General features: G+C 39.9%; 4 protein-coding genes, 2 long non-coding RNA genes and 1 pseudogene across 6 annotated transcripts; 5 read left to right on the forward strand and 2 right to left on the reverse strand.

The window, feature by feature from the left end:
* The first annotated feature begins 3,154 nt into the window (after positions 1–3,154).
* On the forward strand, positions 3,155–4,659 carry LOC143850128 (uncharacterized). Its single transcript, XM_077359425.1, has 4 exons — positions 3,155–3,554; positions 3,641–3,800; positions 3,885–4,050; positions 4,138–4,659. The coding sequence occupies exons 1-4, from the start codon at positions 3,155–3,157 to the stop codon at positions 4,657–4,659; spliced, it is 1,248 nt and encodes a 415-aa protein (XP_077215540.1).
* Positions 4,660–28,036: 23,377 nt separating this feature from the next.
* On the reverse strand, positions 28,037–31,249 carry LOC143849426 (uncharacterized). The gene is made up of 2 exons (XR_013235671.1): positions 30,808–31,249; positions 28,037–30,531 (listed from the first exon to the last, which is right to left on the reverse strand). It is a non-coding gene; the product is annotated as an uncharacterized LOC143849426 (long non-coding RNA).
* Positions 28,538–37,819, forward strand: LOC143849425 (uncharacterized). The gene is made up of 3 exons (XR_013235670.1): positions 28,538–30,963; positions 34,493–34,576; positions 36,077–37,819. It is a non-coding gene; the product is annotated as an uncharacterized LOC143849425 (long non-coding RNA).
* Positions 37,820–37,946: 127 nt separating this feature from the next.
* LOC143851977 (uncharacterized) lies at positions 37,947–41,118 on the forward strand. The gene is made up of 2 exons (XM_077361494.1): positions 37,947–38,032; positions 38,657–41,118. The coding sequence occupies exon 2, from the start codon at positions 39,441–39,443 to the stop codon at positions 40,359–40,361; it is 921 nt and encodes a 306-aa protein (XP_077217609.1). The 5' UTR covers positions 37,947–38,032; positions 38,657–39,440; the 3' UTR covers positions 40,362–41,118.
* On the forward strand, positions 40,506–41,198 carry LOC143850129 (uncharacterized). The gene has a single exon (XM_077359426.1). The coding sequence runs from the start codon at positions 40,506–40,508 to the stop codon at positions 41,196–41,198; it is 693 nt and encodes a 230-aa protein (XP_077215541.1).
* Positions 41,199–44,120: 2,922 nt separating this feature from the next.
* Positions 44,121–44,951, reverse strand: LOC143850130 (cytosolic sulfotransferase 15 pseudogene; annotated as a pseudogene).
* Positions 44,952–63,768: 18,817 nt separating this feature from the next.
* Positions 63,769–66,012, forward strand: LOC143850131 (uncharacterized). Its single transcript, XM_077359428.1, has 5 exons — positions 63,769–64,108; positions 64,264–64,492; positions 64,548–65,153; positions 65,238–65,403; positions 65,491–66,012. The coding sequence occupies exons 1-5, from the start codon at positions 63,769–63,771 to the stop codon at positions 66,010–66,012; spliced, it is 1,863 nt and encodes a 620-aa protein (XP_077215543.1).
* The last annotated feature ends 4,856 nt before the right edge of the window (positions 66,013–70,868 follow it).

Consider the following 70,868-nt stretch of genomic DNA (forward strand, 5'->3'; position numbering starts at 1 on the left):
AAATGTTTCGGCCGAGGGGTGGATTTATCGGTTTCCTTTAAATGGGATTTTTTGTATAGTCATGGTAGGGGATGCACAACTAAGATGCAACATCAACCCACCAATGATTTTTAACCCTGTCAGGTTTTTGCTTATGGCTTATTTCCCAACCACCATAAAGATTTTCTACTGATGGCTCTACCGGTCCACTATTACCGCAAACCACCATTGGCCTTCCAAAGTACCAGCTACACACCCTCGAATCACCTTGGTTCTGACTCCACCTGATTCGATCAACACGGCCAATGCACATGTGTAGCTACCTACCCGTTGACTCACCCAGTCAACCTTGGAGAGGGATCTCGATCCATCCTTCCCAATGCAGGTACTGTCATCCTCTCATCATCGTCTGCAACCTGGAAACCTGTCTCTGCACTAACTACGAAAGAGACCCTACGCATGCATGCGCTACCACTCCATTTCCAACTAACCATCGAGATCTTGGAAACACTAGTCACTGTGTCCCCGCCCAGACGATACAACCCACCACACTTCTCTCCTTTCATCAGAACCATATAGCCTCGTATGATTTTCATGGTTCCACCTGCAGTTGAAATCCTGCAACCTCTGGGGTCCAATCGGCTAAGAGACACTAGATTCCTTCGCATCTTTGTGACATACGCCACACCACCCGAAGTACGAACTACTCCATCGAACATCTTGATCTTTACCGTTCCAACTCCCATGACGTCTCAAGTAGACCCGTCACCCAAGGACGCTACACCCACCCTTGTCAAAGAAGAAGGAGAAGAAAAGGTTAGGTCTTTTCTTTTTTTTTCCCCTGTACTTCTAGTTCTAGGGTTTTTGTGGTTCTTTCCTTTTCTTTTGAATTTTGATTTCATTCTTTTTTAGGGTTTATGCTTCTATTTTTTTTTCTAGGTTTCTTTTTCTTCTCTTTTATTTTTTTAGAGGGAAAAGGAGAGAGATTTGAGATTTTTAGTCCAAAACTTATTATTGCATTAATTATGAGCAAAATAACCAGTTTTGGCCTTTCCGATTAGGACATACATGGATTTTAAAAATTAGGATTTTACCAGCTAAAATATTGATTTTACAATCTTGGATTACATAATCTAGGTTTTATCTTAGGCCCTGTTTGTTTCAGATTGTGAGGAACGATTGTGAACCCCCAACTGATTATTGGCTCAAATTTACATTTAATTTTGAGCAAATAATCATATGAGGTTTATGTTTAACTTATAAAATCGAAGGCCCTATTCATTTGAGATTGTGACAAGCGATTGTAAGCCCTAGATTGATTATTGGACTTACAAGTATGTTTAAATTTGAGTCCAATAATTGGTTAAGGGGTCACAATCAGTTGTCACAATCGCAAACGAATAGGGCCTAAGTTTTAGCTTGTAATATTCTAATATCCTAGATTCTTTTCTTTGTGAAATGATAATGCCACCCCTTTTCAACCCCTTCCATATGTAGAGATTGTCACGTCATTTTCATGACGGGGACAAGAAGACTACCATGGATACATACTTTTTGAAGGTCTTGTTGGTCTTGGATTTTGAGAATTGATTTTGAGTCCAGAACCAATTCTTGGACTCAACATTGCCTTAATTTTGAGCCCAATACCCGGTTTTGGACTTTGGGATTTGTTCGGGGATTTCAATCATTTATACGATTAAGATGTGCTTTTTCATTTATTTTTCATTTTATTTATTTATTGTTAGTTGTTGGAATTTTGTATGTGATGATCAATTTATCAGGGTTTTAGGGGTTTTGTTGTTGCATTACATTCCATGGGCGAATTGAAATTGAGTTGTAACTGTCTGTTTTCATTGGTGAATTGAAATTGAAATTGAGTTGTAATTTTCTGTGTACTTGTTTAATTATTTGATTCCAATTCTTCTTTAATTTTGATTCCAACAATTGGTTCTGGACTCACAATTGTAATTTTATGTGTTCTTGGGCTGAACTGACTCCAACAATTGGTTTTGGACTCACAATTTTGAGTCCAACTTGCTATAGTAACATGATTTGATTTTTTTTTGCATTATTTTTTCTAGGTTAAACGTTAAGAAGTGATAAGTGTCGAAGATTTTAAATTCTATTTTGGGGTAGTTCTACTTCTCACAATATTAATTCTTCAGGTATGCCTTCTCTATCTGCAATCATCTTGAAAAAAATTATATAAATCGAATAATGTTATCATTACTTCGCTACATATATATATATATATATATATATATATATATATATATATATACATTTTAATGCATGTCCAGATGTCCTATATTCAATCTTCTTATTTATAAGATTAGTGGTTTCTAAAATCCTTCAAAAATATTATACTAATTGATAGATAAAATTTTCAGGTTATTTATTGATCCAAATTCACTCATCAAAATTATAAGTTGAATCATGGGCAAACCAAAAACTATCGATGCATTCTTCAAAAAAAAGAATGTTAATGATTCAGAAATCAATGCACATTCTCCATTAAATTCTGACATGTCAAATATTGAGCAACGTCCTTCTAAGTTACCAAGAACCCATCAAGAAGTGGTTGATACTACTTCCTTAGAACGTGATCCGGGATTGCGTCCTCAAATGTGGGAATATCCAGTTAATCAAAGAGATGAAATTCGTCGTGCATATCTTATAGCTGGAGCGTATCAATGTTACTTTGAGAGTATCATCTTTCAGGAGCAGAGAATCATCTTCCCCAATTTCAATCTTCTTTGTTCAAAAAAATTTCTTGGTTAGAATACTCCCCTTCAAAGGATGCTGCATTTTGTCTTCCATGCTATCTTTTTTGTAAGGAACCAACATGACGCCCGGGATTAGGTGCGTTTACAAGTGAAGGATTTCAAAATTGGAAAAAAGCGAATGATGGATTGAATTGTGCCTTTTTAGGTCATGTTGGAAAAGACCCTAATTCACCACATAAAATTGCTGAGAAGGCTTGTCATGATCTATCGAATCAATCGCAGCATATTGATAAACTGATAGAAAAAAAAAACATCACAAGAGATTGAGAATAGCCGGTTGCGACTCAAGACCTCCATAGACACCGTTCGCTGGTTAACATTTCAAGCATGTGCTTTTAGAGGTAATGATGAAAGCATAAGTTCAAAAAGATCGAGGTAATTTTATTGAAATGGTAAAGATTTTGGAAGATTATAATAAAAAAGTTTCCAGGGTTGTCTTAGAAAATGCTCCAAAGAATGCCCAATACACATCGCCTAAAATTCAAAGGAAAATATTGTATATTTTCCCAAGTAAAGTGCGTAGTGCAATTCGTGAAGATATTGGGGATGCAAAATTTTGCATTATTGTTGATGAGGCTAGAGATGAGTCTATGAGAGAGCAAATGGCTCTTATTTTGGTATTTGTTAATAAGGATGGTTTTATTAGAAAACGATGTTTTGATCTAGTACATGTTAGAGATACTACTGCATTGACTCTTAAAAAGGAGATATGTGCCGTTCTCTCTCGTCACAATCTCAACATTCAAAACATTCGAGATCAAGGATATGATGGTGCTAGTAATATGCGTGGTGAGTGGAATGGTTTAAAAGCCTTATTTTTAAAGATTGTCCGTATGCATATTACGTGCATTGCCTAGCTCACCAATTACAATTAGCATTGATTGGAGCATCCAGAGAAGTAATTCCTATTCATCAGTCTTTCTCAAAGTTGTCTTCCATTGTTAATACTATCGGTGCCTCCTGCAAACGTCATGATGAATTACAGTCTAACCAAGCGGATGATATTGCGTATTTGATTTTTATTGATGAGAATGAGTATGGTAGAGGAGCTAATCAAATTGGTACTTTGTAACGAGCTGGGGATACTCAATGGGGCTCCCATTATAGTTCTATTTGCAGCTTACTAAAGATGTTTTCTGCTACTTGCACATTGCTTATAAATATCATTAATAGAGGAGCCACTTCTTCTCAACGTGGTGATGCAGATACCGCTTATGATGTGATGACAACTTTTGAATTTGTTTTTATATTGCATTTGATGAAAGATATCAAGGGAATCATTGATGTTCTCTGTCATGCTTTGTAAAATCGTTCGCAAGACATTTTGAATGCTCTGCACTTAGTCTCAACTACAAAATTACTCATTCAAAAGTTGAAGGAAGACGGCTGGAATAGTTTGCTTGAGAATGCGAAATCATTTTGCGAAAGACGTGGGATTGATATTCCTTATATGAGTGCCCCTTACACAGCAGGTCGTGGTCGGTCACGTGAATCACAAGATCTCATTACGATGGAGCACCATTATCGGGTTGACATATTTAATCCTGTAATAGACTCTCAATTGCAAGAGCTAAATAGCAGATTCAATGAGCAACCAACGGAGGTCCTTATTCTTAGTTCTACTCTTGATCCTAAGGATGCTTATAAATCTTTTAAAATTGAAGATCTTTGTAATCTTGTGGAGAAATTTTATCCTCAAGATTTCTCAGAGGAGGAAAAAATTCATTTGAGATTTCAACTGCAGCATTATGAGCTTGATATACTTCAGCATCCAGATTTTCAAAATATTTCCACAATTTCTGAACTTTGCCAGAGATTAAGTGCAACGGGAAAGTCAACGATCTGTTATCTGATTGATAGATTGATACGTCTTGTGTTGACTCTTCCAGTTTGAACGGCAACTACAAAACATGCATTTTCGGCTATGAAGCTTGTTAAAACAAGACTTCGTAACAAGATGGAAGATGAATTTCTCGCAGATTGCTTGGTTTTCTACATCGAAAAAGAAATAGCTGAGAGTTTCAATACATATATGATCATAGATGAATTTTATTCTATGAAAAGTCGACGGGCACAACTTAAATAGAAAGATTTAGGTTTACTTTTTTGTTTCCTTTTGTCGGTTTCAATCAAAGTTGGCTAACACGTTTGCATATTCATGGAGTTATAGCATACTCTTCGTGTATTGAAAGTCCTATCATATTTTTTATTCATTAGTTTAAATTTAAGGTTTAACTTTTTTATTCTATGAAAGTGTGTGCGTGTGTGTATATCATGCATTTTTTTTACAACTAGTCAGGCCTCTACAGGTGTAAATTCCTTGTTCCGCCCTTAGTACCAACCTCCTCATTTTGGTCGAAAAATGCCAATTGGGGACATCAAAATACGAGAATTGCGAAAGCGGGGGACATACTTTTGAAAAATTGTTATAGGGACGAAATGGGGGTTATCAGCCCTCTAAATGGGGTTATCAAACTCTCAAAAGGGGGTTATCACCCTCTGTAACAATTTCTCAAAAGTGCGTCCCCCCATTGGCAATTCTCGTACATTGATGTCCCTCATTCTCAAATTTTCCTATGGTCATTTAGAAAACGGCTGTCATGCACGTTGTCTGAGGAAAAACAAAAGGCAACCCTATTGACAGCCCTACTGACTGCTTGCATGTAGGTCAAGAGAAGACTTTTCCCTGGTTCTATCCTTGCAATTAATTTCCTTTCTCCTTGCTTCTTCTTCTCCTAGGATAGGACTCTTGGTTAATCGACATCCCATCTGGCACTTTTGAGGTGAACATTTACCAAAAAGGAATTACTTTCCAAACAGGGTTGTCTAGTGGTCTTGTGCAAAGCCAGGGGATGGTTTTGGTTTTCTGGGCAATCTGTGGTGCAATCCAAGAGGTGGTTTTCGGGACATGAAAGGTTGAGTTTTTTCCCACAGAGCTTAGAACCTCAGCTTCGAAGGGAGGGTTTCTGCTGGGACAAGTTTAACCGGTGTTTAAAAATGTGGATTCGACGCGGAACGCGGCCGAAGAAAATCCTTGTCGACTCAGCGCGGACACGGTTGACGCGGCCAAGAACGCGGTTGACGCGGCCAAATTAGTTGAGTCGTTATTTTTTATTAAAAAATAAATGAAAAAAATACAAAAGTCCAAACCCATTTAAGTAGTGCCCAACAAATGAATAGTTTTGATCATCTAACCAAGTGCAAGCCCGCTAATTTAAAAAAAAATACATGCAAGAAAAACATTTTTGATGGGAAATTTTTCTTGGAAAAATTTTGAGTATAATGATATGATTATGATTTAATTGGAGGCATATTCTCATAAATTGAAGGTCCATCTAAGTAAATGCTGAATAGGTTTAGTTTAAGTTATTTTTTTGTTTTTTAGGTGTTAAAAATGTAAGAAAATTTAGAAATATTTTTTAATAACCAAAAGAAAGAGGTTATATATATCAAAAAAGGAGATTTTATATGGTGTAAGCCCTTAAAGTCCCTTATTTTTCTAGAAGTACTGTACGGACCACACTAGAGGATGATCCAAATCGTCCATGTCCATGGCCCATCACATGGACAGTTTGGATCATCCTCTAGTGTGGTCCGTACAGTACTTCTAGAAAAGTAAGGGACTATAAGAGCTTACACCATATAAAAGAATTATATTCTTAAATGGCTGTCCAGGCACCCACACCCAGAATGAGGTAGAGAATAAGACAAGCAAAGCTACAAAAGTCAAGCTGGAATTGACAACTTCACTTTGTACTGCACAGCCCAAAAAAAAAAAAATAATGTATTTGCCCCTTTGTTTTATTTGAATCATCCCTTGGTTTTACTCGGGACAGCCCTCTCTAGTGTATTTATGACTACTATTTTACATTGGAGGGGCTATCTCAGGTAATGAAAGGGGGCGTATTTATCATTTCACAAAATCATATTATCAGATCCAGTAAAAAAACGAACTACTTCTTCTTCTTCATGAGTTAGGGTATTATAGAGCGTTTTCTCTGCGGCTTTAGGTACGTTTCTCTCCGATAAATCTTATCTTTTTTTTTCTTTGAATGGTTGAAGTTAGGATGGAATATGAGTTCAAAATGGCCACGACTCGGCCAGGACTCGCCGAGTCCGTGACTCCAAAACGCTGCCACCGCAAATCCGCGTCGACTCGGCCGAGTTCCGAACCGAGTCGCCGAGTTTTAAAACTGATAAAACTTTAAATAAGATAATATATGTATAAGAGAGATACATCAATGATTACAGGAAGGACATGGTAACACTCAAAGAAATAATAGAGAAGAAAGCAAACCCAGGATTACATGGAAGAAATTAAATAGCCAAATCTAAAGACCAACAAAGTAGGCTCAATCATCTATCCATAGTTGGATGATTATAGTAGATAGAATAAAAATTATTCATAATACCCTGAAGGTGAGACCAGAGGCGTGGAACTTTTGGTCCTCGAGCTGTTCTAACCGCTCGATCATTGGAGACGTCAGATAGTTCGCCCAATCACCCACTTCCCCTTTCCTAAAGAAAGTGTTATTCCCAAAAACCAAAGTAGGGTCAACTCCTGTCTTGTTCACTTGCAAATTGGTCATTGTCTTAAAACTACATAACTGTATTATTTCCTCCACCACCCCAACTTTCTCTTCCTCTAAAGAGAAAGGTTGCCCCAAGAACTCAGCCAACTTCTTCAAATGAAATGTGGGATCTTGTTTCATCTCCTCATACTTCAAAAACAAAACCCTTCCAGGCCTTTCTTGGCTTTCCTTCCAATACCCCAACACATGATCCCAATAAGGACCGAAAGGCGAAACTCCTTCACAAAACAAGTCGAAGGCCTCTTCGAGAGGAAGGGGAGGTCCTACACTCAGGGGTCTCAACTTGTTAAAGTAAGTCCACATGGCTATGAAGGTATCTCTTGGATTACGACATATGTAAACAATCCGAAAATCCGATTGTATTGCCGATGGCGGTAATGAATTTTTTTTTTGAAAAGGGCAACAGAATATATATATATATATATATATATATATATATATATATATATATATATATATATATATGTAAAAACAGAACCGAGGTGGTCCTGAAGGAACAAAGATAATACAAGGATAGCAGTACAATAATTCAAGGAGGTAGATAGTCAAAGCACTCAAACGCGGCCCGAAAGACTCATTTCTTGGCAAGGGTGTCTGCTTCCGCATTGGCTGATCTCCTGACATGGCGAAAAACTATTGAGGAGCCCTTAGCTCTGTCCTCTATTTCCTCTAAGAGAGGCAAAAATCGCCAAGGGGGAGAAGCGTTACCCGAAAGCCAGCGAATAACATTTAAGGAATCCCCTTCGACGATAATTTTGTCGCACTCTAGACGAGGCATCGAGAGAAGCCCGCTATGAACGGCTCGGACCTCTGCCTCGTTTGAGTCTGCCACTCCGATAGGCCCCGAGTAGGCCCAGAGGACTTCCCCTTTGTGGTTTCTACATAACCCCCCTACTCCTGCCATTCGTAGATTGCCGATAGACGATCCGTCAACGTTAAGTTTCAGGGACCCCGGAGGAGGAGGAATCCAGGAGGGGAGGATTTTTACTTTGGTAGCCGATTCCAAGCATATGATTGACCATCCTTCCCAGAGGTCGAAAGCTGAAACAAAACGAAACAGGGGAAGGCTTCGAGCCCAGGATATGACCGCAGCTATCAACTGAATATAAATCCAATAGGGAGATCTAGCCTTCCCTTCAAAGATACGAGCATTCCTCTCTTTCCACAAGAACCACCATGAGGCCAGAAGACACATCTTCCACAGCGTTCTGCCTTTCCTTTTCCAAGGAGTCCAGGCCCAACTCTGAATGAATTCAGCCATAGAGTTGGAGGCGACCTTACAGTGTATGAAAAGGTGGTCAATGGATTCCCCAGCGGATAAACATAGAGGACAGTGATCTACCAACCACATTCCTCGTTTCCTCAAAAAATCCATAGTTTGAATGCGGCCCAGCTAACCGACCACCCAAAGAAAGCAACTCTCGGAGGGCAAGATTGTCTCCAAACCGAGGAGGACACATGCTCCACTAAAGAAGGGATCAGATGGTTATAAAAAGATTTGACTGAAAATATCCCCGAAGGATTCCAAATCCAAATCCGACGATCTACGCCCGAAGACTTGATGAAGCAAGAATCCAATAAGGAGAGGAGGGCGCTGTAAGAGTTTAACTCCCTAACAAAGAAGTCTCTGCGAAACTTAGGAGACCAAGCCACCTTCCTATGTTCCCTTGCAAAACATTCCGATACCCAGGCCTCTTTCTGAGATGAAACGATGAATAAGTCAGGAAACATCACTTGAAGAGGAACGTCCGAACACCAAGGATCCTGCCAGAACCGAATCTGATCCCCCCTATATACTCTGAATCGGACGCCAGGAGCAAATAACGACTTCAACTTCAAGATGTCCCTCCAACCGTGAGACCTTTGAGTTTAAAATTATCAACAGAGTCCCAATGCCCATGATCTGAACCATACTTACTTCCAATGACCCGGACCCACAAAGAGGATTGTTCTTCGCCAAATCTCCACAGCCACTTGCCCATAAGGGCCTGGTTAAAACTCTGAACCCTCCTGATACCCAAACCTCCATTTTTAGTAGGCAAGCAGACCATACTCCATTTAATCAGGGAGACCCCCTTGGAAGACCCTGATCCGCCCCACAGGAAGCGTCTCTGAATTTGTTCGATGCGTTTAGCAACCGAGGCGGGACATTGAAAAAGAGATAGAAAATATATCGGCATATTGGATAGAACGGCCTTTATAAGCACTAATCTACCTCCTTTGGAAACCAACCGGCGCTTCTAGGTGGCCAAACGTCGCTCAATCCTTTGAATAATAGGAGCCCATAGGTTGTGTTTCGGTCGACCCACACCAAGAGGAAGACCCAGATAGGTTGCTGGAAAGACATCTAAACCACACCCCATAATTCCGGTGAAAAATGATGCATCGCTCTCAGAAACATTGATCACGAACAACTGAGATTTTGCGAAATTAGATCTTTGACCCGAAACCATCTCATAACAACGAAGCATAGCTTTAAGGTTAAGAATCTGGGATATGACCGGAGAACAGAACAGAAGAGTGTCATCCGCAAACTGAAGAAGCGATACTTCCACCTTAGTCTCGCCAATAAGGAACCCTTGATATAGCCCCAACTCACTTCCTTTTTTCAGCAGTCTGCACAGTGATTCGGCCACAATCAGGAAAAGAAAAGGAGAGAGAGGATCGCCCTGCCGCAATCCTCTAGAAGATTTGAAGAATCCTTTTGCTGATCCGTTGATGAGGACAGAAAACCAGGCGGACGATAAGCAGTTCCGGATCCACCCTCTCCACCGACCCCCAAAGCCCATACGACCCATGAGAAAATGCTGCCCAATCCACTCTGTCATATGCCTTCTCCATGTCAAGCTTGCATAGAATGCCACCTTCCCCCTTCCTCCGATAATAGTCAATGGCTTCATTGGCTGTTAAAGAACAATCAAGAATTTGCCGGTTGCTTATAAAGGCACTTTGACAGACCGATATAATTGAAGGAAGAACCACTTTGATAAGATCCGCCAGAACCTTTGCGAGGACTTTGTAAAGGCTGCCCACCAAGCTAATCGGGCGAAAATCCGAGCTTTTTGTTGCTCCTTCAATTTTTGGAATGAGGACGAGAAAAGTTGCACCTGTCCCTTTGTCAAGGATGGCTCCCTCAAAAAATTCTATGAAGAATCGAAAAATGTTCGATTTTACTGTTTCCCAGCAAGTTTGAAAGAAAGCCAAACAAAAACCATCGGGTCCAGGGGCTTTATCTTTTGCCAGAGAAAATAGTGCTGATCGGATTTCCAGCTCAGAGAAACGGATTTCCAATCCGGCTGAGTCTTCCAGGCTTAAGCTAGCAAAACAAATGTCTTGAGGAATTGGGCGTAACATCCCATCAGCTGAGTATAAAGATCTGTAGAATTCAATAATTTCTTCAATAATTCGCTCCTTGTCAGATACAATTTCCCCCTCCACTTCTAAGGATTCAATTCTGTTCCTTCTTCTGCGAGCACTAGCCATGGCATGGAAGAAGGCTGTGTTTTTATCTCCCTCCAACAACCACTTGACTCGAGATCTTTGGCGCCAAGAGATTTCTTTAAGCATCAACAACTCTTTATGCTCCTGAATTAATCTTCCTTGTTGCTCATAATCCTCCGCCGAGGCCAAACCACTCTCTGCCAATGTATTTATCTCCATCAATCTGTCCTCAAGAATCCTCTTCCTGCCTTGGTCTACTTCTTTCTGCTCCTTATCCCACTCTTTTAATTTCCCCTTAATGAAGCGTAATTTTTTGCCTATAACTACGTCCCCTGGACCTTCAAAGACGCTTTCAGACCACCATCGGACTAAGAGAGCCTCCATTTGGGGATTTTCCAGCCAAGCTAATTCAAATCTGAAGGGGGGCGGGCCCCAGAACTCCATTTTAGGAGACAAAAGGAGAGGGCAATGGTCGGAAACTGAATGGGGTAAAGCCTGCTGATAGACTTCAGAAAGAATTGCCAACCAGTCACCCGAGAGAAGAAATCGGTCAAGCCGACTCCGGTTCGAACCTCTGGCCCAGGTGAAAGAGGAGCCACCCAAAGGTAAATCTGCGAGCTCGTTGATTGCGATGAAATCAGCGAAAGATCTCATGCCCGCAGTGACTCGCTGACCCCCAAGTCGATCTCTTGATCCTAGAATTTCATTGAAATCCCCCCCGATACACCAAGGAGCGGAACATAGGCATCGCGTCTGATTTAATTCTTCCCAAAAAAGACACTTCTCAGAGGATGACAAAGGACCATAGACGCCTGAGAAGAACCAGACTGAATTATCATTGCATTTTCGGAAAGCAACGGAGAGAGAGAAAACTCCACGCCAAACATCCGTGCTGTCCCACAAGACTGAATCCCAAGCCACCAAGATGCCCCCTGAAGCTCCTCTGGATGCTAAGAAAGCAAAATTCCAGTCAGTATTGAACCCCATGCTTCTCATATCTATGTTACGGATTTGCTCCATCTTTGTTTCCTGAAGACAAACAACCTCAGGGCGCCGATGTTTAACTAATTCTTTGATTTGAATTCTTTTCTCCCGAGAGCCCAAGCCGTTTATATTCCAGGATAAAATCTTCATTAACAACTGTATTCCGATGAATTCCTCCCCGCCCTGATACCAGACTTTCTTCCTTTTTTTTGGGATGTGAGACCTTTGCTATGCGATCCAGAATCATAATTGATATCCGATTGAAGTCTCACCAATTCGCGCTCCGTGCGTTTCAGGTTTACTTCGGATATGGAGACTGGAGATGACACTCCAGCGACCTCCCGTAGTTCTGGCGCCTTTATGCTAGACCTATATTCCTCAACGGGACCCGGAAATATTAGACCCAGATGAGAACTAATGTGCATGGTATGATCCACCATCAATTCAAGCACCTGTTGGGAGAAACCAAGCCCGAGTCATTCCGTGGAGGGACATAAGAGAGTTCTGAGGCACAATGCAGGAGCTGAAAATCCGCCTTGCTACACCATCTCAGTGGACAAAGATGGGAGAAACTTCCAAGCGATACCCTGACGAGCGAGCGAAATGACCACTCCCTAACTTCACCAGAGAATAAATGTTTCATACCTCCCAAACCACTATAATCAATGATCACCTTCCTTTGCCCCACCCGGCACTGAATGAAGAAACGGTCATCACGAGAGATAAGGATACACCTACTCTTGTGACGTTGCAGACTAAACCCCCACACCCGGTTGTCACCGAGCTCCTCCTCAGTCTCAGAATACGTGCGAGTAGCGCCCATTGTGCTTGAGTCGTGGAGGAGGCTCTCCTCCTGGTTCCCAGGGCTCACCAGTGGAGAAGCCCAAAGGTCCTCTGAAGCAACTTCTCTTTCAGAAAATTCCATTGGACCCGAATCGGGCACGTAGATTACATCTACTCGAGGAGAGTCTCTGTGGTGCGGAGGGGATAAGGCTGAGATAATATCTTCAAAGCTGTTGACCTTAGAGTAAGGAGTAGCTGTTGCTGATGAGTCTTGAATAGGACCAGCTACACTGGACCACCTGTATGCATGTGGGGGACCCCCTTTTTGAAATTCAACATTTTTGCCAGGTGAGATGCTGCTAACCGGTGCTGCTTTCTGCGCACAATAGGCTGAATGTGAAGGAATCTCCGACTCCACCAACCCGACGACCCCAGCATTTATCTCCGGCACAGACAGCAATGCTGAGGCTTCATTGATGGCATTGAAGACACATGGATTGCAGTTATGGGATGGTGAACTACTTCAGCTTCACTTACCCCTTCAGTAGGAGTATTTAAAGGAATACCCAACTCTTCTTCGGAAACCATCTGCCCAGCCGGAGAAGGAGAGGAGATTTTTGCAGAGTTCGGGTCGTCGTCAACTCTTTCCCAGGAGGCTAGAATCCAACGAATTGTGCCATCGATAGAGCTTTGGAGAGATAGTTCACTTCCGGGGCGTCCTTCAGACCTGATCAACATCCTACCCACTTCATATTCGAAACCCGCATAACACGACAAATCTACCTCCACCACCTAGCCTATTTTCCTCCCTATACGCTGAAAATTATCGGCGCACCATGCTTCAGGCGGAACTCCTTCTATTTTCCACCAGGAAGGCTTCCCCGCCTTAGGAAATTTTGTATCCCACTTCTGTAGATCTTCCAGAGGAGAATGGGATGGAGAGCACCAATCTCTGATTAAGTGAGATCGATTAGCACCCGCTGGGATGTAAATTTGGATTTCTAAAGGAGCAATTTTATACACCACAGCTTCAGTCTCTTGACTGCTATTGCGAGAGAGCCAGTCTTCCAGCGCATCCAGATCACCATCCCACCCTTCCTTCATCTTCCCCCATAAGCCTAAGTCTGCATTACTAATAGACTTAAGGGGGACTACTTCAAGGTTGAAAGCTACACCTTCCGAAGTTGCAGGAAGCAACGGCTCCATTCTAACATTCTCTGCTTGAGGCGCTGTTGGTTTAGGAACAAGCCGCCTCCTCGCCACCGGATCCGCTGACTGTTCTTGGTGCCCTGGAAAATTGAAGTCCGAATTGGACCAGACTTTATGACACTTCCAACATCTAACCCTCCTTCAAAAATTCCTGAAAGCACATCTGCAACATCTCCAATCTCCCAGTTCTCTATTCTTTCTTTTGTGGAAGGCACTCTCCATTCGTCTTCCCTTCTTTCTTCGGACGGGTAGCCACTCCTCCTCTTCAGATCGGTGAGGCCAATTTCTCTGCCCAACTGCCGGCTCAGAGCCAAACTTCTTCCAACCTCCTACAGAATCGCCCAAAAGGCCTGCTTCGGGGTTGATCCGCCAGACCCCAAGAGGGATCAAATTCGCCCCACTGGCCCATCTAGGGCGATCTCCCCCAACACCTCTCACCCCGACGGAGATCATAATTGTCACGGAATCCTCCTCCACTCTGCAAAATGTGCCGACCACCGAGCCGTGAGAATCCACCGGATTCTGGATCGGAAACCCACGCGGAGACCGAGATGGAGGAAGACACCGAATCTGAAGGAGCTGAAGAAGAAGAGGTAGAGGATACAGATGAGAAGAAGACCCCTCTCCCTGCAAAATTATCCTTGTACGAGAATCTTTCTGTAGATGGCGACCAGATTTAATGTCGTGAGGTCCACCTGGCCGGGTGCATAGTTACTTGTATGCTGTGACTATCGCCCAGCATACGAACTATGTCCGTTTTACACACAAGGTGTCCAGGTGTTGAGATACTAATGGTGCGGTGGCACTAGAAGGCGGGTATAGCCCTCACGGCTCCTACTTATAGTATCTCTCCGAGAGTAACCTGTATTGAGTGATTCCTGAATGACCGTCGGCAATCCGTGGTGCAATCGGCTGAGATTGGTGATGATGAATGGGCTATATACTACAAACCCCCTTCTTCTTCTTATGTTAATCCCACCCAATTTCAGATCTGGGATGAAAGGAAATGGGGATCCGATCGGTGGAGTGGGTAGCTATAATGGAGGCAAAGGGTATAGAAGTGGTGGCTATAGGTGGTGGTAATCGGAGAAAATGGATCTTTGACGGAAAAAATGGAGGTGATGGGAATTTAAAAAGGTGGTGAAGTTGGAGGAGATGAAGGTGTGAGATGGGTTTCAAGAGGTAAAAGAAATGACCGGATTCCAACGGACCACCGGAGGAGATAAAAGTGTTCGGATCCCGGTGAGCTCACCGGAGTCAAGGGAGGTCAGAGGTAAATGGGTTTTTGAAGTAAAATAGAAGAGGGTTTAAAAGGAAGATGGAGGTTGGAAATGAAGGGGGTGGTGTTGCTCTAGTAGAGGTGGATGTTGATATGTAAGCAAAAGAGATGATGGTGGTCGAATCTTGAGGAGGTGGAGATCGGCACCGGCGAGACGGGGAAGGAAATGAATCTGGGCCCAATAGAGATGGAGGTGGTGGTGGCGATGGTAGGGAAGATGGATAAGGTGATCGGAGCGTGGAAATCGAGGTCGAAATCAACCGGCGAGGATGCCGGAGAGTGGAACCCGAAACCCTCTCTGCCAGTTCTCCTCCATCGTGAGGTAGATTATAAAATCAACGGAGCATTAGAAAGACAATCTTACCATGGCAGCAAGAAAAAGCCCCTGATTGCTCTGTTTTTGGGAGCAAAAGCCTAGCTTTCTTCCACAAAGAGAAACCCACGAAGAGAAACACTAGCTTTGTTTTTTTTTCCACCAAACCCTAGCTCACCATAGCAGCACCACAATGGAGTTGTTATAATCCTTCTGGTCACCTCTACTGATGTTGTCGCCCCTCCACCACGAGAGGCAAAGTTATCGGATTTGGACCGCCATAGATGGTCTTGAATCGGGCTCTCGGACTCTCTTTGGTGCAGGGATGATGATGCCTGGTGTAGTTGGTACTTCCCTTTTCTTTACTCAGTTGTATATGGCGGTTATTAGGCCCGAAATCGGTTAACAGATATGACAGTGACGTAAGAGCCGAGCTGGAGGGCCCAAGGAGCTGAAGTGAAGGAAATAGAGTCCGGATGAACTGTATGCTACACAGAAGCAAACGAGGTCAGAATGACCGACCCGGAGTGTACTCCGGACTGGCCCTTCGACACTCAAGTCAGTATGAACCGGAGTGAAGAGGGAGTTTTAAGAGTCGAGGGTGAGAATTAATACCCTGATTTATGAGCTTTGAAGGCCCTTTTATAGGGAGAAATTGGGGTAGTTGGGGAGTTAATGCTCCAAGACAGGTGTCGACCAGCTATAGGTTCAAGCTCACCTACTCTGTGTAATTACCAAACTACCCCTGCTGACGCGGGGTCTGCGGTGGGCCCCTCTCGAGACATGTGTCGGCAGCTAATAGGCTGGTCCGCGGTGGGCCCTCCTCTAGTCACGTGTCGGCAGCTAATAGGCTGCTGTGTTTTTACACCCCATCAGTTGCCCCCCAAGTTCTCCAAGTTATTATGGTGACTTGGGGAAATGTGGTGAGTACATCTTCTGGTTGGTGGCGATCGGGGTCTGGCCTGTGGGGCAGTCCGGAATTTGGAGCAGTCCGGAACTTGGAGCAGTCCGGATATTGAACGAGTCCGGAACTTGGAGCAGTCCGAAAATTGGGGCAGTCCGGAAATTGGAGCTGTCCGGATTTTGGAGCAGTCCGGAGCTTATCAGTCCGGATTTTGTCAGTCCGGAGCTTGGAGCAGTCTGGATTTTGTCAGTCCGGATTTTGGAGCAGTCCGGAGCTTATCAGTCCGGATTTTGTCAGTCCGGAGCTTGGAGCAGTCCGGATTTTGGGGCAGTTCGGAACTTATCAGTCCGGATTTTGTCAGTCCGGAGCTTGGAGCAGTCCGGATTTTGGAGCAGTCCAGAGCTTATCAGTCCGAATTTTGTCCTGCAGCGCTTTGCGCCATACCCAGTTCGGCTTTTGGTGAACTGAATATAGCGCAATCAGCTAAAAGACGAAATTGAATTTTGTCTTGTAGCGAATCTCACCGAGTTCTGGTCGGCTTGAGATGAACTGGATTTTGTCCTGTAGCGCTTTGCGCAATATCCAGTTCGGCTTTAGATGAACTGGATTTGGTCCTGTAGCGCTTCGCGCCATACCCAGTTCGGCTTTTGATGAACTGGATTTTGTCCTGTAGCGCTTTGCGCCATACCCAGTTCGGCTTTTGATGAACTGGATTTTGTCCTGTAGCGCTTTGCGCCATACCCAATTCGGCTTTTGGAGCAGTCCGGATTTTGGAGCAGTCCGGAGCTTATCAATCTGGATTCTGTCAGTCCGGAGCTTGGAGCAGTCCGGATTTTGTCAATCCGGAGCTTGGAGCAGTCCGGATTTTGTCAATCCAGAGCTTGGAGCAGTCCGGATTTTGGAGCAGTCCGGAGCTTATCAGTCCGGATTTTGTCAGTCCGGAGCTTGGAGCAGTCCGGATTTTGTCATTCCGGAGCTTGGAGTAGTCCGGATTTTGTCAATCCGGAGCTTGGAGCAGTCCGGAGCTTATCAGTCCGGATTTTGTCAGTCCGGAGCTTGGAGCAGTCCGGATTTTGTCAATCCGGAGCTTGGAGCAGTCCGGAGCTTGGAGCAGTCCGGATTTTGTCAATCCGGAGCTTGGAGCAGTCCGGATTTTGGAGCACTCCGGAGCTTATCAGTCCGGATTTTGTCAGTCCGGAGCTTGGAGCAGTCCGGATTTTGGAGCAGTCCGGAGCTTATCAGTCCGGATTTTGTCAGTCCGGAGCTTGGAGCAGTCCGGATTTTGTCAATCCGGAGCTTGGAGCAGTCCGGAGTTTGTCAATCCGGAGCTTGGAGCAGTCCGGAGCTTATCAGTCCGGATTTTGTCAGTCCGGAGCTTGGAGCAGTCCGGATTTTGTCACTCCGGAGCTTGGAGCAGTCCGGATTTTGTCAATCCGGAGCTTGGAGCAGTCCGGATTTTGGAGCAGTCTGGAGCTTATCAGTCCGGATTTTGTCAGTCCGGAGCTTGGAGCAGTCCGGATTTTGTCAATTCGGAGCTTCGAGCAGTCTGAATTTTGTCAATCCGGAGCTTCGAGCAGTCCGAATTTTGGAGCAGTCCGGAGCTTATCAGTCCGGATTTTGTCCTGCAGCGCTTTGCGCCATACCCAGTTCGGCTTTTGATGAACTGAATATAGCGCAATCAGCTAAAAGACAAAATTGAATTTTGTCTTGTAGCGAATCTCACCGAGTCCTGGTCGGCTTGAGATGAACTGGATTTTGTCCTGTAGCGCTTTGCGCCATATCCAGTTTGGCTTTAGATGAACTGGATTTTGTCCTGTAGCGTTTTGCGCCATACCCAGTTCGGCTTTTGATGAACTGGATTTTGTCCTGTAGCACTTTGCGCCATACCCAGTTCGGCTTGAGATGAACTGGATTTTGTCCTGTAGCGCTTTGCGCCATACCCAGTTCGGCTTTTGGAGCAGTCCGGAGCTTATCAGTCCGAATTTTGGAGCAGTCCGGAGCTTATCAGTCCGGATTTTGGAGCAGTCCGGATTTTGTCAGTCCGGAGCTCGGAGCAGTCCGGATTTTGTCAATCCGGAGCTTGGAGCAGTCCAGATTTTGTCAATCCGGAGCTTAGAGCAGTCCGGATTTTGGAGCAGTCCGGACTGATTTTTGTCGTGTAGCGAGACGCGTCATATCCAGTCCGGCTTGGGCCGGACTGATTTTTGTCGTCTAGCGAGACGCGTCGTATCCAGTCCGGCTTGGGCCGGACTGATTTTTGTCGTCTAGCGAGACGCGTCGTATCCAGTCCGGCTTGGGCCGGACTGATTTTTGTCTTCTAGTGAGACGCGTCATATCCAGTCCGGCTTGGGCCGGACTGATTTTTGTCGTCTAGCGAGACGCGTCGTATCCAGTCCGGCTTGGGCCGGACTGATTTTTGTCGTCTAGCGAGATGCGTCGTATCCAGTCCGGCTTGGGCCGGACTGATTTTTGTCGTCTAGCGAGACGCGTCGTATCCAGTCCGGCTGGAGATGACCAAGTTTTATTGAAATTGGGTTTTTGCAATGGTTTGTTTTCTGCCAGGGCCCGTTTCTGACTAGAAGTGCGCTTCCGATCTTTGTGGAGACGAGCCGTGGCGAACCAAGCAGCGAGTACCCTAGTTTTAGTGAACTGGGTTTCCAAGAAGCTTTGGTTTTTGCATCCGGACTGGTCCCGGACCAGGAGTGGGCTCCCGGTCTTTGCGGAGACGAGTCGTGGCGAACCAAGTGTCGAGTACCCTAATTTTAGTGGACTGGGTTTCGAAGGAGCTTTGGTTTTTGCATCCGGACTAGTCCCGGACCAGGAGTGGGCTCCCGGTCTTTGCGGAGACGAGTCGTGGCGAACCAAGTGTCGAGTACCCTAGTTTTAGTGGACTGGGTTTCCAAGGAGCTTTGGTTTTTGCATCCGGACTGGTCCCGGACCAGGAGTGGGCTCCCGGTCTTTGCGGAGACGAGTCGTGGCGAACCAAGCAGCGAGTACCCTAGTTTTAATGAACTGGGTTTCCAAGGAGCTTTAGTTTTTGCATCCGGACTGGTCCGGGACCAGGAGTGGGCTCCCGGTCTTTGCGAAGACGAGTCGTGGCGAACAAAGCAGCGAGTACCCTAGTTTTAATGAACTGGGTTTCCAAGGAGCTTTGGTTTTTGCATCCGAACTGGTCCCGGACCAGGAGTGGGCTCCCGGTCTTTGCGGAGACGAGGGTGGCAAACCAAGCAGCGAGTACCCTAGTTTTAATGAACTTGGCGGCGGACTTGTCTGGTGGAGCGGTGAGTTCGGTCCTCACCATGGAGCGATGACTCCCCCCGGTGGACATCTGGCCTCTCTTAGGCAGGTCGTGGAGCTTCTGGAGGCGGTTGGGGAGGTGCCTGGAGTAGCTGCTGGTACTGCTCGACGAGAGTCGTCATTTGCTGGAAGAGAGCTTGAACTTGCTCTGGAGTGGGCAGGGGGTTCAGGTGCTCCGAGTGAGCAAGGCTCTGCTCGGCCGTAGCGGAGGCCGCCACTACTAGCGAGGCAATTCGCCCGCTCCGGGTCCTGTGGGGCAGCACGTCTTGCGTAGTCCGTGCAGTGGGGATGCGCGCGCTCTTGCGCCCTGCCATTTTTGTTTGTGAGGGATCTGAACAACTTTTAGTTCTTGAGTCCCACAGATGGCGCCAATCTGTTAGGCCCGAAATCGGTTAACAGATATGACAGTGACGTAAGAGCCAAGCTGGAGGGCCCAAGGAGCTGAAGTGAAGAAAATAGAGTCCGGATGAACTGTATGCTACACAGAAGCAAACGAGGTCAGAATGACCGACCCGAGTGTACTCCGGACTGGCCCTTCGACACTCAAGTCAGTATGAACCGGAGTGAAGAGGGAGTTTTAAGAGTCGAGGGTGAGAATTAATACCCCGATTTATGAGCTTTGAAGGCCCTTTTATAGGGAGAAATTGGGGTAGTTGGGGAGTTAATGCTCCAAGACAGGTGTCGACCAGCTATAGGTTCAAGCTCACCTACTCTGTGTAATTACCAAACTACCCCTGCTGACGCGGGGTTTGCGGTGGGCCCCTCTCGAGACATGTGTCGGCAGCTAATAGGCTGGTCTGCGGTGGGCCCTCCTCTAGCCACGTGTCGGCAGCTAATAGGCTGCTGTGTTTTTACACCCCATCAGCGGTAATGAATTGTAAGGCGCGTGTGTAGAAAATAGTCTAGGGTGAGAAAGGTTTGAGAAATAAGAAACAGGATCATCTTCCAAGAACTTATATTCGAAGAAAGGGATAAGTGAATGGGAGTTATTGTTGAGCAAGGGATGGTTAGTGAAAGTGTAACGAGTGCGGTTCACAATGGCGAAAACGAGAGCCTTCAACCAAGTTGTACCCGTTTTGGGTGCGGTGCTCACTAGTACATCGGTGTTGTAGGCTTGAAAGTGTTGATGGCATTCCATTACTGCTTTCAAGTACAGTAAAGGATACCAAAAGCCTTGGTATTGGTAGATATGGGGTTCGAACCACCCATTCCCTTTTGGGAGGGAGGAGACTAGTTCCTCCCATTTTTTGCTTATTTGTTCTTCATTTTCAGGCAAGTTAGTGGCTGGAATTTGGGATGTAGCCATGAAGAAGATGGGAGTTGAAGGATCTAAGTTATGATTAGTGTCCTCACAGGATTTTGATAGCTTTGGCTACATGAAAGCATATTTATGTATCTCCAAGAAGCAGCTCACATCAAATGACATTTATCTCCAACCAAATCCCAGCTGTCAAGAGTCCTTCCATGAAAGCTAGGACCACGTGAATATTTAAACTTTGCAGTGTGCTGATACCATTTCCCTTCAATTATTTTCAGTTTTTCACTCTCTTCTCTGTGATCTTGTCTTGTCTGGGCTTTTTTCTTTCATTCTTCTTGCTGGAGTGGGACCATGATCTCACCCAATCTTTGACGGATCTTTTTTGTATTTTGTAAGCACGTGATTTTCAACCACCTTTTGAGGACAACCAAAATGCCACCATCCTTTTAAGTATGCAAAAAACCAAGAAGACAATTGAATTTACAACACCATGCCATTGAGCTCTTAAAACCTGATTTTCATTCTAAAGACACGATTTTTCCCCAAAATGGAAAACCAGCCCAATCCTCTCCCATTGCTTCACCCAAATCTTCCTTAAATACACAAATCCATTCAAATAACCGTAAACCACAACCTAGATACCATATCCCCACAGGTAAATCCGATTTTCCCCCTTTAAAACCTTCCTCAAATGCCCAAATCTATGTCAAATCCCTAACTTCTACCCAAATCTTCCAATCACCTTACCAAATGCCTTCTAAACAACCTATTTTACACTGATTTCGTTCCAAATTTTCATCCAAAATCCTATCAAATCAGATTTTGAGAACCCTTAATTGAAACACTAAAAATAGCACTTTCTCCTCTTTTTTACCTATAAATAGCCCCCTCTACAACCCCTTCAATGACACGAAAAATTCAAGAGCACAAGCTCCCTACAAGCTATCAAACAATCAAGCTCTCTCTCTCAAGCTATTTTTTCTACAATTTTCTTCCCTCAAGCTTTTCACTTTTTGTCTTTCTTTTCACTGTTTTCATCATTTACTCCGGGCAGCGGTTTGGGCCTCGTCCCAGGAGTCTTCAAACATCCCTACAACGCCCATCCACACGATCTCCATCACTAACGTCGGCACGATTCATTACTCGTTCATCTGTGAATTGGGACCGTAAAGGGAAGGACTGAACTCTCTTGTTTGGTTTTGAAATTTCATTCTCAAAATAAAAATTAAAAGTCTTTGCAAAATATTACCAAGTTTATCGCAAAACTGTTTTATCCTTTTACTTGCATTGTTCACTCAATTTTCAAACTTAAGTTTATTACAAACATCATTTAGGTTTGTCTGCATACTATAACCTTCAATCTGCAATAATTTAAGCCATTTAACACATATTTGCCTTACCTTAAAATTTTATTTTGACTTATAAATTGCATACAGTTAAGTTGCACCTGTTCTAAGTTCTAATATTGATTGTCTGCTAGATATAGTAGATGCACGCACACATATGTACTTGGATATACCCTATTGTATGAGGTCAAATTAAATCTATCATTGGCATTTCTCATTCTGCAAATTCTGGACAGCGTTTACTGAAAATAAATTTATCTCTCTTATTTTGTCATCTAACCAAGTGTAGATCTTATAATAGAATAGCTTTTGATTGTACTGTAGCATTTGGTATTCAAAGCAGCTAGTGAACATCACCTTTGCCGGATAACATCCTTGTCGAAGCGCATAGTCATTTGCACCTTGGAACTTACATAAAGCAACGCAATAAAATTCTACGCCGCTAAGAAAAAAATATTATTAAAGTGTAGAAGTTGGGCCGGGTCCACCCGACCCGGCCCACTTTTGACGGGCCGGGTGGACCCGCGGGTCAATTTCAAACGGGTCATCAATCGGTGACCCGGACCCGTAATTTAAGGGGCGGGCCGGGTGGACCCGCGGGTCCGGGTCACTTTTTGCCAGGTCTACTCATGAACACCGAACACACCATTCAAGGAGGTCAATGAGGATTCCAGGTAATTTGACGCCACAAGAATTAGAGAAGCCACACCTAAAGCCGCTCAAACTTTTCGACCTCTTTGTAAAGCGGAACCCACATTCGTGGTCAGAGCTGATATTTCTTAGAAGGCCATGATTGGTCCACAATAATTCCCGTCCTTTGGTTCTTAGAAGGGCTCGGCCCACGGCTCTCTACTACCCACTCCGAATCTGGATTGGGAAGATGATATCCCTCTACTGGTTGGGGCACAGGTGTGGCCCCCACTTTAGTCCTCTCCTGGAACCTCTCCCCCAAATTGCAATAGCCATGGTTTTCCATGGAACATCTGTTGTTTGTCGAGGACCGCCCACATTGGAACACTTCTCAATTTGACATTCTCCTGCCTATGTCCATGCTCACCCTCCGTTAAGGCAGGGAGGGAGACAACAACAACCATTGTTTGTGGAAGCTGATCACCCAAAACCATTAGGTCCAGGAATGCTGGGTTCACGGTATCTACACCCTCCGCGATGTACAGACCCCAGAGTGGCAAACACTGAACTTTGGGGTCAGCTCAGCTTCAGTCTAGGGTCCCCAAATACAGTACCATCTCCTTCATGATTGTACCCACGGGCCGAGTTTGCCACTTTGCCACTGAACTTGTTCAGCTTGACTCAGTCCGATTCTACCCGACCAGGTTTCTGAGATGGCGAGGCAACTCACCAGCAAGGGTTTAAATTTCGGATTTCAGTGAGGACCGAAATCAAAACGTTCTGAAACCTAAATTGCTTAAATTTTGGTCGAAATTATGGAAATTTCTGCGAAATATTTGATAAAATATTATTTATTTATTCCTTTACAGAATTTCATTTGATAAACTACATCCATGTTGGCCCCACCTGAACTTCTGTGATATGTTGTTACTTAGTAGGTATAACATGTTTTCTTGGCCATAAGGTCCTCCATGTGAGCACCACTGGTAGATCACTCGTTAGCATACATGTGATCCCTTCTATTTTTGCCATTAGGCCATCTACGGAAGACACTCCTTTTATTTTGCCCTACTATTATTCACTAGGGAAAACTACTAAAAACCCTACATCAAATCTTATCCACCGCCTTGAATAGATCACTTGTTAGCAGACATGCGGTTCCTTTTATTTTGCCCTTAGGCCATCTACCTAAGATACTGATAGATTATTCACTATTATAAACTTATGCCCTACTAGCAGACTATTCATTACCGAGCAATGACGATTACAGATTACTACAATCCTCTGCCTTAAATAGCTTTCAAATGTTTATTTAACAATTTTACCCTTAATGATAATTATTGTTTACATTTAATTAGAAGATTAAGGAAAATAACAGACAAATCCCCTAAAATATCTCCTATATAAGGTATTAGAAGCATATTAAAAACACTAATCTTGGAAAACCCTCTCTCTCTCTCTCTCCCGAATAGAATCCCATCTTATCTCCATTTTTGATACAGAACTCTCTCTCTCTCTCTCTTAAATGATTGATTAATGCCTAAGCTGACTAGCATTCTTGGCTCATGCTATGCATGGGTATAAAATAGATGGCCCCACTCCATCAAAACATGAGGTGTAAAACAATGACCGCACCACGTCAATTTATTAGGTGTTAATGGTGGGACTTGCCCTATTCATGAGTTTGGTGGAGATGGGGTACCCTCCACCCATCAAACATCAGATATAAAATGGTGGGCCCCACTGGATGATTGGCTTGGGTGGAGAATGCTAGTCTATTGTTTCACTCAAATAATGTGCCCATCTTAAAGTAGAATTATTTAAGGGTTGTAGGCCTCAGCATTGATAAGAAAACAATTCTTCAACTACTTTTTGCTTCTCCTAAACACTCGATCATTTCAATCAAATCAGTGCAGGTATGATGAGTTAAGATACACGCATGCATGCATCACAACACACACGCACGTATAAAACATATGTGGGTGTTTAAAATTCTTAAGGAAATGTTTGGCCTTGAAAAAATATTCCACTGAAGATTTGTAGTGCCAGTTGCAAGAGATGGGGGGAGAACCGGAGAAGGAGAAACTTAGTTATGAATTCCATTTTGTTTTGGCCAGTGGAACGGAACGCCTCAGCGTTTCATTTCAGAAAAGAAGCTACAACGACCAGAATTTTTTTAATAGTTAAAATTTTAAAAAAAAATCCCAAAGAAAACGCTGAGATTGCTAAAAATTGAAACAACTAGATCATCCTCTAAAACAAAATCCATCATAATATCAAGGTTGTAAAGATCCAACATTTACTTAAAAGAAAATGTATGTACTATTAACCAGTGCTTGACTAGATGGAAAATTTTTAGAGACCGAGTCATGAGATTTTTTTACTGGACTTTTGGAATTTAATAATGTTTGGACATAATAGAATTTTGAATTTTTAAAATTAGAAAAATACCCCATCATTTGGAAGTTAAGATTTTGATCCGTTTCGAAATGATCGAAAAATGTTGAATTTTGTACTAGAACTAAAAAAATTGACTTTATATCCTTTTAGAACTAAGAATTAGGTTTCGAAACTATTCTTAATAAATCCAAATTGAGCGTATTCCTTTATTTACATGTAAATCTTAAGTAAATGGACAAGTGTTTTTCGAAACGGAGTATAGGGGTGTTCCGTTCTGGTTTTCCGGACACCATTTTGACCGAAATGAAACAAAATAAGGAATACAAAATACCAATTTTAAGTAGGTATTACTTTTTCACTATTTTTTAGGAATTGATGATGCTCTCTCCACTCCCACCAACTTAGGTCTTTCGGTCTCCCTCCTTCTGCTCCCATCTCGCAATCGTATACTTGAACCCATGATTATTCTGTGGAACAACTTTTCTATAAGATTGTAGGCTCCGTCCCTTTCGACATAAAAATGCACGTAAAATTTGTTTTATGTTCATTTTTACAACATAAAACAAATTTTACGTCCATTTTTACGTCGAAAGGAACGGAGCCTAAGTAAAAGGAGCAGGTAACAAATTTTATACCCATTTTACATATATAGGTCGATCTTTTTTTTCTTTTCTTTTGAGAAGGTTACTTAAATTTATTGATAAACTTAAGTGGATCATCAATTAGCCTTCGACCGAGTTCTCTTTTGGGTCAAATTTTTGGGCTGCCGAATCAATCGTTGACTAATATAACTTCTGAGTTGACTCCTTTTTACCTTGACCGAGTTCTTGTTTGAGTCCGACCTCTTAAACCCATGTGGACACATATAGATAATACCCATACACATAGAAGTACATATTTGTTGATTGCTAATTGCTAATTGCATGTAGTGCATAATATTATGTATCTAGGTTTATGTACATATGTACATATTGCATGTACATATGTACATATTGCTAATTGCATGTGGAGCATAATATTATGTATCTAGGTTTATGTACATATGTACGTATTTCATGTACACATATACGCGTATAAATTAACTACATGCCATATATGTAGTTAAATTGCTTGGACTTGGCAATCAAGTCACAAGTTTTTCAACATTGAACCTTCCTCCTTACAATTAGGGCTGCAACTCGAGCCGGGTTTTACCCGACCCGCATCGACCCGACCCGAAAATAGCCTGGGTCGGGTTCAGGTTTCATGGGTTTCGGGTCGAGCTGGGTTCAGCATTCAAAAGCCCGCATGAATCTCGGGTCGAGCCGGGTTTGAAGGGGCCCGACCCGACCCGACCCGAGTTACATAAGTTATAGTATGTACATTTTTTCTATTGTTAGTTAAAAGTTAAAGGGATAATTACATTTACACCCCCTCTAGTTTCTGACACATCCACTTCCACCCCTATAGTTTAAAACGTGACAAATACACCCTTGTAGTTTCAATTTGTTTAAGGTAGGCCCCCTCAGCTGAAGGTTCGTCCATAGATTGAAGGGTTAGGATGATCCAATGAAGCTGATTTTTTGGGCACACCCTATCTATGTCAGGACCCATCAAATGAACGCTTTGGATCATCCAAACAATGTGGGCGGGTGATAATTTTGGGTGCCCTCTCGGGTCACCTAACAGAAGACGCACGTGTGGTGGAAATTAGGGCGGGTGATAATTTTGGGTGCCCTCTTGGGTCACCTAACAGAAGACGCACGTGTGAACGAACTACCCTTCGAGAACGCAAAGAAGCCAAACTCTCACGCGTTTTGAATCTTTGACCAATGACAATGACGAAGAAATAAAGAGAAGTAAGAATGGTCTCGGTGGGTCCCACCAAAACAAACCGCCAATAACGGCTAAGACTTCGATAAGGATTGGCGAGACAATTCTATGCCGCCGCTCCCCGTACGTGCCACGGCCAAAGCCTCGTCAATCTTCACCTACTACTCAGCTGCCCTTCTATGTCGCAAGATTTACGCAAATGCCACGTCATTTTCTTGTCTCGCTTCTCGACAGTTTCTTTTGAAAGGTGTGTTGGTGCAGAGTTAGTAAAACGTGATTCGCCGAAGAAAATGGGACAGCAAAAATTCGAGTTTAACACGGTATTGGTAAAAAATAGAACACAAGAAAATGAGTTTCTAATTTTGTCATTTACAAAACAAGGTGAGGGTAAAATTGGAATGTTGGCCAAAAAAACATGTTTAAAACGGTCAAAAGTAGGAGTGGCAACGGTTTGATTTCGGTTCGGTTTGACCCCAAAATCGAACCGAACCAAACATGCTCACACTCCAAACCGAAACCAAAACCGAACCGGACATATATATGTTCAAACCGAACCGAAACCCCAAACTGAGCTGATGAAAAGGGGCGCACGGTGGGAGTGGGAGAAAATGAAATTTTGCCGGCTCTAATATTGAGCTATATTAATTTGCCATCTCATCTAAGGCAATGCTTTTCGTTTTGCTCTGTATTCCCTAAGGCTCTGTTCACTTGCGTTCCCGGGAAAGCAAATCCCTGGAAAACAACATCTTTTTTCTCAAAAGGGGGTTATCACCCTCTGTAACAATTTCTCAAAAGTGCGTCCCCCCTTGCACTTTTGAGGTGATCATTTACCAAAAAGAAATTACTTTCCAAACAGAGTCGTCTAGTGGTCTTTTGCAAAGCCAGGGGATGGTTTTGGTCTTCTGGGCAATCTGTGGTGCAATCCAAGAGGTGGTTTTCTGGGACATGAAAGGTTGACTTTTTTCCCACAGAGCTTGGAACCTCAGCTTCGAAGGGAGGATTTCTGCTGGGACAAGTTTAACATTAAAGAAGCTAATATATGATTAAGAGATACATCAATGATTACAGGAAGGACATGGTAACACTCAAAGAAATAATAGAGAAGAAAGCAAACCCAGGATTCCATGGAAGAAATTAAATAGCCAAATCTAAAGACCAACAAAGTAGGCTAATCATCTATCCATAGTTGGATGATTATAGTAGATAGAATAAAAATTATTCATAATACCCTGAAGGTGAGACCAGAGGCGTGGAACTTTTGGTCCTCGAGCTGTTCTAACCGCTCGATCATTGGAGACGTCAGATAGTTCGCCCAATCACCCACTTCCCCTTTCCTAAAGAAAGTGTTATTCCCAAAAACCAAAGTAGGGTCAACTCCTGTCTTGTTCACTTGCAAATTGGTCATTGTCTTAAAACTACATAACTGTATTATTTCCTCCACCACCCCAACTTTCTCTTCCTCTAGAGAGAAAGGTTGCCCCAAGAACTCAGCCAACTTCTTCAAATGAAATGTGGGTACTTGTTTCATCTCCTCATACTTCAAAAACAAAACCCTTCCAGGCCTTTCTTGGCTTTCCTTCCAATACCCCAACACATGATCCCAATAAGGACCGAAAGGCGAAACTCCTTCACAAAACAAGTCGAAGGCCTCTTCGAGAGGAAGGGGAGGTCCTACACTCAGGGGTCTCAACTTGTTAAAGTAAGTCCACATGGCTATGAAGGTATCTCTTGGATTACGACATATGTAAACAATCCGAAAATCCGATTGTATTGCCGATGGCGGTAATGAATTGTAAGGCGCGTGTGTAGAAAATAGTCTAGGGTGAGAAAGGTTTGAGAAATAAGAAACAGGATCATCTTCCAAGAACTTATATTCGAAGAAAGGGATAAGTGAATGGGAGTTATTGTTGAGCAAGGGATGGTTAGTGAAAGTGTAACGAGTGCGGTTCACAATGGTGAAAACGAGAGCCTTCAACCAAGTTGTACCCGTTTTGGGTGCGGTGCTCACTAGTACATCGGTGTTGTAGGCTTGAAAGTGTTGATGGCATTCCATTACTGCTTTCAAGTACTGTAAAGGATACCAAAAGCCTTGGTATTGGTAGATATGGGGTTCGAACCACCCATTCCCTTTTGGGAGGGAGGAGACTAGTTCCTCCCATTTTTTGCTTCTTTGTTCTTCATTTTCAGGCAAGTTAGTGGCTGGAATTTGGGATGTAGCCATGAAGAAGATGGGAGTTGAAGGATCTAAGTTATGACTAGTGTCCTCACAGGATTTTGACAGCTTTGGCTACATGAAAGCATATTTATGTATCTCCAAGAAGCAGCTCTCACATCAAATGACATTTATCTCCAACCAAATCCCAGCTGTCAAGAGTCCTTCCAGGAAAGCTAGGACCACGTGAATTCATTTCCCTTCAATTATTTTCAGTTTTTCAATCTCTTCTCTGTGATCTTGTCTTGTCTGGGCTTATTTCTTTCATTCTTCTTGCTGGAGTGGGACCATGATCTCACCCAATCTTTGACGGATCTTTTTTGTATTTTGTCCTAATTACATACCTAGCTGTAAGCACGTGATTTTCAACCACCTTTTGAGGACAACCAAAATGCCCTTGTTTTGTTATTATTTACAGCCCATGCCACCATCCTTTTAAGTATGCAAAAAACCAAGAAAACAATTGAATTTACAACACCATGCCATTGAGCCCTTAAAACGTGATTTTCATTCCAAAGACACGATTGTTCCCCAAAATGGAAAACCAGCCCAATCCTCTCCCATTGCTTCACCCAAATCTTCCTTAAATACACAAATCCATTCAAATAACCCTAAACCACAACCTAGATACCATATCCCCACAGGTAAATCCGATTTTCCCCCTTTAAAACCTTCCTCAAATGCCCAAATCTATGTCAAATCCCTAACTTCTACCCAAAACCTTACCAAATGCCTTCTAAACAACCTATTTTACACTGATTTCGTTCCAAAATTTCATCCAAAATCCTATCAAATCAGATTTTGAGAACCCTTAATTGAAACACTAAAAATAGCACTTTCTCCTCTTTTTTACCTATAAATAACCCCCTCTACAACCCCTTCAATGACACGAAAAATTCAAGAGCACAAGCTCCCTACAAGCTATCAAACAATCAAGCTCTCTCTCTCAAGCTATTTTTTCTACAATTTTCTTCCCTCAAGCTTTTCACTTTTTGTCTTTCTTTTCACTGTTTTCATCATTTATGCCGGGCAGCGGTTTGGGCGTCGTCCCAGGAGTCTTCAAACATCCCTACAACGCCCATCCACACGATCTCCATCACTAACGTCGGCACGATTCATTACTCTTTTCCTGCGGCCTCACTCGTTCATCTGTGAATTGGGACCGTAAAGGGAAGGACTGAACTCTCTTGTTTGTTTTTGAAATTTCATGTCCATGCTGAATTTCATTCAGCGACAAGGGCTTCCAAAGAGAAAAGCTTCTTCTCACGAGCTCCAATCGTCTCTTCATCCTCCTCTTTCCGTGCGTCTGATACAACAAATTGTTAGAATCAAAGATAACAAAAAAAAAATCCTCGAAAGTAAGTGGGTTTTCTGTTTTACCCTCATCTAAGGATATACCCTATTGTATGAGGTCAAATTAAATCTATCGTTGGCATTTCTCATTCTGCAAATTCTGGACAGCATTTACTGAAAATAAATTTATCTCTCTTATTTTGTCATCTAACCAAGTGTAGATCTTATAAAAGAATAGCTTTTGATTGTACTGTAGCATTTGGTATTCAAAGCAGCTAGTGAACATCACCTTTGCCGGATAACATCCTTGTCGAAGCATTTGCACCTTGCAACTTACATAAAGCAACGCAATAAAATTCTACGCTGCTAAGAAAAAAAATATATTTTGCCCTGACGTTGTACTTTGAAGCAAAGCTCGCCGATCAAGCAAAGCTCGTCACAACAGGTCGGTACTCTAAACCTTAAAGCCCATCCCAAACGACCCGAATCCAAAGCCGAATTTCTCGGATAGGGATCTTGAAACTTCACTAAGTTCAAAATCAAACATCTGAAATTTTAGAATTTATCGTTTTCACTAGAAAAGAAGAAAAGGCAAATGTGGCATGATGGTAAGTGGCACACCATATATAGTGGAAAACAGCAGAACAATCCTAATCACATTCCATCACGAAGGATATGGATATTTTTCCTAATTGAATCTTTTTCTTTGTAGTTTATAGGACACTTTAACAGCTTTATGATGATGACCAGGTGAATAAAAGAAGATTAATCCATACTTTTTGCCTGTGGAATTTATTTAATTTTTGTGGTTTTTGTAAAAGAAGTATTCTACTTTGCTTTATTTGCAAAAACAGTCTACTTTGTTTGACAATTTGCAAATAGAGTCCTTGCACTCGAGTGAATTTTGCAAATCAGGTTGTGACATCAATTTGTGATCAAAATACCCACGGTAGATTTTTTTAACATATAGAAAGACCAAAATGTTCTTAGAGATTTTATACAGTGTAAGCTCTTATAGTGTCTTATTTTTCAAATGTACTGTACGGACCACATCATAGGATGATCCAAACCGTCCACAGATTTTATAAAGGGAGATGATATCCCCCCCCCTGCATGCTCACTTCAAATTACGTTATAAGGGGTACGTGTTCACGTCAAATCACGTTATAAGGAGGCGCGTGCGTACTGCAGGGGGTGAAAGTTGATGAGAAAATCCGCCGGGCAATCCAATCTGATCGTGCACAAATTAACGAAAAGTAAAATAAACCAAGCCACAAGATGAACACCAAGCCACAAGATGAACACCAAGATTTACATAGTTCGGCCAAGCGTACTCCACGGGCAAGAAACACGATCTTCCACTACAAAAAAGCAAAATACAAGGATTACAATGGATTAATCTCAAACCCACAAACCTGCAGCCATTTTCTTGCTTCTCAAACCCGAGACCGTACACCGAGAGTAACCCAAGAGAAAACCCACAAGAGAATACCCGAGAAGAAACCCAATTTCTCTCTCTCTCTCTCTCTCTCTCTCTCTCTCCCCCCCCCCCCCCACGAGAGATTAAAAACATCTCTCGTTTATATCACTTAGGTTTTAGAAAAACCTAAAAACATTGCCGTTTTTACATTCTCATCGAGTGGTGGGAAATTAGGCAACTTTTCCAACAATCTCTACCTTGGCTTATTTCCCAGCCACCATGAAGATTTTCTGCCGATGTCTCTACCGGCCGGTCCGCTATTACCACAAACCACCATTGGCCTTTCAAAGTACCGGCTACACACCCTCGAATCACCTTGGTTCTGACTCCTCCCGATTCGATCAACACGGTCAATGCACATGTGTAGTTGCCAACCCGTTGACTCACTCAGTCAACCTTGGAGAGGGATCTCAATCCATCATTCCCAATGCAGGTACTGTCATCCTCTCATCATCGTCTGCAACTTGGAAACTTGTCTCTGCACTAACTGCGAAGGAGACCCTACGCGTGCACGCGCTACCACTATGTTTCCATGTAACCATCGAGATCTTGGAAACACTAGTCATTGTGTCCCCGACCAGACGATACAACCAACAACACTTCTCTCCTTTCATCAGAACCATACAGCCTCCTGTGATTTTCATGGCTCCACCTGCAACTGAAATCCAGCAACCTCTGGGGTCCAATCGGCTAAGAGACACTAGATTCCTTCGCATCTTTGGAATATACGTCACACCACCCAAAGTACGAACTACTCCATTGAACATCTTGATCTTTACCGTTCCAACTCTTATGACGTCACAAGTAGACCCGTCACCCAATGACAATACACCCGCCCTTGTCTCATGGAACGTATCAAAATATTCCCTTCTGGAGCATACATGAACAGAGCACCCTGAATCTAAAATTCACTCATCATGAGGAGAAGCGTGATTACCTGTGGAGACTGTGAGAACGTCTCCAAACTCTTCGCTCTGCTCATCCGTTACCACCACCACAGTATTCATAGCACCATTGTTCGCCTAGTCAGCTCGCTTCGGATGCGGTAACATTGTACACCCTTTCCGCCGACCCTGAATCTTGACCTGCCTTTTCCTGATCCCCTGTTAGATGATCTTCCTCTTTGATTCCCACCATGAACAACCAATCCGTGCTCTTCACTTCCACCAAGAAGAGGTTTCTTCCGCATCTCATTCGTTCCATCGCCCTTGTCAAAGAAGAAGTAGAAGAAAAGGTTAGGTCTTTTTTTTTTCCCCTGTACTTCTAGTTCTAGGGTTTTTGTGGTTCTTTCCTTTTCTTTTGAATTTTGATTTCATTCTTTTCTAGGGTTTATGCTTCTATTTTTTTTTCTAGGTTTCTTTTTCTTCTCTTTTATTTTTTTTAGAGGGTAAAGGAGAGAGATTTGAGATTTTGAGTCCAAAACTTATTATTGCATTAATTATGAGCAAAATAACCAGTTTTGGCCTTTTCGATTAGGACATACATGGATTCTAAAAATTAGGATTTTACCAGCTAAAATATTGATTTTACAATCTTGGATTACATAATCTAGGTTTTAGCTTAGGCCGTGTTTGTTTCAGATTGTGAGGGCCGATTGTGAACCCCCAACTGATTATTGGCTCAAATTTACATTTAATTTTGAGCCAATAATCAGATGAGGTTTATGTTTAACTTATAAAATCGAAGGCCCTAATCATTTGAGATTGTGACAAGCAATTGTAAGCCCTAGATTGATTATTGGACTTAAAAGTATGTTTAAATTTGAGTCCAATAATTGGTTAAGGGGTCACAATCAGTTGGCAGAATCTCAAACGAATAGGACCTAAGTTTTAGCTTGTAATATTCTAATATCCTAGATTCTTTTCTTTGTGAAATGATAATGCCACCCCTTTTCAACCCCTTCCATATGTAGAGATTGTCACGTAATTTTCTTGACGGGGACAAGAAGACTACCATGGATACATACTTTTCGAAGGTCTTGTTGGTTTTGGATTTTGAGAATTGATTTTGAGTCCAGAACCGATTCTTGGACTCAACATTGCCTTAATTTTGAGCCCAATAACCGGTTTTGGACTTTGGGATTTGTTCGGGGATTTCTGTCATTTATACGATTAAGATGTGCTTTTTCATTTCTTTTTCATTTTATTTATTTACTGTAAGTTTTCTGAATTTTGTATGTGATGATCAATTTATCAGGGTTTTAGGGGTTTTGTTGTTGCGTTACATTCCATGGGCGAATTGAAATTGAGTTGTAACTGTCTGTTTTCATTGGCGAATTGAAATTGAAATTGAGTTGTAATTTTCTGTGTACTTGTTTAATTATTTGATTCCAATTCTTCTTTAATTTTGACTCCAACAATTGGTTCTGGACTCACAATTGTAATTTTATGTGTTCTTGGGCTGAACTGACTCCAACAATTGGTTTTGGACTCACAATTTTGAGTCCAACTTGTTATAGTAACATGATTTGATTTTTTTGCATTATTTTTTCTAGGTTAAACGTTAAGAAGTGATAAGTGTCGAAGATTTTAAGTTCTATTTTGGGGTAGTTCTAGTTCTCGCAATATTAATTCTTCAGGTATGCCTTCTCTATCTGCAATCATCTTGAAAAAAATTATATAAATCGAATAATGTTATCATTACTTCGTTATATATATATATATATATATATATATATATATATATATATATATATATATATATATATATATATATATATATATATGCATGTCCGGATGTCCTATATTCAATCTTCTTATTTATAAGATTTGTGGTTTCTGAAATCCTTGAAAAATATCATACTAATTGATAGATAAAATATTTTTTCTTCAGCCAACTTCTTCAAATGATTGTAAGCCCTAGATTGATTATCGGACCACGTGAATATTTAAACTTTGCAGTGTGCTGATATCATTTACCTTCAATTATCTTCAGTTTTTCAATCTCTTCTCTGTGATCTTGTCTCGGCTTTTTTCATTCATTCTTCTTGCTGCAGTGGGACCATGATCTCACCCAATCTTTGACGAATCTTTTTGTTGTGTATCTTTTTTGTATTTTGTCCTCTTAATCTATAAAATTACGTACCTAGCTGTAAGCACGTGATTTTCAACTACCTTTTGAGGACAACCAAAATGCCCTTGTTTTGTTATTATTTACAGCCCATGCCACCGTCCTTTTAAGTATGCAAAAAACCAAGAAAACAATTGAATTTACAACACCATGCCGATGAACCCTTAAAACGTGATTTTCATTCCAAAGACACAATTTCATTCCAAAGACACGATTTTTCCCCAAAATGGATTTTATACGCTAAGGCCGGGAAATTTGGCATTGATCGGACGGTTATGATCATCCTTAATGTGGCTGATAGTCTCTCTTTCACACACTAAAGTTTCTATATTAGTTTGGATTGTAAGAATTTTTTGGAAAAGTTTAGAACGAAATTTTTTCTAAAGTATCTTACTTATTATGCACACGAAAAAAGACAACTTGGACGAATCCTATTCAATTTTCACTTGGAGGGACCTTCAAATTATAATGATATCCATCTAAGTTAACAATAATCATAGCATTTCTTTCTAAATGGCGAAAAGAAAAAAAAAATCCCTATTTCTGTAAGAAATCAGAAATGTTTTTCTTGCAATCTAAACAGGACTTTAAAGGAATTCACATTTGACGATTTTATAAGTTGTGTACACGTGAAGTCTAGTATTTTTTTTTATTCCTCCCAAGGGATCCAACACCTCTGGATTGAAACAGACTCAAAAAATGCTGAGAATATGATTTTAGGAAATTCAACCTGCTCTTGGCACAAGATTCAAACTCTTAAATTTATCAAAAAAGTCCTAGCCTCACTATCCTCTTGGAAATTATCCCACATATGGCGTGAAGCAAATAGGGCCGCAGATTTTCTATCTAAAGTTGATTGCCCCTGTAAAAGTTCTTGCATGACCTCTGTGGATTGCCCTCCTCTCCTTCTGTCCTTTCTTGAGGAAGATAGGGGGGAACTTTGTATGCTCGTGTGTAATCTTTTTTTCTATTGATGTTACTGATGGGAAGTCTTATATTCGATTTTAAGTTACCTGCTCGGGAGGCTGGTTTCTTCATTCCGGATCGGTCTAGCTGCTGCCCTGCTTTTCTGAGTAATGCCCCATACCTGTGGTTGCTGATTATTCTTGTGGACATCGCCTCTGGCTTTAGGGATAGTTTACTTTGGATGCTCCGCTCTATTTTCATGTTGAATTTTTTGGGTTTTTTTGTTAGGGGCCCTTCTTGGATTGCCCCCCTAAAATTGTTGGCTTTCGAGCCCCCTTAGTGTACTTTTTGCCATTTTTATGAATTCTGGTTGGGGTCTGCCTAACCCCTGCTTACCCATCAAAAAAAAAAAGAAAAAAAAAGTCTAGTATTTTTCAAAAATTTGGACCCACTTCATATGATGATCCAAACTATTCATTTGCTGGGCCGCAATGTAAATAGGTTGCATCTCCTAAATCATCTCCATAGGATGATCCTAACCGTCCTATCTATAAGGGCAATCCCCTTATAGATTGCCCCTTATAGATTGAACGGTTATGATCATCCTATGGAGACGATTAATGCGGTGCAACCTATTTATTTGTGGGCCTCAACGTGCTATAACAAGAGGCCATGCTTGAAGTGAAATCTATCAAAACAGGAAGTGTAAAAGTGTGGCCCCAACTTGCTATAACAACCATTTTCTACCCCCATGGACCAAATACCTGACTCCCTCTCGTGACCAATACAGGAAGTGAAAATTAGTCCGGCCCCCCAAGTGTAAGTTCCTGGCTCCGCCCCTGAACTGCCCGGTAGTGCTCTCTCCAAGTCATCCCCTGTTTGGACTGATAGTTTCATTCATTCAAAGTGCCCAAGTCAGCACCCTAAGTTTTGATATTCACACGGTCCTAGCTTGTCTTTTAGCATTTAATTTGCTTGTGAGAGCTTTTTGGGAAATGTAATAACCTTTTGACAGCTCTTGAAAATTGAAATACAGACAAGCTTCGTAGGAATTTTAGCTCGGCAATCCATCGGGTTGGTTTGTTTATCCTTCCAGTTACATAGACCACATGAATATCAAAACTTTGTAGCGCTGATATCATTTCCCTTCAATTATATATTTTTAGTTTTCCAATTCTCTTCTTTGTGATCTTGTCTGGGATTTTTTCTTTGCTTTCTTCTTTACTGTGCTTGAAAGCAGTAATGGAATGCCATCAACAATTTCAAGCCTACAACACCGATGTACTAGTGAGCACCGCACCCAAAACTGGTACAACTTGGTTGAAGGCTCTCGTTTTCGCCATTGTGAACCGCACTCGTTACACTTTCACTAACCATCCCTTGCTCAACAATAACTCCCATTCACTTTTAGAGATTGTCATGTAATTTTCATGACGGGGACAAGAAGACTACCATGGATACATACTTTTTGAAGGTCATGTTGGTTTTGGATTTTGAGAATTGATTTTGAGTCCAGAACCGATTCTTGGACTCAACATTGCCTTAATTTTGAGCCCAATAACCGATTTTGGACTTTGGGATTTGTTCAGGGATTTCTGTCATTTATACGATTAAGATGTGCTTTTTCATTTTATTTATTTATTGTTAGTTTTTGGAATTTTGTATGTGATGATCAATTTATCAGGGTTTTAGGGGTTTTGTTGTTGCGTTACATTCCATGGGCGAATTGAAATTGAGTTGTAACTGTCTGTTTTCATTGGCGAATTGAAATTGAAATTGAGTTGTAATTTTCTGTGTACTTGTTTAATTATTTGATTCCAATTCTTCTTTAATTTTGATTCCAACAATTGGTTCCGACTCACAATTTATGTGTTCTTGGGCTGAACTGACTCCAACAATTGGTTTTGGACTCACAATTTTGAGTCCAACTTGTTATAGTAACATGATTTGATTTTTTTTGCATTATTTTTTCTAGGTTAAACGTTAAGAAGTGATAAGTGTCGAAGATTTTAAATTCTATTTTGGGGTAGTTCTACTTCTCGCAATATTAATTCTTCAGGTATGGCTTCTCTATCTGCAATCATCTTGAAAAAAATTATATAAATTGAATAATGTTATCATTACTTCGCTATATATATATATATATATATATATATATATATATATATATATATATAGATAAGTTATCTACACACTAGCTTAAAATACATTGGGGGCCACATTATTTGGGTGATCCAAACAATTCATTTTTAAGGCCCTCACATAGATAGGGTATCCACAAAAAATCAGATCCATAGGATCATCCAAACCATTCGAACTGTGGAGGCAAAAAATGGACTAATTTGTGAAGGTTTAAAGACATCCATTTTACCTCCACAAATCGTAGGGTTGGGATGATCCTATGGATCTGATTTTTTGTAGACACCCTATCTATGTGAGGGCCTTTAAAATGGATGGCTTGGATCACCCAAACAATGTGGGCCCCCACTGTATTTTAAGCTAGTGTGTAGAGAACTCTCTACACATGTGTAGGAACCGTTTTCTCATATATATATATATATATATATATATATATATATATATATATATATATATATATATATATTCAATCTTCTTATTTATAAGATTAGTGGTTCTAAAATCCTTGAAAAATATTATACTAATTGATAGATAAAATTTTCAGGTTATTTATTGATCCAAATTCACTCCTCAAAATTATAAGTTGAATCATGGGCAAACCAAAAACTATCGATGCACTCTTCAAAAAAAAGAATGTTAATGATTCAGAAATCAATGCACATTCTCCATTAAATTCTGGCATGTCAAACATTGAGCAACGTCCTTCTAAGTTACCAAGAACCCATCAAGAAGTGGTTGATACTACTTCCTTAGAACGTGATCCGGGATTGCGTCCTCAAATGTGGGAATATCCTGTTAATCAAAGAGATGAAATTCGTCTTACATATCTTATAGCTGAAGCATATCAATGTTACTTTGAGAGTATCATCTTTCAGGAGCAGAGAATCATCTTCGCCAATTTCAATCTTCTTTGTTCAAAAAAATTTCTTGGTTAGAATACTCCCCTTCAAAGGATGCTGTATTTTGTCTTCCATGCTATCTTTTTTGTAAGGAACCAACATGACGCCCGGGATTAGGTGCGTTTACAAGTGAAGGGTTTCAAAATTGGAAAAAAGAAAATGATGGATTGAATTGTGCCTTTTTAGGTCATGTTGGAAAAGACCCTAATTCACCACATAAAATTGCTGAGAAGGCTTGTCATGATCTATCGAATCAATCGCAGCATATTGATAAACTAATAGAAAAACAAACATCATAAGAGATTGAGAATAGCCGGTTGCGACTCAAGACCTCCATAGACACCGTTCGCTGGTTAACATTTCAAGCATGTGCTTTTAGAGGTAATGATGAAAGCATAAGTTCAAAAAGATCGAGGTAATTTTATTGAAATGGTAAAGATTTTGGCAGATTATAAAGAAAAATTTTCCAGGGTTGTCTTAGAAAATGCTCCAAAGAATGCCCAATACACATCGCCTAAAATTCAAAAGAAAATATTACATATTTTCCCAAGTAAAGTGCGTAGTGCAATTCGTGAAGATATTGGGGATGCAAAATTTTGCATTATTGTTAATGAGGCTAGAGATGAGTTTATGAGAGAGCAAATGGCTCTTATTTTGATATTTGTTAATAAGGATGGTTTTATTAGAGAACGATGTTTTGATCTAGTGCATGTTAGAGATACTACTGTATCGACTCTTAAAAAGGAGATATGTGCCGTTCTCTCTCTCTCTCACAATCTCAACATTCAAAACATTCGAGATCAAGGATATGATGGTGCTAGTACTATGCGTGGTGAGTGGAATGGTTTAAAAGCCTTATTTCTTAAAGATTGTCCGTATGCATATTACGTGCATTGCCTAGCTCACCAATTACAATTAGCATTGATTGGAGCATCCAGAGAAGTAATTCCTATTCATCAGTCTTTCTCAAAGTTGTCTTCCATTGTTAATATTATCGGTGCCTCCTGCAAACGTCATGATGAATTACAGTCTAACCAAGCGGATGATATTGCATATTTGATTTTTATTTATGAGAATGAGTATGGTAGAGGAGCTAATCAAATTGGTCCTTTGCAACGAGCTGGGGATACTCGATGGGGCTCCCATTATAATTCTATTTGTAGCTTACTAAAGATGTTTTCTGCGACTTGCACATTGCTTATAAATATCATTAATAGAGGAGCCACTTCTTCTCAACGTGGTGATGCAGATACCGCTTATGATGTGATGACAACTTTTGAATTTGTTTTTATATTGCATTTGATGAAAGAAATCATGGGAATCACTGATGTTCTCTGTCATGTTTTGTAAAATCGTTCGCAAGACATTTTGAATGCTCTGCACTTAGTCTCAACTACAAAATTACTCATTCAAAAGTTGAAGGAAGACGGCTCGAATAGTTTGCTTAAGAATGCGAAATCATTTTGCGAAAGGCGTGGGATTGATATTCCTGATATGAGTGCCCCTTACACAGCAGGTCGTGGTCGGTCACGTGAATCACAAGATCTCATTACGATGGAGCACCATTATCGGGTTGACATATTTAATGCTGCAATAGACTCTCAATTGCAAGAGCTAAATAGCAGATTCAATGAGCAACCAACGGAGGTCCTTATTATTAGTTCTACTCTTGATCCTAAGGATGCTTATAAATCTTTTAAAATTGAAGATATTTGTAATCTTGTGGAGAAATTTTATCCTCAAGATTTCTCAGAGGAGGAAAAAATTCATTTGAGATTTCAACTGCAGCATTATGAGCTTGATATACTTCAGCATCCAGATTTTCAAAATATTTCCACAATTTCTGAACTTTGCCAGAGATTAAGTGCAACGGGAAAGTCAGCGATCTATTATCTGATTGATAGATTGATACGTCTTGTGTTGACTCTTCCGGTTTCAACGGCAACTACAAAACGTGCATTTTCGGCTATGAAGCTTGTTAAAACAAGACTTCGTAACATGATGGAAGATGAATTTCTCGCAGAATGCTTGGTTTTCTACATCGAAAAAGAAATAGCTAAGAGTTTCAGTACAGATATGATCATAGATGAATTTTATTCTATGAAAAGTCGACGGGCACAACTTAAATATAAAGATTTAGGTTTACTTTTTTGTTTCCTTTTGTCGGTTTCAATCAAAGTTGGCTAACACGTTTGCATATTCATGGAGTTATAGCATACTCTTCGTGTATTGAAAGTCCTATCATATTTTTTATTCATCAGTTTAACTTTTTTATTCTATGAAAGTGTGTGCGTGTGTGTATATCATGGATTTTTTTACAACTAGTCAGGCCTCTACAAGTGTAAATTCCTGGTTCCGCCCTTAGTACCAACCTCCTCATTTTGGTTGAAAAATGCCAATTGGGGACATTAAAATACGAGAATTGCGAAGGGGGGGACACACTTTTGAAAAATTGTTATAGGGACGAAATGAGGGTTATCAGCCCTCTAAATGGGGTTATCAAACTCTCAAAAGGGGGTTATCAACCCTCTGTAACAATTTCTCAAAAGTGCGTCCCGCCATTGGCAATTCTCGTATACTGATGTCTCTCATTCTCAAATTTTCCTATGGTCATTTAGAAAACGGCTGTCATGCACGTTGTCTGAGGAAAAACAAAAGGCAACCCTATTGACAGCCCTACTGACTGCTTCCATGTAGGTCAAGAGAAGACTTTTCCCTGGTACTATCCTGGCAATTAATTTCCTTTGTTAATTCGACATCCCATCTTGCACTTTTGAGGTGATTATTTACCAAAAAGGAATTACTTTCCAAACAGCGTTGTCTAGTGGTCTTTTGCAAAGCCAGGGGATGGTTTTCTGGGCAATCTGTGGTGCAATCCAAGAGGTGGTTTTCCTGGGACATGAAAGGTTGAGTTTTTTTCCCACAGAGCTTAGAACCTCAGCTTCGAAGGGAGGGTTTCTGCTGGGACAAGTTTAACCAGTGTTTAAAAATGCGGATTCGTCGCGTAACGCGGCTGAAGAAAATCTTTGTCGACTCAGCGCAGACACGGTTGACGCGGCCAAATTAGATGAGTCGTTATTTTTTATTAGAAAATAAATGAAAAAAATACAAAAATCCAAACCCATTTAAGTAGGGCCAAACAAATGAATAGTTTTGATCATCTAACCAAGTGCAAGCCCGCTAATTTTTAAAAAAATACATGCAAGAAAAACATTTTTGATGGGAAATTTTTCTTGGAAAATTTTTGAGTATAATGATATGATTTAATTGGAGGCATATTCTCATAAATTGAAGGTCCATCTAAGTAAATGTTGAATATGTTTAGTTTAAGTTATCTTTTTATTTTTCAGGTGTTAAAAATGTAAGAAAATTTAGAAATATTTTTTAATAACCAAAAGAAAGAGGTTATATATATCAAAAAAGGAGATTTTATATGGTGTAAGCCCTTAAAGTCCCTTATTTTTCTAGAAGTACTGTACGGACCACACTAGAGGATGATCCAAACCGTCCATGTCCATGGCCCACATGGACGGTTTGGATCATCCTCTAGTGTGGTCCGTACAGTACCTCTAGAAAAGTAAGGGACTATAAGGGCTTACACCATATAAAAGAATTGTATTCTTAAATGGCTGTCCAGGCACCCACACCCAGAATGAGGTAGAGAATAAGACAAGCAAAGCTGCAAAAGTCAGGCTGGAATTGACAACCTCACTTTGTACTGCACTGCCCAAAAAAATAATAATGTATTTGCCCCTTTGTTTTATTTGAATCACCCCTTGGTTTTACTCGGGATAGCCCTCTCTAGTGTATTTATGACTACTATTTTACATTGGATGGTAGGGGTGGACATGGTTCGGTTCGGTTCGGTTTTGGGGTATACCCAGAACCGAACCATATATAATCGGTTCCCTGAAATTGGAACCGAACCAGAACCATATAAGTTTGGAACCGAACCGAACCAGAACCATATATAATCGGTTCGGTTCGGTTCTGGGTTTACCCGATCTTCATCAAATCAACGGAATTTCTTCACAATAGTTGTTTGAATGTTTGGTTTTCTTTTCTTGAGATAGAATAATTTTTTGTTTCCAGCTTGTCATCATCATTATGGGAAAAGCAGAGCACAAAAGTCTCTAATGAAATGATGAATATGACTTTGTGGGGGCGTTATACAAACTACTCTCATAATATTTTACTATTTTTAAAAGCCTTTCACTTTCTTCTTACACTTACAAAAACTTTCAAGTTAATATTAAAAACAAAAAGGATTCCCACATCTTCTTTCCTGCCATTAAAATATTAAGGCTTGTTTGGTGAGATTAAAAATATTTGGGCAAGTGCTGAGATTAAAAAACTTGTTTTCCAGTCTGACTAAGGGTTTTAAGGTGGGTCGGTTCTTGGTTCGGTTCTCGGTTCCGGGATCCAAACCCAGAACCGAACCGAATTTCCATCGGTTCCAGGTTATTAGAACCGGAACCGAACCATATAACTATGGAACCGAACCGAACCGAACCATATGTGCCGGTTCGGTTCGGTTCCTCGGTTCGAACCGGAACCATGTCCACCCCTATTGGATGGGCTGTCTCAGGTAATGAAAGGGGGCGTATTTATCATTTCACAAAATCATATTATCAGATCCAGTAAAAAAACGAACTAGTTCTTCTTCTTCTTCATGAGTTAGGGTATTATAGAGCGTTTTCTCTGCGGCTTTAGGTACGTTTCTCTCCAATAAATCTTATCTTTCCTTTTTTTTTTGAATGGTTGAAGTTAAGATGGAATATGAGTTCAAAATGGCCATGACTCGGCCACAACTCGCCGAGTCCGGGACTCCAAAATGGCGGCCACCGCAAATCCGCGTCGACTCGGCCGAGTTACGAACCGAGTCGCCGAGTTTTAAAACACTGAGTTTAACATTAAAGAAGATAATATATGTATAAGAGAGATACATCAATGATTACAGGAAGGACATGGTAACACTCAAAGAAATAATAGAGAAGAAAGCAAACCCAGGATTACATGAAAGAAATTTAATAGCCAAATCTAAACACCAACAAAGTAGGCTCAATCAATCCATAGTTGGATGATTATAGTAGATAGAATAAAAATTATTCATAATACCCTGAAGGTGAGACCAGAGGCGTGGAACTTTTGGTCCTCGAGCTGTTCTAACCGCTCGATCATTGGAGACGTCAGATAGTTCGCCCAATCACCCACCTCCCCTTTCCTAAATAAATTGTTATTCCCCATGCCCATAGGGCCAACTCCTGTCTTGTTCACTTGCAAATTGGTCATTGTCTTAAAACTACATAACTGTATTATTTCCTCCACCACCCCAACTTTCTCTTCCTCTAGAGAGAAAGGTTGCCCCAAGAACTCAGCCAACTTCTTCAAATGAAATGTGGGATCTTGTTTCATTTCCTCATACTTCAAAAACAAAACCCTTCCAGGCCTTTCTTGGCTTTCCTTCCAATACCCCAACACATGATCCCAATAAGAACCGAAAGGCGAAACTCCCTCACAAAACAAGTCGAAGGCCTCTTCGAGAGGAAGGGGAGGTCCTACACTCTGGGGTCTCAACTTGTTAAAGTAAGTCCACATGGATATGAAGGTATCTCTTGGATTACGACATATGTAAACAATCCGAAAATCCGATTGTATTGCCGATGGCGGTAATGAATTGTAAGGCGCGTGTGTAGAAAATAGTCTAGGGTGAGAAAGGTTTGAGAAATAAGAAACAGGATCATCTTCCAAGAACTTATATTCGAAGAAAGGGATAAGTGAATGGGAGTTATTGTTGAGCAAGGGATGGTTAGTGAAAGTGTAACGAGTGCGGTTCACAATGGCGAAAACGAGAGCCTTCAACCAAGTTGTACCTGTTTTGGGTGCGGTGCTCACTAGTACATCGGTGTTGTAGGCTTGAAATTGTTGATGGCATTCCATTACTGCTTTCAAGCACAGTAAAGGATACCAAAAGCCTTGGTATTGGTAGATATGGGGTCTGAACCACCCATTCCCTTTTGGCAGGGAGGAGACTAGTTCCTCCCATTTTTTGCTTATTTGTTCTTCATTTTCAGGCAAGTTAGTGGCTGGAATTTGGGATGTAGCCATGAAGAAGATGGGAGTTGAAGGATCTAAGTTATGATTAGTGTCCTCACAGGATTTTGATAGCTTTGGCTACATGAAAGCATATTTATGTATCTCCAAGAAGCAGCTCACATCAAATTCTTGCTGCAGTGGGACCATGATCGTCACCCAATCTTTGACGGATCTTTTTGTTGTGTATCTTTTTTGTATTTTGTCCTCTTAATCTATAAAATTACATACCTAGCAAAAGACGAAAAGGCAAATGTGGCATGATTGTAAGTGGCACACCATATATAGTGGAAAACAGCAGATATTAATTCTTCAGCCAACTTCTTCAAATGATTGTAAGCCCTAGATTGATTATTGGACCACGTGAATATTTAAACTTTGTGGTGTGCTGATATCATTTACCTTCAATTATTTTCAGTTTTTCAATCTCTTCTTTGTGATCTTGTCTGGGCTTTTTTCTTTCATTCTTCTTGCTGCAGTGGGACCATGATCTCACCCAATCTTTGACGGATCTTTTTGTTGTGTATCTTTTTTGTATTTTGTCCTCTTAATCTATAAAATTACATACCTAGCAAAAGAAGAAAAGGCAAATGTGGCATGATGGTAAATGGCACACCATATACAGTGGAAAACAGCAGATATTAATTCTTCAGCCAACTTCTTCAAATGATTGTAAGCCCTAGATTGATTATTGGACCACGTGAATATTTAAACTTTGTGGTGTGCTGATATCATTTACCTTCAATTATTTTCAGTTTTTCAATCTCTGCTTTGTGATCTTGTCTGGGCTTTTTTCTTTCATTCTTCTTGCTGCAGTGGGACCATGACCTCACCCATCTCATTTGATAAGAGCAACGCCGTGACTTCCTCCAACTTTATCGTATCATTACCATACAATAAAGTTGTTACCAGGTTGTCATACGAATCAGGAAGTGGAGTAAGAAGCAAAAGGGCCTTGTCTTCTTCCTTCAACTTTTCGTCAACCTTGTGAAGCTAATCCACAAGCCCGTTGAACACCGTGATGTATTCTAGAAGAACTCCACCTTCCTACATCTTCAGCCCATACAATTGCCATTTCAGATACAACCGGTTGGCCAAGCTTTTTGACATGTCAAGCTTTTCCAACTTCTCCCATAATTTAGGCACATCTTCTTCTTCCATAATGTTAAACATAATGATATCTGCTAGACATAGTAGAATTGTGCTGATCGCCTTCGACTTTATGTCTTCCCACTCGGTATCCGTCATCTTCTCCGTTTTCCCATCATTTCCCTTCAACGCCTTAGCCAAGCTCTGCTGAACTGGGATGTCCTTCACCCTCATCTGCCATAGGGTGAAACTGTCATTTCCGTCAAATCTGTCGATGTTGAACTGAGTAGAACTTGATTTTACCGCCATCTTAGATTACTCCGCACTTACGGTGTAGTGCTCCACGTCGAACGAGAATCTTTCCTGGACAATCTTTTTACTCCCAAAAGACCGCTCTAACCGCGATCCAACCACAACACCCACGATCACTCTACCTGGCCTCGATGATCGCTCCACCTGAGCTCTGATACCACTTGTTGAGAAAATCCGTCGGGCAATCCGATCCGATCGTGTACAAATTAACGGAAAATAAAATAAACCAAGCCAGAAGATGAACACCAAGATTTACGTGGTTCGGCCAAGCCTACTCCACGGGCAAGAAACACGATGTTCCACTATAAGAAAAACAAAATACAAGGATTACAATGGATTAATCTCAAACCCACAAACCCGCAACCCTTTCATTGATTCTCAAACCCGAGGCCGTACACCGAGAGTAACCCAAGAGAATACCCGAGAAAAAACCCGAGAAGAAACCCAATCTCTCTCTCTCTCTCTCATCTCTCATCTCTCTTCTCTCTTCTCTCTCTCTCTTTCTCTCTCCTCTCTCCTCTCTCTCGTTTTTGTCTCTCCCCACGAGAGAGTAAAAAATCTCTCGTTTATATCACTTAGGTTTTAGAAAAACCTAAAAACATTGCCGTCTTTGCATTCCCATCGAGTGGTGGGAAATTAGGCAACTTTCACAACATCATCTCCTTTGTAAAGGAAAACACTAAGAAAACAGGATTCTGTTTTGAGAATAAAAATGGGAGTGATGTGATGGTTAATTTGAACTTTTTCACGATGCATTTAGTGCTTTTATGGAGATTTGAACTCCCTTATTTTACCTTTCAGTGGATGTGGCTCCGATGAATGATGCCCGTTTTTTTTCACAAAACGGGAATCAGCTATCTTTTATAAAGGTGATTAACCCTCACTATCATTCATAACAGGCTAGGAGGGGATCATTCCAAGCAAGGCTAGGGTGGCATTCAATGGTTCTTGTGCTCCTTGGCATGCCACGAAAGCAGACATGGAAGCAAGGTTTTAAATTTTGGTTTCGGTGTCGGTTTCATCCACCACCGAAACTGAAATGTCTCGGTTTCGGGGTGAAATTTCGGCCGAAATCTTGCAAAAATATGATTATGATTTCGTTTATTCTTTTTTTATTTCGACCGAAATGTCTAAAATTTCGGTGTCAATTTCGGCGATTGCGGTTGAAATTTCTGCTACTTTGGTGGAAATTATAATATTTCGGTAGAAATTTTGTAAAAAAAGACCAAAAATGAAATTCTAACCGACATTTCTACAAAATTTCGGCGAAATCTTGTAAAGAAATGACTTTATGTGAATTTCGTTCGGTTTGTGCCTCGGACAAAATATTTCGGACGAAATATTTCGGCCGAAACAAAATATTTCGGCCGAAACAAAATGTTTCGGCCGAAATTTAAAACCATGCATGGAAGAGGGGCGGATTTATCGGTTCCCTTTAAATGGGATTTTTTGTATAGTCATGCTAGGGATTCACAACTAAGACGCAACATTAACCCACGAATGATTTTTAACCACCTGTCAGGTTTTTGCTTATGGTGAAAACAATGATGATTAGATGTTACTCATTAAGAATTAAATCACGTGCTAAAAAGTCCTGGTCCTTTTAAGGAATGTTTTTTTGGTGGGAGGATCAATTTCTTATGGAAAATACTTCTAAAACGGATCCAGATAAAGTGGTCAGTAGGACCGATGGATTTACTGAGGGAAATGTTATCAGCACAACCATATTTTAATATTTGCACAATCCCAGCTGTCTTACCTTCTTTGCTTCGGTAGAGCTTTTTGGGAAATGTAATAACCATTCGAAAGCTCTATAAATATTTAAAACAATTAAGATGTTTTGTTGTGAAAAGGAAAAAAGTTTGAAAACGGGATTCCGTGTTGAAAATAAAAATGGGATGTACCTGACCATTGATTTTAACCTTTTTAAGGGGTTTATTTTTTTTTATGGGGATTTGAAATCCCTTCTTTTGTCTTTTTGTGGACGTGGCTCCATTGTTTGATGCCGGTTTTTTTTTCCCAAAATGTAATCCCGTTTTCCTAGCAGTTTATGGTATTTGTGGGGATACTAGCTCCTCTTCTTCTTTTTTTCACACGTGTCACAATGGAGGAAGCGTGCTTATTTTCAGCATGGGATCCATTTTTCCTAGCAACCGTCATTTCTTGCTATCTTAAGAAAAACATTAATCAATTACAAAGTGCAGTCTAATTAGCCATTGAAAAAATTAAGTGCTGTCTAACGATAGATCAGGTGGCAATTCCAAATCAAATCACACCAAGAGCGCACCGAGCTAAAGACAGATTTACCCTTTTTTACCTTATTTATATAGCGAGTGCTGCTAGCAAAACAGGATTTCGCTCGGAAGATAAATAGACACATGCGCAAAAGACAAAGGAGTGAGCCTGTATCCCCACAAAATGTAAAAATAAATTATGGGATTGATAAATAACCAGTCAATTCCCTTTATTTTGTGTAGGTAGGTTGGGATTGGACCTCCGACCACAAGGTGGCAAACGGGCCGTGCCGGCACGGCATGATTTGGTCACGGGTCGTGCCGTGCCAGCACGCCAAAGGGTGGGGGTTAGGCACGGCACAGCCCACGGCACGTGGCCCACTCGTGGCGTGCCGTGTCGTGCCGGCACGTTTTGGCACGTAACGGTTATTTTTTTTCAAACAAGTGCACTCTTGAAATTCCGAGAATATGTTTTTCTTTTCTACTGGAATTTTTCTCAAAATTTCGAGAATGCACTTGTTGGAAAAAATTGAAAAAATTTGCAAGTCATTTATGAAAAATTTACAAGTCAAATTGCAAGTAATTTAAAAACAAAGATCGATTGTGTCCGGAATATTTATCTAGGAACCCGGGCGGCACTTTAAAATTTTGTTAATATAGAAAATTATTAGAGGAGGACATAGAACCTTGCCTCTAACCCACCAACATACAAGAAAAAAAGAAAAAAGAATGAAGTACAAATACATTGTGAAGTACGAGTAGAAATTAACGACTTCAAAATTCGAATCTTCATATTTTTTCAGGTGAGTCGGTTGAGTCATCTTCTCTTCTGTCTTGTGCTCTATCATCTGCATCCAACCAGTCATTGAGGCACACGCATACCTCTACTGTTTTTGGTGACATTCTGCTCCGTGTGTCATCTAAGACCCTCTTGCCTGCACTAAAAGCAGACTCCGATGCTACTGTGGACACCGGGGGGTTAGTAGATCACGTGTCATGGCGGATAATACTAGATAACTTTTTTCATGTTCTTTCCACCATACCAAAACATCAAAACTCTCTCATTCATCAGGATTAAGGTAGCTTGAATAATCATTTCCCAAATATAATGATAGCTCATCAAAAGATGTACTACCACTATTTCTAGGTCTTTTTTGATTTATTAGTGACCAAAGTGGGTTATTTCTAGGTTGGTAGTTTTGTGAAGAACTCGATCTTCTATGTCCATGTTCTGTCTCATACAATGCATACATAGAATGTAATAAATTTGTAATCTCATCCATACTATGCCCAGATCCAATACCTGTGTTTTCATTGCATGCATCTAAAATGACCTCTAAACCTTGTAACTTGATCCTTGGGTCTATTATTGTACTTAAAAAATATAGAGGAATTTCTTGAAAATATTTTCTAAATTTGTCCTCCATTCTATGAAGTAGACTTCCATTTCCCAATCTCGATCTATTATTTTTAAAACAAATAGTAATTTTATATATTTGACCCAAAATTAATTGTGAAGTTGGATAGTAAACACCGGAAAGAAGATTAGTTGTATTTAAAAATACTTCTAATAAATCTGCAATAATTTCACAACTGTTCCAATATTCTAGAGATATAGTATGATTGCAAGGTGGAAGCATATGTTCTTGAAAAAATGTTGTAATTATAGTTTTGAACTCAAATGATACTTTTAACATTTTATAAGTTGAATTCCACCTAATTTTAATATCTAAGGGGATTTTTTGTAGTTTTTTCAATTTTTTTACATAAAATTTTAAATTCTTGTCTTCTATGCCCTAAAGACTGAATAAATTGAAGACTATTTTTAATAATCTCTATCTGTGGTGCAATTTCCGATAAACTATCTTGCACAGTTAAATTTAAAATATGGCATGCACATCTAATATGAAATAGTTGTCCATCTAAAATAGGTTTCAATTGAGATTTTAATAACCCTGTTGATGCAGTATTATTACTAGCATTATCGAAGCTAATAGAAAAAAATTTATTTTGAATTTTAAAATTGTGAACAGTAAATAATATATATTTTGATTTAGAATGACCATTATGCAGGAATTCTAATCGAGTAAAACTAAATATTCTTTTTTCTAACATCCAGTTCGAATTAATATAATGTCCTGTTACACAAATATAGCCTTCATTTTGTTTACTAGTCCAAATATCAGAAGTGAGTGCAATTTTTCCATTAAAATTTTCAAAACTTGAAATCAATTGTTCTTTGCTTTCAATAAATAATTTAAATGAATATGATTTTATAATATTTCTAGTCACTTTTTTAAAAGCAGGATTTAGAGCTTTTTTAATATAGTTTTCAAATCTTTTACTTTCAGGCATAATAAATGGTTGCTCATCTTGTATGATGTATGATGCTAGTTCTCTTCTATTCCTTTCTTGATAATAAGAAAAAGTTCCTAATGAACTAGAAGTTAGACTTAATTGGGTTTGTTTAGGGTCTAATAACTCATGCTTTGCACTACAAACAGTGGAATGCCTTGCCAAGTGCCCTGTTCCACCTTTACTCTTACAACTAAAAACTTTTTTACATAATTTATAAATAGCCCTTTGTTCTAAAACTCCCTTAGAATCCTTCTTTTCTTCAATGGTAAAGAACTTCTATACTTGTGAAATCCTACCTCTAGACGTTTTAGTACTAGGAACTTGACTCTCACTAGTACTACAAGGTCCTTCGGTAGGTTCAGGAGCAATTGTATATTCGGATTCTGGAGTATATGTATCATCATTCCAAGGTTCTACACAAGCCTCTAGTAATTCAACATTTCCCATGATTTCATTTGGTTGAAAATCGTGGTCACTTGAACCGGCCATTTTAAAAAAATTACAAAGATGGGCTATAAGTAAATTTTAAAAAATAAATTCTAAATACCTCAACTTTGCTTGAATCACACACTGATTTGTTAAGCACCTTCTTGAATATTAATTACCGCAAGTTGTTAAGCACCTCCTTAATCCCTTCTTCTTAATCGCTAATCGAAGTGCGTAACGGATAGAAGGATTAGAGAGAGTAATAAGAGAGAAGGATTAGAGAATTTGATGTAATAAGAGAATTTGATGTAATTAGAGAGAGTAAATGAAAGAGAGAGCAATAAGAGTGAGAGTAATAAGAAAGTAATAAGAGAGTAATTGAGGGTGAAAAATGAAGGGAGGGGGAGGGATATTTATAAGACTTGTAATATAATGAGTTACCAAATACCCCCAAAATATAGTTGTTGGGGAGGGTTATTTTGGTAAAAACATGTGTCGCCCCTAAAGTACCTCCAAATATAGTTGTTGGGGGGGTTATTTGGGTAAAAACAAGTAAAATCACTAATGTACCCCCCAAATATAGTTGTTAGGAGGGTTATTTTGGTAAAAACATGTGTATCCCTAAAGTACCCCTAAATATAGTTGTTGGGGGGTTATTTTAGTAAAAACATATGTAATCCCTAAAGTACCCCCAAATATAGTTGTTGGGAAGGGTATTTTTGGAACACAAGAAATTACACAATGTAATTTCCGAAATTACCCCCCTCACTAGCCGTTTTTTCTAACTTTAAGGGGTATTTTTGAGAAAACACAAAAAATTTCAAAAAAACACAAAAAAATAAAGGCAAAATTGCCAGTGGGCCGTGTCGTGCCGTGCCGCGGGCCGACAAGCCTAGCCCGGCACGGCCCACGTCACTGTAGCAATCGTGCCGTGTCGGGCGTGCCGCGGGCCGGCACGGCCCAATTGCCACCCTGACTCCGACCTCAGGGTTGAAGAACATACTCTTTACCATTGAGCTAGAGGCTCAACCCCTCGTCAGTCAATTCCCTGTTGAAATGGTGATGTATAATCACCACCACTTTTTTTGTATTTCCTTTGTTTTCTTGTTTCATTCTTGGAATGGGTCCCACTTGGTTTTTAAGTTGGGTATGTTGTAAATACGTAAAGGCAAGAAAGGGTTTAAAAGAAGAATTAGATAACTTGAGAGGCTTTTGAGTGGAGAAGAGAAGAGAGGAAAGATCTAGGGCAAGGAAAGAGGGGTTTCTCTTGGGGCACTAGTACGGTTTTTGTGGTGGAACAAAAACAATGATTTCTCTTCTTGTTTACTCAAGGTGGTTTTTCTAGTCAAAGGTAAAAGGAGAAAATCTAGGGCAAGAAGAGGGATTTTTCTCTTGGGTCTCTAGGAGGGCTTTTTGTGGTGAAACAAAAGTAACGCGATTCATCTTGAGGGTGAGAAGAAAGGTTAAAGCAAGGCCAGAGGGGTTTTCTCTTTAAGGTATAACATTCTTCTTCCATTGTCCTTCTCCATAGAGTTTTCTTCATTGCAAAAGAAGCATTGTATTGAAGGTTTTCCCAGAGGGGTTTTCCTCATTCACGATGTAGCAATTTGAGAGTTGCTTCATAATTACATAGAAGGTTGGAGAAAAGAGTTTTATATGTGAATTTTACTGGTGGAGGTAACATTGTACTAATGGTTCTAAATAATTGATATTTTTGTGTTGCCTTGTCCTTAGAGTAGTCCATTGTTGTGATTTCCCTTTGTGGTTGTACTTGGCACATATTTTCTCCATCTTGTTGTGCAAGATCTTAGGATATTTCTACGTGTTTGCTAGAGTAGATCGGCAAGTTTTATTAGCGGTGAGCTTTGGCGCCCAACAAATTCCATGTCGTCTATATATTCCAAAAGAAATCCCATTTTGGAAGTGTTTTCCTTTATTCATCATTTTAAATTTTCATTTTTATTCCATGTAACACATTCATCTTCATTTTATTTATTTCAACCATTGGTACAACCCAGGAAGAAGGAGAAAAGAGGAAGAAGATGAAAAAAAAGAACAATCCTTGTCAGAAAAATTATAAAGACATTTGCAAAAATCAGGTTGACTCACAAAAAAAATCGAATCGAGAAGAAATATCGGGTCGACTAAGCAAAAAATTGGTCGATTTCAAACAAACATGATTTTTCCCATAGATCCGTTTTTTTTTTGGCAGCAGGCGATCTTTTCACAAGTAGGCCTGATTTTTTATTTTTTATTTTGCGAGTCTACCTGATCTTTTGCAAATGTATTTATTTTTGCTTTTTTTGCTGGCTCTGAATTTTCTTTTTCCTTCTTATTCATCTTCTTCCTCTTCTTTCTTGCAGTCAGTTTTTTTTTTTGTTTTGTTTTGTTTTGCCGGACTAATCCCTATGGATGCCCGCAATCACCCGTATCCCCTCGTTCGGCATGCATTGTTGTAAGGTGTCCATGTTGCCAAAAAATGATAAGAAACAAACGTATTTTCAAATGGTTGCCCTTGTTCCCCATATGAGTTCTTTCGTATCGTTTTTCAATTATTTTCCTAAAATTCTACATCTTTCATAGTGGTGGCATTGATCCCTGTCTCAATCAAAAACCTCGATAAAAAGTTCCCTGTTTTTATAAGAAAACCCATCTGAGCCTAAATGAATTGCCCTTCATGTAATCACCTACCCATACTTTGATCCACCAATCAAATGATCCTAATCGTATAGACCATTGAAAGATCAAGCAAACAATCTGCAATACAGAAAACACCATCAAAACAGAGTGGTGGGTCTGCTTCGATGTGCATATACGCTCAATTTCTGTGTATAGTTTATACACACAACCATTCTTCCTACTTCAGTGTTTATCAAATTGCAATATGATGTCAGAGTAAACTCATGCAAACAGAGATACATTTAAAATGTAGATGTTTCTGCAACCATTTTGATTTTGGAGAGGTAGATGCAAGGTTACCAGAGCGGGAATCGAAGGCTCCCAAGGAAGAATCCTACTCAAGGTTGCCAGAGCGGGAATCGAAACGGGAATCGAAAGCGGGAATCGAAGGCTCCCAGGGAAGAATCCTACTTCCTTGGTTAGATGTCATTTTGGCTAATTCTATCAAATGTTGTACAGAACAAGACACCAAACACCAGCTGCTAATAGTTTCTATAGGGCAGATAATTTATGAAAAGAAAATTCCTACAGATCTATATTATTTATACATAGCATGTAATACACAGGATGATTAATTGTTTTGCAGAGAAGAAAATTGGGAGATGATTTAGAGGCATGATTAGTTTAGCAGAGAATAAAGACCACTTTCATGTGTGTGTTTGTTTATCTTCATCATGCCTCCACTTCTCGGCCAGCAGCTTCGAGATTTTCTTCATCGTCTTCTTCAGCCTCCTCGGCTAGCTTGGTCAGCTCTTCTTGGACCATGAGTTTTATAGGCGATTTTCTAGGTGTAAGATCTGTACGGAAATGGCGAGCTGGAGAAGGTAGAATTTCATCAGAAATGCAGAAGTATCTAAAATCAAAATATAAAATTGGGGTCAATGGGGCGTACCAAGTTGCTTGAGAATGTCGGTGAATGTTGCCTGAGGAACAAAGGTAGTTGACTCGCGGGAATAAGGGAATGCGATGTCGAAAAGAAAGGATTGAATGGATGAAGACATGTTGTCCAAATTTAAGAAATATTTTTCTTTACAATTACAAATTTATGATAAAACTACTTCGTCTGGACTCTGGAGTTTTGCAGGCATAGATATTAATTTAATTCTTGCATGAGAGTCATGGCGCTTCAGTCCACGTGCGCGGACACACACACACACACGTAGCTTCCACTGCATAGCTGCGCTACCAGATAACTTCCGCTCAAGCAGCGGCTTCTGAGAGTAAGTAAAAATCGGATACCAAGTAAATCAAGCATAATATTCATAGTATTTGAATGGTTGATTGGAAGCAATTGGGTCAGCCCCAACTAATCTGAATGAGTTTTTGCTAATGGAGAAATAGCCAATTTATTCCTTTCCGCAAAGAAAAGTTTGCAACTTTTGCCTAGTTGACAACTACTACAAATACTAGGCTTATTGTTTCAACTCCCAACATTAATCAAACCACTATCTGAATTATTCTAGAATGAGAATGGCCGACTAAAACATTAGGCTCTGGCGCCTTTCCAGACTTTAGTGGAAAAAAGTCTTTTCCTTTCGTACTCAAGAGCATATAGACATCCTCTTCTAGTCCTATTTGCTAGTATCCTTCCTGTTTTCTAATCCTTAATGAAAACAGAGTAAGATGAGAACTCAAAATTACATGACAAATCCTTTCTAAGTTGACTGACAAACAGAAATTTTTTCTTCATCTCAGAAAATAGAAGAAAAAATCTTCGAGGGTAAAGATCCAGATCTGACCAATAAGCAAGGTTTACCAATATGTGAAATGGCAGAGAATTCTCATCTCCACACACCACCTTGTCAAGACCAGTATATGAAATAAGTTTAGAGAGGTTACATGGTTCATCGGTCATATGAGATATTGCACAAGCGTCTCAATATCATGTGTTGTCATTTGGATCAATTACAGACAAGGCTAATAAAGTTTGTGGTATCTCTTCATCAAACTATGAATATTCCAATTGATTCTAGCATTTCAAGGCAGTATGTCCTGCCTTTTTACAGATACAACATTTGTCTTTTTTTCGGAGTGTTAGATCTAGAATTTCTTAGAGGTTGACGCTGAAACTCTTGTTGTTGAAATTAATGTGCATTTTGACCTTGTCGATGATTAGGGCTTGGCTGACCGAAGCCCTGTCGTTAGGAGTTATGGTGATTTTGAACTTGACTAGGTGTAAATCCACGTCCCTATGATGAGAAATTTTGAGGTCCTTGATTTTTTTTGGTAGGCGTGAGTGCCCTTCATTTTTTATTTCTTTTTTGGGTAGGCTTGAGTGTCCTTGATGACGGTGGCTGTGGAAGTGCCTTCAAATTCTTCATAAATTAGATCGACCTTTGAGGAAAATGTTCAAACAAACAATAGATTCAATACAAAATAGAATCCTCCGACAAGCTTCAAGGGTATCCTGCTTGTCGCTAAGATCAGAGAGTTGCACTTTCATGCTTGTAACTGTCGGCTGACCTCCCTTTAGATGAGGTGGGAAAACTGATCTGCCAATTGTGATGCAAAAGCTAAGAACAATAGCTTTTGATGCAGAGTAATAAGTGGTACGTGCGGAAGCTCGAAGTTCAATATACTTTGTGGCTGGTTCCAGACTGTTTATGGAACCAGTGGTAAAAGGCTCTCTGCTTAATATCTTGCACTAGGATCGAAGTTAACAACCCCTCAAACTTGAAGTTTATTTAAACAAGACAAACAGAACCTCCATGTGCCATTATTGTCATGAAAGTAGGAACTAGGAATTCAAACTCAAAGTGCATTAACAATACCCAACAGTATCACTGTGCTTGCGCTCAACCAAACAGGCCATTGAATACCATCCATTTTCACTTGTGGCTTTCTGCTAGGTCTACACATGGCACTTGTAACACGTGCATAAGATATAGAATTCCATCCCACCAGGAAAGATAAAAGACATAAATCTCTGAATCAACACAAATGAATTTATACAAGAAATTGAGCTCTAGTTATTTTGTGCTTCAATTTTCACAAATTCAAACCGTGCACGATAGTAGCAGCCACAAAACTGTCAACTCGGCTCAGATTTTGCAGCTTTCGAAATAACCACCATTCCTAAATTTACTTGAAGTTATAAGGTTCACACAAGAATTCCAATAATAGAGGTATTTGTGTAGGCTAGCTTCAAGATATGGAATAATTGCTTGTGAAGGAACCGTAACCAAGTGGATTAAGGGTCTAAATGGACTTGGACAGAAGCTGGACCAACAAATATGAAGACCATGGTTAGTTCAAAAAAATTACCTATGTTTTAAATAATTCTGAGCTCAATCTTACCCAAGACTTGGCAATCAGATGTTGGTTATTTTGTGAGGACTAAGGACCTTCAAATCTATAAGAAGAGTGGTCAGATTACATGAAAAATCAAAAGAACAGGGAGTGGAATGAGTTTCTCGGAGCTTAAATCTCACTATGCAGAGGGTATCCACAAGCCCCAAGTGTCAGGAATTTTCAAGAGTTCAAATTACAAATGTCCTTCACGTGCATTTTGTCAAACCTGGAACATGCAAGTATTATGATTCACTGTATCACAGATCAGAGCAGGGAGAAATGCTCATTTGCTTAGAATGTAGGCATATGAGATGATTGACGAAGACTTTTAGAGGAAAAGAATTGATACAATCACAGATCGAATTGGAGACTGGTGTTTTCCTTGCAGCTTTGGAACTTTCAGAGTAGAAATAGTTCTCTACTTGGAATTCCAGCTAGGAATCCGTTTATGTGACAAACTAATAGGATGGATAATGAGCAGTTTGAGGACATTAGTCATCGAGTTTTATCTGCTAATGAGTCCATACACTACTTCTCTTTTAGAATTCTTTCTCTAAGTTCACATTACGTTTCTCATTAAGGTTTTTTGAAAGTGAATACTAGAAAGTTTTCCAGGCTGACTTAGTATCTTAGGGACCTCTCTGAAAATTCCCCATTCTATCCTGCAGTAACTTTCAAGAACCATACTTCTATGCATAATCTTCCATCAATATTTGTTCTAATTGTTTGATAGAATTATATAGTTTTCATGGATAGGCTATAAAGAGCCCTGTTTTTTTTTTCTTTCTCCAAGTGAAGTCTACAGTGTCTTTATCCATTATAGTAAGTTTTTGGTTTACTGTTAGTAATTTGTATTTTATCTTTGCATGTTTTTCTCTCTCCAAATTCTACATTCTTTGACATCTGCTGTCATATATCTCTTTCCCTTTCCTCCTTGCCCAATTATTGCATCCATGTGTTCAGTTCTTTCCACTCACTGCCAAATGTTTTTTCTGCAGTTTGCAAAGTTATCCACATGATTATAAATTAAATCATGTCTACTTTTAACATTCTATTTGCCCTGCCTTATTTTCAGAGAATTGCATCTTGCATCACTACCTGCAAGACTTTGTTAGACTCCTAATTGACAATACACTCCTTGAACAAGTGGTAGACACAAATTCTATGTTGATATGTTTTAACTTTAAAGTTTTTGCCAATTTTCATTTATTATTATAATGTAATATACTTTCCATGGAGAGCCTACTCTCTCACTGCTGCTACCTTTTCATTTGAAAGAGTCAAAAGCTAAAACCATTTATAACACAGTTCTGTTTTCCATATTTGTACACCAAATGACCGATTCATTGTTAGGCTACTTGTCATGGGCCTGCTAATCTGTAGGCTAAAACCTGTGCGGCACTCATGCAAAACTCAATTTTAGCCCCGAGTCAGCCAAATCCAAGTGTCCTAGCCTTCGATTAAGGCAACAAAACAAACTTTCACACAAGAAAGCACACAGGAGTGGAATCGGAAGAAGAATTGTATTATACCGTGGATGGATTTACAACGCTTGAAGTTCATTCTTATTATCTCTTGTGTTTCTCAAATTTTAGAAACTTAAAATTGTAGTTGCATGTTCATTCTTATGGAGTAAATTTCTACAAATACAAGCGATGGGATATTGCAAAATTAAATGAGTTGTCTACTGATTCAAATGCACATCTCCCTGCTAGTGGTATCACCTAATAGGTGCTCTGAAGCACGTGTGACATTGCATGCCAATCTCACACAAGTAGGTGTTAGCGAGACAGACCATGTTGAAATACATGGATATAGGTACACTGGTATTAAATCAAATCAGGGAATTGCTGCACAGCATGGGAAATGTGAAGAACAGAAAAGGACTTAATTGTGGTTAATAGTAGTTGTAATTCTGTATTCTGTTTTACTTATCTGCACGCTATGCCTTTGTTATCCTGTTTTCACTTCCCGAGCGGATCGATCCTTCAAATTTCTGATATACACTTGGATTGTAATATGATTGCTACAACAAAGATAGCATCAGAGAATGGTACGTAGACTGACACAACTCAACTCACTAAGCCTTTGTCCCAAACTAGTTGGGGTCGGCTAATGAATCCTATAGAAAATTTTCATGAAGAAGGTGAAAGGATCTACCTGGCTCAAATTGACTAAGTCTACTCCTGACACTAGTTGGGTTCGTCTACATGGCATTTTCTTCCAGAATGGTACATAGACTGATGAAGAATAAAAATATCTGAAAACACTAAAAGATCAAAAGATCATATTTGATTATATGCTTAAGTTCCTTATGATTGACCCTTGTTCTTTAATCTCTATTATTTGGGTTATTGTGTAGCATGGTACATGAAAATGGATCTTTATTATTCTATTTGTATCTAATTCTTCTGTTATTTGCTATTACTATTCTTGACCGTGAATAATTAATTTATACTGAAATCGTTAATCAACTTACACTACGATATTGGAGAAAATGACTAGCGGGGACGAAATTGTTTTAGAACACTAACGTGAATCATTCCTTACTTCATGCTAAACCATAAACCTACAATACTTGATACAACAATTCTATATATAAATTAATTGATGATCATTATTACTGTTTCCATGGATTATTTTGATTTGTACTAATGTGTTTTCATGTTCATGCAATTTCTTCTTGCTTTTAGGACGTCCTTCTTTGGGAGATATCTTAGAGGCAAGAAAGAAAAACAAGGTATTCCCCAACACCTATGCGGATCCATTCCCTAATTATGAAATAGTGTAGTTCTTTTTAATTATTGTGTTTGAAGGCATCGGATTTCTATAGCGTAATAGAGATGGACATTAACTAATGAAGTTACTCTTATTGAAAAACATCTAACCCTTATCCTTAGTAGTACAAATCATAGTTTCAAAACTCTCTCGCGTCATCATCAACTCCCCTGAGTCGAACTACTTTTACCTTGGTCGCATTCTTGTCCAAGTCCGTGTTTTGCCGATATGGGAAATGTTGCCTACAAATTGACATTGCCAGAAGATAGTCGGATTTATCCTGTCTTCCATATTTCGCAACTCAAACCATATCATGGACCAACACCAAATCCTCCTTGCATTTTGCCTTCATTAACTGATAACAATCACCCAGTTGTTTCACCACTTGCCATTTTAGGCCGAAGAGTTGTGCTTCAGCAAGATAAACCGGTAACTCAGGTGCTCGTTCAATGGCAAGGACTTTTACTAGAGGACACTTCTTGGGAAAATTTAGTCGATCTTCAATGGGATTACCCATCCTTCAACCTTGAGGACAAGGTTATTTTTCAAGGGGTGGGAAATGATAGAGAACAGGGTATATCAGAGAGCCAAGAAGAAGAACAGAAGGAGATTGCTGACAAAGAAGGACAATCGGAAGGTCAATCAGATCACGACAAAAGAGTCAGAGGCAATAGAATGACCAGAACACCCCGGTGGATGAAGGATTATGTCCATCGTTAGATTAACATAATCTGATTCATTAAAAGGTTGTTAAACTAGGATGTTATCGTTTACGCTTTCCTTGTAATTCGAGAATAATGCCAGCTAGGCTCAGTTGGTTACGATCTGAGTCAGAGAATCAAGTCTTGTTATGTAAAAGAGGCCTATAAACAAGGGCATCAGGAGAGGAGAAATATAAAGAAATACAATTTTCTCGAATCTTCTTCTTCTTCTGCTCTCCCTCTTTCTCTTTTCCTTCTCTTTTTCTACCTATTTTCGTTCTGTTATAGAGACTTGGTAATCGTCAATACTGGGTCATAACACATCTTCACAATTTCTCGATCCCTTAGATTCTAAATGACCTAACTACCCTTATTTTATGGAAATGCCTAAAATGCATATTAAAGGGCTAAAATGACCAAAGCACCCCTACTTATGCAAATGTACATGAAACAAAAGAACATTTCCTACACTAATGAGCATTCGAAAGCCGATGTAACTTTCTTAAGGGGATGCTCTTGCATCAGCCGGACCCACATCTTTTCCTATTTTAACCTTAATATTTTCAAATCTAAGAGCCATTATAGGAGCCTTTTATGTCTTTTTACCTGCTCAAACATATCGTAGAGTTAAAAACACATAAAATGGCTAGTACATTAGGAATTCCGGAAATATCGTTAGAGAAGTAATCTGAAATAAATCACCGTCAGAATACAAGACATCTACACAAAAATTTTCTTAATTATTCCATATTGCTTGTACTTCCAAAGCATACTACACTAAAGGGAGGAGTCTTTACCTTCATCAAAGTGGTGTATGGTTGCACAATTCATAACTAACTACGCAACCAAAATCAAAATATCAAAAACACAAGGAAAAGCAAAGAATCAATAAATTTATACTAAAAGTAACAAAAAATCCCAAATTTGAACCGAAACAACAAATGAAAAAATTGTCCCAACTCAATTACTCCAATAAAACTGTCAAAATTGATTTCCAAATCACCAAGCAGAACAAATTCTAACCTAAAACAGAGATCGAAAAACTGAAGGCCGGAGTTAAACAAGATCTGACCTTTTCCCGGCCAGATTGTTGTGAAGAATCCGTCGAAGGAATATCTTCTTCTACAAGAAAAAAAGGCTAATCTAATAAAACTTCATATCTAAAAAAGAGAAAGGACGAGAGATAATTCTGCATGAGTACTACACTAAAACAGGCAACTCACACAAAAAGAATAGTGATTAAACAATACCAAATACTAAAAGCCCTAAAAACCAAATCCATATAAAAAGTAAACAACTCACTAATTTCACTCAAAGTAACCAATATTGCTGATGATTTAAAAGAACCCTAAATCGAAAATCAGAAAATGGGTAAAAGTGAAAACAATAAACAGAGCTTTGGCACATATTTATAAAGAAAGAGAGAGGAGGAAAAAAAAACCTACCATGATCTAAGACATAAAATGAAATAAATGCTTCTAGATCTGAAACTAATAAGCAATACCTTGAAACCCTTCTTCAGAAAGAAAAGAGGAATCAGGAGAACTCACATGCCTGGAACGATGGTGTAGATCTCAGGCCAGAAGGAATGAACCCTAACCCCAAATGCCCTCTTCTTCGTTTCACAGTGGCCAAAAACAGGATGGCGTGGAGATGGAGCCAAATGGAAAGGGGTGGTCAAAACCCTAGAAAATAAATGAAAAAAGAATGGTCGAACCCTAAAAAAACAGAGCAATGGAAGCTTCTATCTTCCTCAGTTTCATCTCCTTCATCAATCTGCAGTGGAGATTAGAGTTTGACGGCAGTTTTGGGCTTCTAAATGTCACGGAAAATTAGGGTTTCACGTCTCCTCGCCAATCGCAGACGAGGATGGAAAAGAGGGAGAAGAGGGAGCAACATGGGAGATTAGGGTTTCACGTCTCCTCGATCGTCAATCGCAAACGATGATGGAAAAGAGGGAAAAGAGGGAGCGGGAGAGAAAAGCGAGGGAGTGGGTAGCGCGGGAGAGGAAATCCAGGGAGTGAAAAGTTCGCGCAGTGGGTATTTTTCTTTAGTATTTTCTCCAAAGATTTACCAGCGGCCGGCTAAATAACCGCGCCTAAATACCAACATACAGCAGCGGTTTTCAAAACCGCTGGTAAATTACCGCTGCTATTTGATGATTTTGTTGTAGTATGTTTTGCGTTACATTCCATGGGCGAATTGAAATTGAGTTGTAACTGTCTGTTTTCATTGGCGAATTGAAATTGAAATTGAGTTGTAATTTTCTGTGTACTTGTTTAATTATTTGATTCCAATTCTGCTTTAATTTTGATTCCAACAATTGGTTCTGGACTCACAATTGTAATTTTATGTGTTCTTGGGCTGAACTGACTCCAACAATTGGTTTTGGACTCACAATTTTGAGTCCAACTTGTTATAGTAACATGATTTGATTTTTTTTGCATTATTTTTTGTAGGTTAAACGTTAAGAAGTGATAAGTGTCGAAGATTTGAAATTCTATTTTGGGGTAGTTCTACTTCTCACAATATTAATTCTTCAGGTATGCCTTCTCTATCTGCAATCATCTTGAAAAAATTTATATAAATCGAATAAAGTTATCATTACTTCGATATATATATATATATATATATATATATATATATATATATATTTATGCATGTCCAGATGTCCTATATTCAATCTTCTTAATTATAAGATTAGTGGTTTCTAAAATCCTTGAAAAATAATTGATAGATAAAATTTTCAGGGTATTTATTGATCCAAATTCACTCCTCAAAATTATAAGTTGAATCATGGGCAAACCAAAAACTATCGATGCATTCTTCAAAAAAAAGAATGTTAATGATTCAGAAATCAATGCACATTCTCCATTAAATTCTGACATGTCAACTATTGAGCAATGTCCTTCTAAGTTACCAAGAACCCATCAAGAAGTGGTTGATACTACTTCCTTAGAACGTGATCCGGGATTGCGTCCTCAAATGTGGGAATATCCTGTTAATCAAAGAGATGAAATTCGTCGTGCATATCTTATAGCTGGAGCGTATCAATGTTACTTTGAGAGTATCAGCTTTCAGGAGCAGAGAATCATCTTCCCCAATTTCAATCTTCTTTGTTCAAAAACATTTCTTGGTTAGAATACTCCCCTTCAAAGGATGCTGCATTTTGTCTTCCATGCTATCTTTTTTGTAAGGAACCAACATGACGCCCGGGATTAGGTGCGTTTACAAGTGAAGGGTTTCAAAATTGGAAAAAAGTGAATGATGGATTGAATTGTGCCTTTTTAGGTCATGTTGGAAAAGATCCTAATTCACCACATAAAATTGCTGAGAAGGCTTGTCATGATCTATCGAATCAATCGCAGCATATTGATAAACTGATAGAAAAAAAAACATCACAAGAGATTGAGAATAGCCGGTTGCGACTCAAGACCTCCATAGACACCGTTCGCTGGTTAACATTTCAAGCATGTGCTTTTAGAGGTAATGATGAAAGCATAAGTTCAAAAAGATCGAGGTAATTGTATTGAAATGGTAAAGATTTTGGCAGATTATAATAAAAAAGTTTCCAGGGTTGTCTTAGAAAATGCTCCAAAGAATGCCCAATACACATCGCCTAAAATTCAAAAGAAAATATTACATATTTTCCCAAGTAAAGTGCGTAGTGCAATTCGTGAAGATATTGGGGATGCAAAATTTTGCATTATTGTTGATGAGGCTAGAGATGAGTCTATGAGAGAGCAAATGGCTCTTATTTTGATATTTGTTAATAAGGATGGTTTTATTAGAAAACGATGTTTTGATTTAGTGCATGTTAGAGATACTATTGCATTGACTCTTAAAAAGGAGATATGTGCCGTTCTCTCTCGTCACAATCTCAACATTCAAAACATTCGAGATCAAGGATATGATGGTGCTAGTAATATGCGTGGTGAGTGGAATGGTTTAAAAGCCTTATTTCTTAAAGATTGTCCGTATGCATATTACGTGCATTGCCTAGCTCACCAATTACAATTAGCATTAATTAGAGCATCCAGAGAAGTAATTCCTATTCATCAGTCTTTCTCAAAGTTGTCTTCCATTGTTAATACTATCGGTGCCTCCTGCAAACGTCATGATGAATTACAGTCTAACCAAGCGGATGATATTGCATATTTGATTTTTATTGATGAGAATGAGTATGGTAGAGGAGCTAATCAAATTGGTACTTTGCAATGAGCTGGGGATACTCAATGGGGCTCCCATTATAGTTCTATTTGCAGCTTACTAAAGATATTTTCTGCTACTTGCACATTGCTTATAAATATCATTAGTAGAGGAGCCACTTCTTCTCAACGTGGTGATGCAGATACCGCTTATGATGTGATGACAACTTTTGAATTTGTTTTTATATTGCATTTGATGAAAGAAATCATGGGAATCACTGATGTTCTCTGTCATGCTTTGTAAAATCGTTCGCAAGACATTTTGAATGCTCTGCACTTAGTCTTAACTACAAAATTACTCATTCAAAAGTTGAAGGAAGACGGCTGGAATAGTTTGCTTGAGAATGCGAAATCATTTTGCGAAAGACGTGGGATTGATATTCCTTATATGAGTGCCCCTTACACAGCAGGTCGTGGTCAGTCACGTGAATCACAAGATCTCATTACGATGGAGCACCATTATCGGGTTGACATATTTAATGCTGCAATAGACTCTCAATTGCAAGAGCTAAATAGCAGATTCAATGAGCAACCAACGGAGGTCCTTATTCTTAGTTCTACTCTTGATCCTAAGGATGCTTATAAATCTTTTAAAATTGAAGATATTTGTAATTTTGTGGAGAAATTTTATCCTCAAGATTTCTCAGAGGAGGAAAAAATTCATTTGAGATTTCAACTGCAGCATTATGAGCTTGATATACTTCAGCATCCAGATTTTCAAAATATTTCCACAATTTCTGAACTTTGCCAGAGATTAAGTGCAACGAGAAAGTCAGCGATCTGTTATCTGATTGATAGATTGATACGTCTTGTGTTGACTCTTCCAGTTTGAACGGCAACTACAAAACGTGCATTTTCGGCTATGAAGCTTGTTAAAACAAGACTTCGTAACAAGATGGAAGATGAATTTCTCGCAGATTGCTTGGTTTTCTACATCGAAAAAGAAATAGCTGAGAGTTTCAATACATATATGATCATAGATGAATTTTATTCTATGAAAAGTCGACGGGCACAGCTTAAATAGAAAGATTTAGGTTTACTTTTTTGTTTCCTTTTGTCGGTTTCAATCAAAGTTGGCTAACACGTTTGCATATTCATGGAGTTATAGCATACTCTTCGTGTGTTGAAAGTCCTATCATATTTTTTATTCATTAGTTTAAATTTAAGGTTTAACTTTTTTATTCTATGAAAGTGTGTGCGTGTGTATATCATGCATTTTTTTTACAACTAGTCGGGCCTCTACAGGTGTAAAATCCTGGTTCCGCCCTTAGTACCAACCTCCTCATTTTGGTCGAAAAATGCCAATTGGGGACATCAAAATACGAGAATTGTGAAAGCGGGGGACACACTTTTGAAAAATTGTTATAGGGACGAAATGGGGGTTATCAACCCTCTAAATGAGTAGGGCTGGCAACGAGGCGGGTCGGGGCCAGATGTTGGGGTCCCCTACTCCTTCCCATCCCCTTCCCCTCCCCACTGCGGGGATGGTAGGGAATCCCCCTCCCCTCCCCACAGGGAATATCTAATCCCCATCCCCTCCCCTTCCCCGCCCCACATCCTTCGGGGACAATCACTTTACTTTCTCACTTTACTTTGTTAAATGTTAGGTTTAAAACTAAAGATTTGCGAGGGACAATCACTTCAGGCATGTTGCGGTTGTTGCATGTGAGAGTAGCCACACAACCCACATAGGCTAAGATTTTGTCTTATTCATTTTATTAACATGGGGACAAAGGTGGTGCTCTCAGATTCATTTAATTGATCAATAGTCCCTAGCAGATCCCTAATTTCCAATCCCACTTGCCAAAAAGTACTGTACGTGCCACACCATAGGAAGATCCAAACCGTCCATTTGATGGGCACACCATACTACCATAGGCATAGGATGATCCAAATCTTCCACTTGATTGGCACATTGTAGGATAATCCAAACTGTCCATTTGATGGGCCACAACGTAAATAGGTTGTGGCCCAAAAATCAATTCCATAGGATAATCCCAACCCTTTGATCTATAGCGGAATTGCATATTATGGTACCTTCTATAGATCGAAGGGTTGCAATCATCCTATGGAAATGATTTTTGGGCCAAAATCTATTTATGTTGTGGCCCATCAAATGGACGGTTTGGATGATTTATGGTGTGGCCTGTAAAGTACTTTTAAATTGTAGCCTATCAAATGGACAGTTTGGATCATCCTATGGTGTAGCCCATACACTACTTTTTGAAAAATAATGGACTATACGAGCGCACACCATATAAAATCTTATCACTCATCAGAGAGATGTTACCTTTATTTGGGGGAGGGAGATTTTTAAAGAATTTAATGTTGCCTTACAGTGATGGTTTGATGGAGAGATTTTAGGGATTTCTAAGGGTAATATACTAATATAATGAGGGACAATGCCCAATGGATTATGGGTAAAAGAAAACATAAAAAGCTATTTCAGGGACAAAACTGTAATAACAGACAAGTCTCCTAAAATATCTCCTATATATGGTATTAGAAGCACATTAAAAACACTATCTTTGAAAACCCTCTCTCTCTCTCTCCCGAATAGAATCCCATCTAATCTCCATTTTTGATACAGAACTGTCTCTCTCTCTCTCTCTCTTAAATGATTGATTAATGCCTAAGCTGACTAGCATTCTTGGCTCATGCTATGCATGGGTATAAAATAGATGGCCCCACTCCATCAAAACATGAGGTGTAAAACAGTGACCGCACCAAGTCAATTTATTAGGTGTTAATGGTGGGACTTGCCCTATTTATGAGTTTGGTGGAGATGGGGTAGCCTCCACCCATCAAACATGAGATATAAAATGGTGGGCCCCACTGTATGATTGGCTTGGGTGGAGAATGCTAGTCTATTGTTTCACTCAAATAATGTGCCCATCTTAAAGTAGAATTATTTAAGGGAAGTAGGCCTCAGCATTGATAAGAAAACAATTCTTCAACTACTTTTGTGCTTCTCCTAAACACTCGATCATTTCAATCAAATCAGTGCAGGTTTGATGAGTTAAGATACACGCATGCATGCATCACAACACACACGCACATATAAAACATATGTGGGTGTTTAAAATTCTTAAGGAAATGTTTGGCCTTGAAAAAATATTCCATTGAAGATTTGTAGTGCCAGTTGCAAGAGATGGGGAGAGAAACGGAGAAGGAGAAACTTAGTTATGAATTCCATTTCGTTTTGGCCAGTGGAACGGAACCGCCTCAGTGTTTCATTTCAGAAAAGAAGCTACGACGACCAGAATTTATTTAATAGTTAAAATTTAAAAAAAAATCCCAAAGAAAACGCTGAGATTGCTAAAAATTGAAACAACTAGATCATCCTCTAAAACAAAATCCATCATAATATCAAGGTTGTAAAGATCCAACATTTACTTAAAAGAAAATGTATGTATTGACCAGTGCTTGACTAGATGGAAAATTTTTAGAGACCGAGTCATGAGATTTTTTTACTATACTTTTGGAATTTAATAATGTTTGGACATAATAGAATTTTGAATTTTTAAAATTAGAAAAATACCCCATCATTTGGAAGTTAAGATTTTGATCCGTTTCGAAATGATCGAAAAATGTTGAATTTTGTACTAGAACTAAAAAATTGACTTTTTATCCTTTTAGAGCTAAGAATTAGGTTTCGAAACTATTTTTAATAAATCCAAATTGAGCGTATTCCTTTATTTACATGTAAATCTTAAGTAAATGGACAAGTGTTTTTCGAAACGGAGTATAGGGGTGTTCCGTTCTGGTTTTCCGGACACCATTTTGACCGAAATGAAACAAAATAAGGAATACAAAATACCAATTTTAAGTAGGTATTACTTTTTCACTATTTTTTAGGAATTGATGATGCTCTCTCCACTCCCACCAACTTAGGTCTTTCGGTCTCCCTCCTTCTGCTCCCATCTCGCAATCGTATACTTGAACCCATGATTATTCTGTGGAACAACTTTTCTATAAGATTGTAGGCTCCGTCCCTTTCGACATAAAAATGCACGTAAAATTTGTTTTATGTTCATTTTTACAACATAAAACAAATTTTACGTCCATTTTTACGTCGAAAGGAACGGAGCCTAAGTAAAAGGAGCATGTAACAAATTTTATACCCATTTTACATATATAGGTCGATCTTTTTTTTCTTTTTTTTTTGAGAAGGTTACTTAAATTTATTGATAAACTTAAGTGGATCATCAATTAGCCTTCGGCCGAGTTCTCTTTTGGGTCAAATTTTTGGGCTGCCAAATCAATCGTTGACTAATATAACTTCTGAGTTGACTCCTTTTTACCTTGACCGAGTTCTTGTTTGAGTCCGACCTCTTAAACCCATGTGGACACATATAGATAATACCCATACACATAGAAGTACATATTTGTTGATTGCTAATTGCTAATTGCTAATTGCATGTAGTGCATAATATTATGTATCTAGGTTTATGTACATATGTACATATTGCATGTACATATGTACATATTGCTAATTGCATGTGGAGCATAATATTATGTATCTAGGTTTATGTACATATGTACGTATTTCATGTACACATATACGTGTATAAATTAACTACATGTCATATATGTAGTTAAATTGCTTGGACTTGGCAATCAAGTCACAAGTTTTTCAACATTGAACCTTCCTCCTTACAATCACCTTATGGTCTGATTTATACATCTGATAGTGAGTGATGGTATGCACAAAAATTGATTTTTTTTTTTTTTTTTTTGGGGTGCACTTATGCCCTACTGCAGACCATTTATTACTGAGCAATGATAGATGCACCATAATCCCCATACAAGTAGCCCTATGCCCCTATTCATGAGTTTGGAGGAGATGGGGTAGGCTCCACGCCTCCACCCATCAAACATAGAGATATAAAATGGTTGGCCCCACTCCATGCATGGGCTTTAGGGCTGGCAACGGGGCGGGGCGGGGCCGGATGTTGGGGTCCCCTACTCCTTCCCCTCTGCAGGGAATTTTCCCCCTCCCCTTCCCCTCCCCACTGCGCGCGCGCGCGCGGGGGGGGGGGGGGGTAGGGAATCCCCCTCCCCTCCCCACGGGGAACATCTAATCCCCTCCCCTTCCCCGCCCCGCATCCTTCGGGGACAATCACTTTACTTTGTTAAATGTTAGGTTTAAAATTAAAGATTTGCGAGGGACAATCACTTCAAGCATGTTGCGGCTTGGCTGTTGCATGTGAGAGTAACCACACAACCCACATAGGCTAAGATTTTGTCTTATTCATTTTATTAACGTAGGGACAAAGGTGGTTGCTCTCAGATTCATTTAATGATCAATAGTCCCTAGCAGATCCCTAATTTCCAATCCCACTTGCCAAAAAGTACTGTACGTGCCACACCATAGGAAGATCCAAACCGTCCATTTGATGGGCACACCATACTACCATAGGCATAGGATGATCCAAACCTTCCACTTGATGGGCACATTGTAGGATAATCCAAACTGTCCATTTGATGGGCCACAACGTAAATAGGTTGTGGCCAAAAAATCAATTCCATAGGATAATCCCAACCCTCTGATCTATAGAGGAATTGCATATTATGGTACCTTCTATAGATCGGAGGGTTGCAATCATCCTATGGAAATGATTTTTGGGCCGCAATCTATTTATGTTGTGGCCCATCAAATGGACGGTTTGGATGATTTATGGTGTG

This window comes from Tasmannia lanceolata, unplaced genomic scaffold (genome assembly GCF_043159265.1).
Source record: "Tasmannia lanceolata isolate RefF3 unplaced genomic scaffold, GAP_Taslan_0.1 ptg000018l, whole genome shotgun sequence".
NCBI classification, from domain to species: domain Eukaryota; kingdom Viridiplantae; phylum Streptophyta; class Magnoliopsida; order Canellales; family Winteraceae; genus Tasmannia; species Tasmannia lanceolata.

Excerpts from the sequence above, each read along its gene's own strand:
- LOC143850128 (XM_077359425.1), top strand. The coding sequence starts at position 3,155 with ATGGTAAAGATTTTGGAAGATTATAATAAAAAAGTTTCCAGGGTTGTC. Across the intron at positions 3,555-3,640 it reads TGGTGCTAGTAATATGCGTG|CATTGATTGGAGCATCCAGA; the intron begins GTGAGTGGAATG and ends AATTACAATTAG. Across the intron at positions 3,801-3,884 it reads ATTTTTATTGATGAGAATGA|CTTACTAAAGATGTTTTCTG; the intron begins GTATGGTAGAGG and ends TTCTATTTGCAG.
- LOC143851977 (XM_077361494.1), top strand. The coding sequence starts at position 39,441 with ATGGTAAAGATTTTGGCAGATTATAAAGAAAAATTTTCCAGGGTTGTC.
- LOC143850129 (XM_077359426.1), top strand. The coding sequence starts at position 40,506 with ATGAGTGCCCCTTACACAGCAGGTCGTGGTCGGTCACGTGAATCACAA.
- LOC143850131 (XM_077359428.1), top strand. The coding sequence starts at position 63,769 with ATGGGCAAACCAAAAACTATCGATGCATTCTTCAAAAAAAAGAATGTT. Across the intron at positions 64,493-64,547 it reads ATAAGTTCAAAAAGATCGAG|GGTTGTCTTAGAAAATGCTC; the intron begins GTAATTGTATTG and ends AAAAGTTTCCAG. Across the intron at positions 65,404-65,490 it reads AAATCATGGGAATCACTGAT|TTGAAGGAAGACGGCTGGAA; the intron begins GTTCTCTGTCAT and ends CTCATTCAAAAG.